Source organism: Triticum urartu, chromosome 5A, assembly GCF_056163025.1.
Source record: "Triticum urartu cultivar PI428250 chromosome 5A, HENAU_Tu73, whole genome shotgun sequence".
NCBI classification, from domain to species: Eukaryota; Viridiplantae; Streptophyta; class Magnoliopsida; order Poales; family Poaceae; genus Triticum; species Triticum urartu.
Window position 1 is genome coordinate 196,250,216 of NC_141877.1, and position 72,089 is coordinate 196,322,304.

The following is a 72,089-nucleotide window of genomic DNA, read 5'->3' on the forward strand; positions in this document are numbered from 1 at the left end:
AGGCGGTCAGGACGGAGACGCCGACGCAAAGGTATAACAAAAACCCCGCTCCGTGGTTGTCGTGTTTCTCGAAATGTAATGACGCCTGTGTTTCTTTAACAGAAAAAACGCTCGCCGGAATATGTCCGGCGATGTTACTAATCATGCTTCCACCAGTCGGGCGCCAGGACCAGACATAGAGGAGGAAGCCGATATGGGGCGGGCGCCGGATAATCCCCCTACAGAGGATGCGGATAGATTATCCGCTACAAACTCAGAAGTGGAAAGTGCCATGAATCATAGGCGCCGCCGGGCCGTACTCGGTGACGCTTGTTTCTTACCAGAGGCATTTGATGCCTTCAATACTGGAGAGGCGTACCTCCGAGGTGCTCAAGATGGTCTAGCCAGAGCCACGGATCAGTATGTAAAGGATGTACGGGTAAGTAAATCTGACGATTTATATGTATCAGTAGCCCCTGAGACTTGAAACAGTTAGCAGAACTGATTTAAGGATCATTGAGGGAGTCCTGGATTAGGGGGTGTTCGGGTAGCCGGACAATACCTTCAGCCGGACTCCTGGACTATGAAGATACAAGATTGAAGACTTCTTCCCGTGTCCGGATAGGACTTTCCTTGGCGTGGAAGGCAAGCTTGGCGATGCGGATATTCAAGATCTCCTACCATTGTAACCGACTCTATGTAACCCTAACCCTATCCGGTGTCTATATAAACCGGAGGGTTGTAGTCCGTAGGCAATCAACTCCATATACAACAATCATACCATAGGCTAGCTTCTAGGGTTTAGCCTCCTTGATCTCGTGGTAGATCTACTCTTGTACTACCCATATCATCAATATTAATCAAGCAGGACGTAGGGTTTTACCTCCATCAAGAGGGCCCGAACCTGGGTAAAACATCGTGTTCCCTGCCTCCTATTACCATCCGGCCTAGACGCATAGTTCGGGACCCCCTACCCGAGATCCGCCGGTTTTGACACCGACATTGGTGCTTTCATTGAGAGTTCCTCTGTGTCGTCACCTTTAGGCCCGATGGCTCCTTTGATCATCAACAACGATGCGGTCCAGGGTGAGACTTTTCTCCCCGGACAGATCTTCGTCTTTGGTGGCTTCACTCTGCGGGCCAATTCGCTCGGCCACCTGGAGCAGATCGAAAGCTACGCCCCTGGCCATCAAGTCAGGCTTGGAAGCTTAAACTACACGACTGACATCCGCGGAGACTTGATCTTCGACGGGTTCGAGCCACGGCCAAGCGCGCCGCACTATCTCGAGGGGCATGATCTAGCTCTACCCCCGGACAGTGTCCTGGAGGCCGCACACGCATCGGTTCCGACCCCTAACTCGGAGCCTATTGCACCAATCGAGGATGAGCGGTTGGACGTCACCTCAGGGGCTGCGATCCCAAAAGCAATCGAGTGGAACGCTAGCCCCGCACTCTGCACGACCTGTGACTCCAAGGATCCGGACTCCTCCCCGGACTCCGAACCTACCGCGCCCCTGCCAATCGAATCCGATTGGGCGCCGATAATGGAGTTCACCGCCGCAGACATCTTTCAGCATTCGCCTTTTGGCGACATCCTGAATTCTCTTAAGTCCCTCTCTTTATCAGGAGAGCCCTGGCCAGACTACAGTCAGCGAGGGTGGGATACGGACGATGAGAAAATTCAAAGCCCACCCACCACCCACCTTGTAGCCACTGTCGACGATTTAACCGACATGCTTGACTTCGGCTCCGAAGACATCGACGGCATGGACGACGATGTAGGAGACGAACAGGAACCAGCACCTGTAGGGCGCTGGAAGGCCACCTCGTCATATGACATATATATGGTGGATACTCCAAAAGATGGAGATGGCGATGGAATAGTGGGGGATGACGCCGCCAAGAAACAGCCAAAGCGCCGGCGTCAGCGGCGCCGCTCTAAATCCCGCCAAAGCAAAAACGGTGATTCCGGCACGGGAGATAATACTACCCCAGATAGCGCCGAAGAACACCCACCTCAGCAAGATTCGGCACAGGAAGATGGAGAAGCCAGCCCTCATGAGAGAGCGGCAGACCGAGAGGTCGAGGATGATAACCATACGCCTCCCTCCGATGACGAGGCAAGCCTCGATGACGACGAATTCGTCATACCATCAGACCCCGCCGAACAAGAGCGTTTTAAATGCAAGCTTTTAGCCACGGCAAGCAGCCTCAAGAAAAAGCAGCAACAGCTTAGAGCTGCCCAAGATTTGCTAGCTGACAGATGGACTGAAGTCCTTGCGGCCGAAGAGTATGAACTCGAACGCCCCTCCAAGAGTTACCCGAAACGCAGGGCGCTACCCCGATCAGAGGAGGAAGCACCTACATCACTAGCGCATGACATGGCAGACCGGCCACCTCGCGGCCATGACAGAGAGGCCTCTCGGCCCTCCACCCAAGCCATGCCCCGACGCCGCTCAACTAAGGCACAGGAAAATGCGCCAGACCTGCGAGACATACTGAAGGATAAGGCAAGACAAACAAGATCGATCTACGGATCGCGCAGGCGCCCTACGGCATGTGACAATGATCTTCACTCCGGATACAACAAATCCGGCCGGGCCAAACACAACAGACATAGCTCTTCCGAGCTGCGTCGTGATATAGCCCAGTACAGAGGCGCCACACACCCACTATGCTTTACGAATGAAGTAATGGATCATAAAATCCCAGAGGGTTTCAAACCCATAAACATCGAATCATACGATGGCACAACATATCCGGCGGTATGGATCGAGGATTATCTCCTTCACATCCACATGGCACGCGGCGATGATCTACACGCCATCAAATACCTCCCGCTCAAACTTAAAGGACCGGCCCGGCATTGGCTTAACAGCTTGCCAGCAGACTCAATCGGTTCTTGGGAGGACCTGGAAGCCGCATTCCTCGACCACTTCCAGGGCACTTACGTGTGACCTCCGGATGCCGACGACTTAAGCCACATAATTCAGCAGCCAGAGGAATCGTCCAGACAATTCTGGACAGGGTTCCTAACAAAGAAAAACCAGATAGTCGACTATCCGGATGCAGAGGCCCTAGCAGCCTTCAAGCATAACATCCGCGACGAGTGGCTTGCCCGGCACCTGGGACAGGAAAAGCCGAAATCCATGGCAGCCCTCACGGCACTCATGACCCGCTTTTGCGCGGGAGAAGACAGCTCGCTAGCTCGCAGTAACAACTTATCAAAGAACCCTGGTAATTCGGATACCAAGGACAAAAGTGGCAGGACACGTCGGAATAAGAAAAAACCCCGCGTTAGCAGCGACAACAATGAAGACACGGCAGTCAATGCCGGATTCAAAGGCTATAAATCCGGTCAGCGGAAAAAGCCATTCAAAAAGAATACTCAGGGCCCGTCCAGTTTGGACCGAATACTCGATCGCTTGTGCCAGATACATGGCACCCCGGAAAGGCCAGCCAATCACACTAACAGGGATTGTTGGGTGTTCAAGCAGGCAGGCAAGTTAAGGGCCAAAAACAGAGACAAGGGGCTGCACAGTGACGACGAGGAGGAGCCCAAGCCGCCGAACAACAATGGACAGAAGGGCTTTCCCCCACAAGTGCGGACGGTGAACATGATATACGCAACCCACATTCCCAAGCGGGAGCGGAAGCGTGCGCTACGGGACGTATACACCATGGAGCCAGTCGCCCCAAAGTTCAACCCATGGTCCTCCTGCCTGATAACTTTTGATCGAAGGGACCATCCCACTAGCATCCGTCATGGCGGATTCGCCGCATTGGTTCTCGACCCAATCATCGACGGATTTCATCTCACAAGAGTCCTCATGGACGGCGGCAGTAGCCTGAACCTGCTTTATCAGGATACAGTGCGGAAAATGGGCATAGATCCCTCAAGGATTAAGCCCACAAAAACAACCTTTAAAGGAGTTATACCAGGTGTAGAAGCCAACTGTACAGGCTCAGTAACACTTGACGTGGTCTTCGGATCTCCGGACAATTTCCGAAGCGAAGAATTAATCTTCGATATAGTCCCGTTTCACAGCGGCTATCACGCCCTGCTCGGACGAACCACATTTGCAAAGTTCAATGCGGTGCCGCACTACGCATATCTCAAGCTCATGATGCCAGGCCCTCGAGGAGTAATCACGGTCAATGGAAACACCGAACGCTCCCTCCGTACGGAGGAGCACACGGCGGCTCTCGCAACGGAGGTACAAGGTAGCCTTCTCAGGCAATTCTCCAGTCCGGCCATCAAAAAGCCAGACACGGCCAAGCGCGCCCAGAGTAACCCACAGCAGGACCGCCTGGCACACTCTGAGCAAGCGTAGCAATGCGGCCCCAACCCCAGCTCTCGCAACATAACGAAACCAGTACCTCGCGTACATAACCACGCCCTTGAAATACCATGGGCACAGGGGAAGGGGCACAATAACGGCATGCCCAAAATACGGCTTAAAACGTACTAGGGGCTGCCGGATTCCTTTTTTAATTTTTTCTTACTTTCAGGTCTCCATACTTCGGACGACCTGTTCGGCAATTCGACTGCCGCACAAACGATGCAAGCTCCAAGGAGGCAGACAAGCCATGCCGCATTATGGAACTCCCAGGTGGTCTCTGTTACGAGCGGTATACCTGTTTTAAATACAATTCCGTGGCCTGCCCCTGGTCAGGACATACTAAATAGTCCAATCTTTTGCTTGCCGCACTATTTGTATCGTTCGGCTTTGATAAATAGCCTCTCTATAAACAATGCTTAGCTTCTTGTCTATTTTTTGCATTATCTTCTTTTCACATTTATGTTTATTAAATGACATGATTGCACCCGTACACCATGGTACGACAAACACGCCAGGGGCTTCAGTACCCCTCATAATGGTGTGAGAAGTCCGTACACTTTCACACGTGCGGCACCCCGAATTTATAGCACTATATGCATCGGCTCTGAATCATGATTTGGGTCAATAGTTGGGTTTGCCCGGCTCCTATGTTTTGGTGCCTTACGTTCCGCTCTATCGGCTAAGGTGGCACTAGGAGAACCACTGTGATTGTGCCCCGGTTAGCTGGGTTAAGCACCTCAGTGGAGAAAGCCAAAACTGACTATCATGATGTGGCGAGAGACCGGTCGCTGTTTGAGAGGTTTTTCGAGTCCCTAAAGGCTTATGCCGCTACGAGCAAGGAGCTGGCTTTGTCCGGCCAAGGCGTGGATAGCGCCCCGAACTCGGTCTTCCGAACTAGGGGTTTCGCCGAAATTTAAAATTATAGAGTTCTATGGCTAAGTGAGAGTGTTCAAGCATTATAGTCTGATTGCCTGGTTCGTTGTGCTGAGCACCTCCCTTGAAGGACCCAACTATGGGAAAAAGAGCGCTCAGGTTTATCCCGAACACCCCAGCACTAGTGGCATGGGGGCAGAAGCCGACAACTGGCCATCTCTCAGTTTTTGATAAACGGCCGTATAGAAAGTAATATTTTAAATTCAATAAGCATTGCTTAGCGCATATGAACAAGTTTTCAGCGCACAGGATAAACACGAGCGAGTTCATTCAAAAATCACATCCTTGGTACATTCATCCGCCACAAGGCGGGCACCTGCAAGAACATCCTTGTAGTAGTTCTCGGGCTTGCGATGCTCCTTCCCCGACAGCGGCCCGTCCCTAACAAACTTCTCACCGTCCAGCTTACCCGAGTGCACCTTTGCACGGGCAAGGGCCCTACGGGCACCTTCGATGCAGACGGAGTGCTTGATGACCTCGAGCCTTGGACAGGCCTCCACCAGCCGCCGCACCAGCCCGAAGTAGCTCCCAGGCAGGGCCTCTCCGGGCCACAGCCGAACTATGAAGCCCTTCATGGCCTGTTCGGCCACCTTGTGGAGCTCGACCAGCTGTTTTAGCTGGTCGCTCAAGGGCACAGGGTGTCCTGCCTCAGCATACTGAGACCAGAACACCTTCTCCGTCAAGCTGCCCTCTTCAGCTCGGTAGAATGCGGCAGCGTCGAATACGCTGCGGGGAAGATCTGCGAATGCCCTTGGAGAGCTCCGGATTCGGGTAAGTAACAAGTAGTTTACTTTTATATTTCTGCTTTGCATAAAGAATGCCTTACCCGCTGCTATCTTTTTCACCTCCTCCAACTCTTGGAGGGCCTTTTGGGCTTCGGCCTTGGCAGACTTGGCAGTCTCAAGGGCCGCTGCAAGCTCGTATGCTTGCGTCTTTGACTCAAGCTCCAGACTCTCATGTTTTTTCATGAGAGCCTGGAGCTCTTACTGCACCTCGCCGACACGGGCCTCAAGTCTCTCTCGCTCGGTGCGCTCCGCGGCCGCTTTCTTTTCGGCCTCGGACAACGCCTGCTTGAGGGTCGCCACCTCAGTCGTGGCCCGTACAATAAGCAGTACAATCCTGTTATTTTCTGCAATCACGTCTTTTTATAGGCACCTTTTTCTGTAAGGTATTTCTTACCTTCTTTCTCCACGAGCTGCCGCTTGGCAAGGCCGAGCTCTTGCTCGGTCCGCTCGAGTCCCTGTTTCAGGGCACCCACCTCCGCAGTCAGTGCGGCGGTGGCTAGCAGCGAAGCCTGCACACACATATTGACTTTTTGTTGTTAGACTCCTTCGAAATTTAATAGATCCTCTATTCGGCTTTTCTTCCCGAATGCCAAACAGAGCATCAGGGGCTACTGTCTATGCGGTTATATTCTTACATATTTTTTACTTACCTCGAAGCCTGTTAGAAGGCTAGCGCAAGCTTCACTCAGTCCGCTCTTGGCGGACCGAACCTTTTGGATCACCGTACTCATAATAGTACGGTGCTCCTTGTCGATGGAGGCGCCGTCAAGCACCTCCAGCAGATTGTCCGGCACCTCCGGTTGGACGGAGGCCGCCAGCTCAGAAGGCTTGCTCCTCTTGGAAGGAGTTCGCCTACCGCGGTCTGGAACTGTTGAAGATTCCGGCGCGGTGTCCGGCACAAAGCCGGACTTGGAGCCCTGGGGGGTCTTGTCCCCTTTACTCCTGGAGTCCGGGAGGTCGCCTTGCGGCTCCTCCAGGACCACCTCCTCCTGCCCCGGAGCTCATTGCGACGCCACTTTAGCGTCATCCGCAGTGCGGGGCGAGACAGCGGGCGAAACTGAGTTCAAGTCCGATGAGTCCAGGGAGCCGCTCGACGACTCGTTGAGTTCGGCCCGGGGCGGGCTGCATAATTACGTTCGACATTAGGGAAGGTTGTGCAATAAAGCAACGTCATGTGTTACTCTGATATCCGAATACTTACGATTTCGCCGGACGCTTGGCCCTATCTGGCCACTCCTCTTCGTCCTCTTCGGCGTCGGGGGATTAGTTCGGCGGAGGGGTCTTCCTCTTCCTGGACCCTTCGGCCTCCCCCGTTGGGGCGGCCTTCCTTTTCTTTCCTCCCCCCGCTGGAGGGGGAGAGTGTTCTTCTTCCTCCTCCTCGTTCTCACGGGAGGAGAGCGTCTCGGACTCGTCGGATGATGAGTCCGACACCACCACATTACGGGTACTCTTTCGAGTCCCCGTGGCCTTTATCTTCTTGGCCTTCTTCTCCGGCACCACATAAGGCGCCGGAACCAGAAGCTTCACTAGGAGAGCTGGGGCTGGGTCTTCAGGTAGGGGAGCCGGACAGTTAATCGATCCGGACTGTGCCTGCCAAGCCTATCAAAGGTGAGGGAGTTTAGATCCCACATAGTCAAACTATGAAGAAACTTAACATCCTGTAAAAGGTAAAAATAGCTTACCTCACTGGCGTGACGCTGCGAGCTGTATCCGAGGTCCTCGGAAGCGGATGTGGGAACCTCGGCGCCTTTGGTTAGCACCTTCCAGACGTCTTCATACGTCGTGTCGAAGAGCCAGTTAAGGGTTTGGTGCTGCGCCGGGTCGAACTCCCACAGATTAAAGCCCCGTTGTTGACACGGGAGGATCCGGCGGACGAGCATAACCTCGACTACATTGACAAGCTTGATCGGCTTGCTCACCAGGGACTGGATGCGTGTCTGCATCCGGTCACCTCTTTTTCGTCGCCCCATGACAGGCCCGTCTCTTTCCAGGACATAAGCCGTGTGGGGGGTCTGATTCGGAACTCGGGGGCTGCGATCCATTTCAGATCGCGCGGCTCGGTGATGTAAAACCACCATGATTGCCACCCCTTCAGAGTCTCCACGAAGGAGCCCTCGAGCCATAGGACGTTGGCCATCTTGCCCGCCATGGCGCCTCCGCACTCCACCTGGCTGCTGTGCACCACCTTGGGCTTGACGTTGAAGGTCTTGAGCCAGAGGCCGAAATGGGGGCGGATGCGGAGGAAAGCCTCGCACACGATGATAAACGCCGAGATGTTGAGGACGAAGTTCGGGCCAGATCGTGGAAATCCAGGCCATAGTAGAACATGAGCCCCCGGACAAATGGGTGGAGTGGGAAACCCAGTCCGCGGAGGAAGTGGGGAAGGAATACTACCCTCTCATGGGGCCTTGGGGTGGGGAGAAGCTGCCCTTCCTCGGTAAGCCGGTGCGCGATGTCCTTGGACAAGTATCCAGCCTTCTTTAGCTTTTTGGCATGGCCCTCCGTGACGGAGGAGACCATCCACTTGCCTCCCGCTCCAGACATTGCTGGAGGAGGTTGAGGTAGGAAGCACGGGCTTGGGCGCTGGAGCTCAGGAGATGGATAGGCAAAGGAGGAAGAAGGCGTAGGTAAAAAGGTCGATCCTTGTCCCCTTATATGGCCGGATGCGGTTGTGCGTCCCCACCTGCCTAGTAAAACTCGCTTGCCTCCCAAGCGCTGTGATAAGTGGCGCGGTTGGGTTACCCACGTCCGTATTGATGAGAATCCCGTAAAAGGGGGGTACACGATCTCTGCTTTGACAAGACGTGCCAAGGAAACCACCTCGCAAAACATGCTGAGGTGGAAAAGTGAAAACGATTCGAGCGAAGGACTTGGCTGTAGTGTGATGACGCACTGCGGAATACGTCAGCAGATTTGATTTGTGTTAATATTATTCTCTCTATGGCAATATGTGGAGGCTTATTTTGCAGAGCCGGACACTACTCTTGGTGTTTACAATCTTCTATGAAGGACTTGGAGGAGGAACCCGCCTTGCAATGCCGAAGACAATTTGCGCGCCAGACTCGTCGTCATTGAAGCCTGGTTCAGGGGCTACTGAGGGAGTCCTGGATTAGGGGGTGTTCGGGTAGCCGGACGATACCTTCAGCCGGACTCCTGGACTATGAAGATACAAGATTGAAGACTTCTTCCCGTGTCAGGATGGGACTTTCCTTGGCGTGGAAGGCAAGCTTGGCGATGCGGATATTCAAGATCTCCTACCATTGTAACCGACTCTATGTAACCCTAACCCTATCCGGTGTCTATATAAACCGGAGGGTTGTAGTCCGTAGGCAATCAACTCCATATACAACAATCATACCATAGGCTAGCTTCTAGGGTTTAGCCTCCTTGATCTCGTGGTAGATCTACTCTTGTACTACCCATATCATCAATATTAATCAAGCAAGACGTAGGGTTTTACCTCCATCAAGAGGGCCCAAACCTGGGTAAAACATCGGGTTCCCTGCCTCCTGTTACCATCCGGCCTAGACGCACAGTTTGGGACCCCCTACCCGAGATCCGCTGGTTTTGACACCGACAATCATCTTTATTGTGCAGGTTCTTATAGAGAAGAATACTAGGTTGTCACAGGAGCTAGAGGAATGCAAGACCCAACTGCGGGCCACTGTTGCCGCATTGCAGGAACTGAAAAAGTCACCCGCTAGTAACATTTACTTTTAAGAATGATGGTTACCATATAGTGTGCAGCGTGGCTGCGGATCTAACAATAGATGTTGCAGATGAATCCGAAGGACCAGCATGTCGTGCGACAGCTAGAGGCTGGCAAACGTGTGCTGACTGAGGTTAGGCGAGAGAAAAACAATCTCCAAGACGCCAATATCAAGCTGAGCGTGGAATTAAAAGACGTTCGATCCCAGCTTGCAGACTCCGAGAAGGAGAATAAGCGGCTTCGACGCGGCATTTTCAGTAAGTGCTTGAACGAATCCTTTTGAAGGAGTTCGGCGAAGAAGCCGACTGACAGCGTTATGTCTGTAGGTATGCTGACGGGTCGTCCCAAGGAGGAAATGCCCGAGTATGCGGGTGATCTTCTATCCGAGCTCTCACGTCTGCACGAACAAGTTCGGTAGGTGATGCAAGGTGTTGCCCAGGCCTTGTGGCCATCCGTCTCCCTGCCAGAGGGCGTTGCAGAGCTTACGGAGAAGCTCAAGGGAGCACGGCGGCGCTTCTGATTATATAATATATCAGCCTGCCGAGAAGGTGCCAGAGAAGCCCGGGCCATGGTGAAGACGTGGTATACCAAGGCTGACCCAAATCACATGGCCGAGGTCAGACCTGTGGGGCCCGATGGAAAAGAGTTCCCCGTTAGCTTAGTTTATGGGCAAGTAGAATTAGCCGCAAAGTATTCCAATAGGATTGTAGGCTAGACCGCCTGTTGGATGGTATAGAAGAGGAATTTAGTCGGTCTGCATGACTATGTAATTAAAGTGACATGTATAATGCCTTCTAGCCAGATTGTAGATCATTTGTCTTGGCGGACCTTTTCGCTTCAACCTCGGGACCCGATAGTCCCGAGTGTATCCGAATACCCGCTCAGTTATATAAGAACCGCGGTATGCGTGGATACCAGGCATAGGGGTCATTAGTGCTTGAACGGACAAGTGCCCAACTAGTTATGTTATATTACATGGGTAGTAAGAAACATCTTCCAGGGAGAATAGTTCTGTTAAGGGTTCCTTTCCCTGGGTATGCATGCCCTAAAGTGCATGTCCGGACTGCGATAACAAACGCAGGAAAAAAACATCTAGGGGCAGATATGGAAAATAAAAAATCATCTTTTGTTCACCGACCGAATATTCCCTTAAGAACGCTAGCTTTCGGCTTCACCCAGTCTGAGGTACACATCTGGCTGACCCGGCAGTAACAATCGCAGAGGTGCTCCACTTATGCCCTAGCCGAATTAACGGGAACATAGGGCATAAATACAAGAGTCAGGCAACCCAGCTTGGCCAAAACTTAAGTCATATCGATGCATATAATGGCGAAAAAAGGAACATGCGGAAGCATAACACATGTGCGGGGCATGAGGCCCAGATAAATAATTAAGCTTCTGTGAAAGAAGCCCCCAGGTATGACGAGCGCGGCTAGCGCATCTATAGTGTGCAAGCGAGGCACAAGTTGGCCCTTAAAGGCCTAGAGAAAGAATAAAAGAAAGAAAGAAAGAAAAACAATACAGATAATGTATATGCAAAAAATGGACAGAGGAAGGGGAGGAACATAGAGTCCGGCGCTAGGCATAGAATCCTCATAGCCTGGCCGCATTCCATGGGTTCGGATCAAGTCAATTAGTCGATGCATCCCGCAGTCGGTATGCTCCACCGGTCAAAACTTGGTCAATAATGAAGGGACCTCCCCATTTGGGCTCGAGCTTGTTCATTTTCTTATCCGGCAGGCATAGAACTAATTCACCAACGTTATAAGTTTTGGCCCGTACTTCTCTGCTTTGGTATCTACGAGCCTGTTGCTGATAAAATGTGGAACGGGCTTTTGCTATATCGCACTCCTCCTCCAGGGTGTCGAGACTGTCCTGCCGATCGAGCTCGGCTTCTCTTTCTTCGTACATGCGCACCCGAGGTGAGTCATGAATTATGTCGCAGGGCAGGACTGCCTTTGCGTCGTACACCATAAAGAAGGGTGTATATCCAGTACTACGGTTCGGCATGGTCCGCAGCCCCCAGAGTACAGAGTCGAGCTCCTCTACCTAGTGCGTGTTAGACTCCATTAAGGAATGCACTAATCTGGGTTTGATGCCGCTCATTATAAGACCATTTGCTCGCTCAACATGGCCGTTGATTTGTGGGTGATAGACTGAAGCATAATCGAGCTTGATGCCCATTTTGCTGCACCAGAGTTTTACCTCATCGGCAGTGAAGTTCGTGCCGTTGTCAGTGATGATGCTGTGGGGGATGCCATAACGGTGTACGACCCCGGATATGAAGTCTATCACTGGTCCGGATTCGGCTATTTTAACAGGTTTGGCCTCTATCCATTTGGTGAATTTATCCACCATGACCAGTAAGTATTTTTTCTTGTGGGTTCCCCCTTTAAGGAGTCCAAACATGTCAAGCCCCCAGACCGCGAAGGGCCACGTAATGGGGATTGTTTGGAGGGCGGTGGGTGGCATGTGGCTTTGATTTGAAAGAGCTGACAACCGGCGCAACGTTGGACCAAGTCCTGTGCATCTGCCCGGGCCGTTGGCCAATAGAATCTTGTACGGAAGGCCTTGCTTACAAGAGCCCGGGCTGCGGTGTGGTGACCGCCGAGTCCGGCGTGGATTTCGGACAAAAGGTTCCACCCTTCCTCTTCGGAGATGCACCTTTGAAGGACTCCGGTAGTGCTTTTTTTATACGATTCTCCCTCATGGACCGTGTAGGCCTTAGATCGCCGCACTATGCAGCGTGCCTCATTTTGGTCCTCCGGAAGTTCCTGCCTAGTTAGGTAGGCCAGGAATGGTTCTGTCCACGGGGCTATGATGGCCATTATTACGTGGGCTGAAGGTGTTATTTCGGGGGTGGAGCTTCCGATTGTGTCAGAGTGTTCGGTATCAGGCATTTTGGCCGGGTCCCGAATATTGTTACCGGTGTACCCTTCCCATGCTACGGATGGCTTGAACAGCCTCTCTAGGAATATGTTGGGGGGGGACCGCATCGTGTTTTGCACCCGCCGCCTGATTGTTTTCCCGAGCCACATGGTGGAATTCGAGCCCCTCGAACCGAGCTGACATTTTTAGGACAGCGTTTCAGTAGGCCGCCATTTTCAGATCCTTGGCCTCAAAGTCTCCATTTATTTGGGATATTGCAAGGTCTGAATCCCCACGCACCTCCAGGCGTCGAATGCCCATGGAGACTGCCATCTGAAGGCCATGCAACAGAGCTTCGTATTCCGCTGCGTTGTTGGAGTCTGTATACAATATTTGCAGCACGTACTGGATGGTATCTCCGGTTGGGGACGTCAGGACGACGCCAGCCCCTAGACCAGCCAACATTTTAGAACCGTCGAAGTGCATGATCCAATTGGAGTATGCGCCATACACTTTAGGGAGTTCGGCCTCCGTCCATTCGACGACAAAGTCAGCCACTACTTGCGACTTAATGGCTCGTCGAGGTTTGTATGTTATGTCGAACAGGAGGAGCTCAATGGCCCATTTAGCAATCCGGCCCGTAGCATCGCGGTTGTTTATAGGATCATTAAGTGGCACTTCTGAGGCTACTGTAATCGAACACTCTTGAAAGTAGTGTCGCAGCTTCCGGGATGCCATGAATACCACATAGTCTATCTTTTGATAATGTGGGTACCATGATTTGCATGGAGTGAGGATAGTGGATACATAGTATACCGGCTTTTGAAGAGGGAATTTATGTCTGTCAGCTTCTCGTTCGACGATGAGCACTGAGCTTACAACTTGATGAGTTCCCGCAATGTACAACAGCATTGGTTCGCTGATGTTTGGCGCGGCCAGGATTGGGTTGGTTGCCAAAATGGCCTTTATTTCTTCCAATCCGGCTGTGGCAGCGTCCGTCCACTCGAAGTGTTCGGTGCGCTGAAGGAGGCGATAAAGGGGTAAAGCCTTTTCTCCTAAGCGGGAGATAAAGCGGCTTAGAGCCACCACACATCTAGTTAACTTCCGGATTTGTTTGAGGTCTGTTGGGGTCGCTAACTGTGACAAAGCTCAGATTTTGGACGGATTAGCTTCAATACCTCTACTGGAGACAATGAAACCAAGAGCTTTCTGGCTGGTACACCGAAAACGCATTTTTCCGGATTGAGCTTGATGTCGTATGTTCGGAGGTTGTCGAATGTGAGCCTCAAGTCGTCTATCAAAGAGTCAACGTGTTTTGTTTTGACGACCACATCGTCTACGTATGCCTCTACTGTTTTGCAGATTTCTTTCTCCAGACATGTCTGAATCATGCGCTGATATGTTACGCCGGTGTTTTTGAGCCCAAAAGGCATTGTATTGAAACAGAAGGGACGGTATGGTGTGATGAATGCCGTTGCGGCTTGGTCGGAATCCGCCATCTTGATTTGGTGGTAATCGGAGTATGCGTCGAGGAAACACAATGACTCGTGTCCTGCGGTAGCATCGATAATTTGATCGATGCGGGGGAGGGGGAAGGGATACTTTGGGCAAGCTTTATTTAGGTCCTTGAAATCGACACAAAGGCGCCAGGATTTATCCTTCTTTGGTACCATCACCAGGTTTGCTAGCCAGTCCAGGCGTTTTATTTCTCTGATGAATCCAGCCTCCAATAACTTGGCTAGTTCCTCTCCCATGGCCTGTCTCTTAGGTTCGGAGAAACGCCGATGAGCTTTCTTGACCGGCTTGAATCCCTCTAGGATATTGAGGCTACGCTCGGCCAGCCTGCATGGGATTCCTGGCATGTCTGAGGTATGCCAGGCGAATATGTCCCAATTCTCGCGCAGGAACTCTCGTAGTGCGGCATCCACGGCAAGGTTTAACTGTACCCCGATGGAGGCTGTTTTGTAGGGTCCTTTGGGTGGACTTGGAATTTGACTATTTCATCCGCTGGTTTAAAAGAGGTGGACTTTGATCTCTTATCGAGTATCACGTCGTCCCTGTCCACTGTGGAGTGTAGCGTGGTTAATTCCTCGGCGGAGAGGGCTTCGGATAATGCCTCGAGGGCCAGTGCGGCTGTTTTGTTTTCGGCACGGAGTGCTGTGTCCAGATCACTGGCGAGGGTGATGATTTCGTTGGGCCCGAGCATTTTGAGCTTCATGTACCCATAATGGGGTACAGCTTGGAAGATCGTGAACGCCTCACGTCATAAAAGGGCGTGGTATCCACTGCTGAATGGGGCCACTTGAAATGTAATTTCTTCGGACCTATAGTTCTCTGGCATACCGAATACCACATCTAGTGTGATTTTCCCAGCGCATCGTGCCTCCCAACTGGGTATGATTCCCCTGAAGGTTGTGCTACTTTGCTCAATGCGGTTCCAGTCTATTTCCATTTTTTGAAGAGTTTCCTCATAGATGAGGTTTAATCCGCTGCCTCCATCCATGAGTACTTTGGTGAGTCGAAAGCCGTCCACAATTGGACTGAGGACCAGTGCGGCTGGTGCTCGGGCTGTTCGAAATTTAGGTTCGTCACTGGTATTGAATGTAATAGCCGTGTCACTCCATGGATTTATTGCTGCTACGTGGAAGATTTCGGCCATGCTGGGGAGTGTTTGCTTGCGCCTATTATTTGACGCAAAGGTAAAAGACTGTTAACACTGTATTGTTATCCACGGGATGGTGCTCTGTGGCATTTGGGATAAGAAGATCCTCGCCACTTTTGGCCACCTGCCGGAGTATCCAACATGCTCTAAGGCTGTGCGTTGGTATTGTATCCGTTGTACTATGAATTTTGCAGGGTCTGTTAAGCCATCCCTCTAGTACGGTTCCATGCCCTGTAGAGGGTTTTTGTTTCTTTGCAACTAGCTCGGGTGTCTTATGATAGTGCACCCTTTTACTTCGGACTGGGTGTATATTCGGAGCCGGATTATCCCATAATTTCATTTTGGTTTTCCAGGCGCTTTCCATCGCACAGTACTTTCGTACTATGGATGCCAAGTCAGCGAAGCATGGTATGTCACGGCGACTTAAGGCGTTAAGGATTCCCTTGTCCATGCAATTATTGTAGAAAAGTGAGACTGCATCTTCCTCGCGACAGTCCTTAACCTTGTTCATCACAAGGAGGAATCTGGTCCAATAATGATGTACTGTTTCATGGGGCTCTTGCCTGATGTGGGAAATATCGTTTATGTCTGGGTGGGTGGGTGGAATTGAATCCGAACCCTTACCCGATCTGGGATCCAGGGGCCGAGGAGTTTCCAATTTTGGAAGTTCCGGTTCCGGGGTGTTACGCGATAATCCTGGTCCGCTGCCTGACTCTAAGTTCATGGATTGGATGTTGTCCTCCCGTGAACAGGCGTCCGGCTCGGAGAGCTCAGGAATCCGGACATAGTTGGTCCTCAAGATAGAGGAAAGATCGCCGCATTGTTCCTCCACCACTGCAATATGATGGGTGACCGGTGGAGAGTTAATCTCTCTTTGATCGGGTTGAAGCCCAATCCGATCATAGTCCGTAGTGACTCCAAAGGCGGCGATACGATCAAAGAGCTCGTTTAAGGAGGCGAGCTCCATTGGATCCATCTGCTCGGCGAAATCCGAGCCGACGTGGAGGCTGTTTTTGATGACCCGAGAAGTCATCATCGGTGCAGCGGTCGAACAGGCAGTCATGACAAAACTGCCTAGCAGGAGAGTTCGGCCGAGAGCCAGAGCTCCACCGGCGCTAATGTTGTTTTTAACAACGAGATGAGGCATCCTTCCTTACTGCGACGTCACAGAGGAACTCTCAATGAAAGCACCAATGTGGGTGTCAAAACCGGCGGATCTCGGGTAGGGGGTCCCGAACTATGCGTCTAAGGCGGATGGTAACAGGAGGTAGGGGACACGATGTTTTACCCAGGTTCGGGCCCTCTTGATGGAGGTAAAACCCTACGTCCTGCTTGACTTATTCTTGATGATATGAGTATTACAAGAGTTGATCTACCACGAGATTGGAGAGGCTAAACCCTAAAAGCTAGCCTATGGTATGATTGTGTGTTGTCCTACGGACTAAAACCCTCCGGTTTATATAGACACCGGAGGGGGCTAGGGTTACACAAGGTCGGTTACAAAGGAGGAGATATACATATCCGTATTGCCTAGCTTGCCTTCCACGCCAAGTAGAGGCCCATCCGGACACGAGACGAAGTCTTCAATCTTGTATCTTCATAGTCCAACAGTCCGGCAAAAGTATATAGTCCGGCTATCCGGAGACCCCCTAATCCAGGACTCCCTCAGCAAGCCTATGCAGAAGTGGTGGTGGTGGTTGAATAAGAAGCAACCATCCCTAAGTAGAGGAAACACCTTAGGAGACTCAAATCACAACTCAAGCAACCACTAATGCTATGGGGATCAATATGGGTGAGGTTGCAGAAGGCTATGGTGGTTTTGCGGAAGTTATGGTGGAGGCCCTAGGAAAAGATGCCAAAGTTCCAAACATTTGATGGAGTCAAAATACTATGGTAGTATTTTTTTGGGAAGGGGGATGTCAAGAACTTCAAAACGAGCTAAAGAACGTCAAAATCGGAGTTCGGATGAATTAGTTATGGCCGAAACAAAATTCCAGCCAAGTCAGTTTTTTACAGGTAGCGGACGTCCGGAAATGGACCGATGTCCGGTCGCCGGACGTCCGGTCGGGTCAGAAATCCGCTAATTTCAGCTCGGGTTAGAGGATCCGGTAATCCGGTATGGTCAGACGTCCGGTGGTTCCTGGGGCTCCAGACGTCCGGTAAAGTGACAGTCGTCCGGTGGGTCGGGGTCAACTCGAGATCCGAGTTTTGGGACGCAATTTTGGGCGGAAAATAGGGATTGTGGGGTCAAGATTGATGAGATTTTGTGGATGAAAGATGGGGAAACTTGGGGAAATGCTAGATCCGCTTGAAACCAAACAAATCAATGGATCAAATCCAACAAAACATCATCAAACCAACAAATCACAAATAACTTTGGGGCTATTTTTGGTGGTGATTTTCGAAATTGGGGAAGAACACAACAAAATTTTGCTAGAAAACGAAGAGGGTAGGCTCCGAAATCGTGATCAACGTGGCTCATGATACCAAGATGATGTAGGGTGGAACCCTAGATGGCCGATCTTTCACGAAAGGAGAGGATCCCGCGAAGAACACGAAGAACACGAGATAATCACTCAAACCAACAAGAACGATCACACATATGCTAGATCCAAGTACACATAGAGATCACACGATCTAAAGTCAACAAGGGATGATACAAAGGGTAACTGGTTCTTCTCCGTGAGGAGGTCTTGATGGGGGCCAACTATGAGGGGGTCTTGAATCCAAGGTGGATCTTCTACGTAGAGGCACGCGGTCTCTCTCGTTGAGTAGATCCGTATGGATGAGCAAAGCTTTATCTCAAATGAGCTAAACATATGCTAACCCTAACTAGGTGGAAGTGGAGGATTATATATAGTCTAAGCCACGAAGGGGTATGTGGGAGAGGGATACAAGGCCAAAGGCCTGCAGCTGCGCACAGGCAGGTACCGGACGTCCGGTGGCTCGGGACGGTCCGGACGTCCCAAAATTTTTGGACTTCCACTAATATCGTTCTGTGAAGGTGGCACCGGTCGTCAGGTCGGTGTCGGTCGTCCGGGCGCTGAAGGGTGTCGGACGTCCGACGGCTAGCGGTCGTCCGGTCGCTATAGAGTTGGGGCTAGGACTTCTGGCTTGTGAGGCTTCTAGGCGTCGGACGTCCGGTCCAGACCGGTCGTCCGGTGGCTGTAGTTTCCATGCAGCTCCTTCTCTTGTTCCTCGCGCTTGGGGTCCTCGCCATCTTGCCCATGGTCTTACTCTTGGTTCCTGGTCATGCATAGCGCATATGTTTGAGGTAGTAGCCATGTCTCACGTGAGGAAAGTGATGGTTCGGAGAGGAGCGAGTTCACCTTGTGTCCAATGGTGTATAGTCGAGGTCTCATCTTATGTATCCTTGGGTCATGGGGAGTGGTCGAAGTGGACATGGGGATGATCGTAGGATGCTCTGCATTAGTTGTGCCATCCTCGTCCCACCTCCGGTGCCCCTCTTCTAGTATATAAGTCATTTTGACCAAGAAAAAATAAGGACGGGACCTTCATGACGAAGCGCTGCCGTCTCGAGGCGGGACTAGGGTAGGAGCACTTTTGCCCTCTAGCGGAGCGATTCCGCCGGGGGACCTTCACTCCCGAAGGGGGAAATCATCGACATCATCATCACCAACAACTCTCCCATCTTGGGGAAGGCAATCTCCATCAACATCTTGAACATCACCATCTCCTCTCAAACCCTAGTTCATCTCTTGTGTTCAATCTTTGTACCGGAACCTTAGATTGGTGCTTGTGGTTGACTAGTTGTCACACCCAATATGCGAATCTATCCTAAAGGAACTCAAAGGTCCCACCGAGGATAGAACCGCATATTGACACGCTTTTGCAAGGTGGATATCATTACAACGTACCATTACATAATAGTTGGGGATATATACAAAGGGCATACAATGCGACAAGAATACATCAACATCATACATGAGAACAACATTCGACTACGGATGAAACACAAACAGAAACTCAAACGACATCCACCCTGCTAGCCCAAGCTGCCGACCAGGAACCTAACCCAAGACCGGCGAAGAAGAAGAACAACTCCAAAACAAGCAAACAACGCTCTCACATCATGATCAACGAATTACCTATACCTGCAACTGTTGTTTTAGTAATCTGTGAGCCACAAGGACTCAGCAATCCCATTACCATGGGTATCAAGACTAGCAAAGCTTAATGGGTAGGAATGGGGTAAGTGGCGAGGTTGTAGCAAGCGACTAAGCACTGTATGGTGGCTAACTTACGACTAATAGAGTTAGATGAGAAACTACGCAAACTGAAAGCACAAGTGCTCTCTAAGGGGTTTTGGTAATTAATGTCAACATATATCTTGTGGGACTAACATTTTTATCTAGTATGTTTCAGATAAGTTCAACAGTGAAGTGGCATGGACTAGAGGATGTGAAACCCCTTCAAGATGCTAAGGACAAAGGATTGGCTCAAGCTCAAAGCTTAAGACTCTACATTTTCCATTTTAGTGATCCAAGACCACATTGAGTCTATAGGAAAAGCCAATACTATCAAGGAGGGATGAGGTGTTGCTTAATGAGGTTCTTGCGCAAAATGCTTAGTGATATGCTCCAAAACCCTCAACTACTTTCTCACATCCACATATGACCTAAACCAAAAGTCAAACTCGGCCCCACCAATTCTTTCTATCTGGCGCCACCGAGTTTCAAATGTCTTAGCCATTGCCACAAACCCTAGGCAAATCGGTCTCACCGATAGGGATCTCGGTCTCACCGAGATGGGATTGCAAACTCCCTATAGCCTATTGGAAAACTTTCGGTCTCACCGAAACTTGTGATCGGTCCCACTGAAATTGCAATGTAAACTCTCTGGTTCCCTTTTGTAACATTTCGGTCTCACCGAAATGAGTGATCGATCCCACCAAATTTACCTGACCAACTCTCTTGTTAGCTTATTACCAAAATCGGTCTCACCGAGTTTGTGTAATCGGTCTCACCGAGATTACGTTATACCCTAACCCTTATCATATCGGTCCTACCGAGTTGCATGTCGGTCCCACCGAAAACCCTAACGGTCACTAGCTTTGCTAAATCGGTCAGACCAAGTTTAATCATTCATTCCCACCGAGTTTGGGAAGTTATGTGCAACGGTTAGATTTTGTGTGGAGGCTATAAATACCCCTCCACCTCCTCTTCATTCGTGGAGAGAGCCATGAGAACAAACCTACACTTCCAACCTATATTTTCTGAGAGAGAACCACCTACACTTGTGTTGAGACCACGATATGCCATTCCTACCATATGAATCTTGATCTCTAGCCTTCCCCAAGTTGCTTTCCACTCAAATCTTCTTTCCAGCAAATCCAATTCCTGTGAGAGAGAGTTGAGTGTTGGGGAGACTATCATTTGAAGCACAAGAGCAAGGAGTTCATCATCAACACACCATTTGTTACTTCTTGGAGAGTGGTGTCTCCTAGATTGGCTAGGTGTCACTTGGGAGCCTTTGACAAGATTGTGGACTTGAACCAAGGAGTTTGTATGGGCAAGGGGATCGCCTACTTCGTGAATATCTACCGCTAGTGAGGCATGTACTTCGTGCGCGATGGCCATGGTGGGATAGACAAGGTTGCTTCTTCGTGGACACTTCATTGGTGGAGCCCTCCGTGGACTCGCGCAACCGTTACCCTTCGTGGGTTGAAGTCTCCATCAACGTGGATGTACGATAGCACCACCTATCGGAACCACAACAAAAACATCCGTGTCTCCAATTGCGTTTGAATATTCCAAACCATTCCCTTTACATTCTTGCAAGTTGCATGCTTCACTTTCCGCTGCTTATATACTCTTTGCATGCTTGCTTGATATGTATTGTGTGTGTTAAACTTGTGCCTAAACTCCACTTCAACTTAAGAAAATTAAAAAGTGCAAATTTTGGTGCTTAGTGTCTAATCACCCCCCATCTAGACACCTCTTCTCCATCCTTTCAATTGGTATCAGAGCATTGGTCTCCATTGCTTTGGTTTAAACACCATTGGATGAAGATGGATGAGTCTACTTTGGGGAGTCTTAGACGTAGAGTGCCTATTCTTGATGGAGAATATTTTCATGAGTGGAAAAATGAAATGCTTGAGATTTTCAATGAATATCATTTGAACAAGTACATTGCTAGCCCTTGTGCACCTCATGTTGATCCTTTGCATCCTACCCTTGATGAGTCTATTGACATGATCAGCAACCTTACAACTGTTAATCTTATCACTAGAGGCTTGCATAGAAACTTGATTGGATGTTTGCCTACTCTTAAATGTGCCTACACCATATGGAAATTTCTTGAGGAACTCTTTCCAAATTATTCCTTGAAAGATCTAGCTGAAATTCTCCATAAATCCATTGCCTTGATTAAGATGAATTCCAATGATCCCAATTTTGGTGACTGCTTATTTGAGCTCACTAATCTTATGAGTGTCAATGGATATGTTGGAATCATTAGCAATATCATTTCTAGAGCTATTATAATTCATAAAGATAACTATAGAAATGATCATTTATCTAATGAATTACCCTCTCTAGGAATTGATCGGTCACAAGATGATGTTGAACATGGATACTCTGATGAGGATGAGGATGACAGTGACTATGATCTTAATGATGCAATGAGACACTTTGGTCTGATGGCAAATCTTCGCGGCTACATGGCTGGATGAAAGGGCTGGGTTCTTGATAGTGGATGTACTGATCATATGACCGGAGATAAAGATATGTTCCGTGAGCCTGCTGAAAACGACGGCCCTCGAAAATATGTTACCTTTGGTGATAACTCAAAGGGTAAGGTGGTTGGCCTCGGTAAGGTGGCCATCTCACATGATAGCTCCATACAAAATGTCATGCTCGTTGAATCTCTTGGCTACAATTTACTTTCAGTATCTAGACTTGCTGATTTCGGTTTCAATGTTTTATTCACTGAAGTAGATTGCCAAGTGTTTCCTAGAGAAAATCGTAAAATGGTCTTTACTGGAATACGTAGAGGTGATTTTACAATGTTGATTTCACTAAAAAGGCTCAACCTAGAACTTGCTTAATTGCTAAATCTTCTAAAGGTTGGTTATGGCATAGATGATTAGGTCATGTTGGTATGCGAAACCTTGACAAGCTTATTAAAGGTGAACATATCGTTGGAGTAAAAGATGTTATATTTGACAAGGATAGACTTTGTAGTGCTTGTCAGGCAGGGAAACAAGTTGGAGGAAGTCATCGCGCAAAGAACATCATGACCACGAGAAGACCACTCGAGCTACTTCACATGGATCTCTTTGGTCCAAATGCCTACAAGAGTCTCGGTGGTAACTCATTTGGACTAGTCATAGTTGATGATTTTTCAAGATTTACGTGGGTGTTCTTTCTTGATAACAAATCGCAGGTCCAAAAGATCTTCAAAAACTTCGCTAGGAAGGCCCAAAATCAATTTGACATGAAGATCAAGAAGGTTCGAAGCGACAACGAAACAGAGTTCAAGAACGCAAATGTGGATACCTTTCTTGACGAAGAATGGATTTCACATGAGTTCTCGGCTACGTACACACCTCAACAAAATGGAGTCGTTGAGAGGAAGAACCCTACTCTTATTGATATGGCAAGAACGATGCTTGATGAGTACAAGACGCTAAAACACTTTTGGGTAGAAGTGGTTGAGACAGCTTGCCATGCAACAAATCGCTTGTATCTTCACAAGCTACTCGGCAAGACGGCATACGAGCTCCTCACCGGTAACAAACCACAAGTTGGATACTTTTGATAAGCATCGTCGTTCTAAATTTTCTCCTAAGTCTCATGAAGGTTTTTTACTTGGTTATGGCTCAAACTCTCACACATATCACAATAATTTCACCCGAAAGGTTGAAGAGACGGTGGATGTGAAGTTTGATGAATCTAGCGGCTCGCAAGTAGAGAAATTGCCAATTGATGTAGGAGACAAAGACCCTTCGGAAGCAATCCAAGACTTGTCTATTGGGAAGATTCGTCCAAAGGAGGTGAAGGAGAGTACCTCGTCCATCCAAGTGGAAGCTTCTACCTCATGACAAGGTGAACCAAGAGTTGATACGGAAGCATCCACAAGTGGGACACACCAAGATGAAGAAAACGAGGAAGTGCACCAAGATGAACGCCAACAACCTCCTTCTCCACCACGACAAGAGAACGACAACGTCAACAACGGAGAAGGCTAAGAAGAAGAACAAGATGAAGAAGATGTTCAACCAAGATCCAAGCAAAATCTTTCACGAGTCCGAGCAAGAATCACCAAAGATCATCCCGTCGAGCAAATCTACAATGATATCCAAACCGGGAGAATCACTCACTCTAAGACTTGTTTAGCTAACTTTTGTGAACATTATTCATTCATCTCTCGCATTGAACCTATGAAGGTTGAAGAAGCATTGGAAGATCTAGATTGGATAAATGGTATGCATGAAGAGCTACACAACTTTGAGAGAAATCAAGTGTGGACATTGGTTGAAAAGTCCAACAACAACCACAACATCATTGGTACCAAATGGGTGTTTCGCAACAAGCAAGATGAAGATGGTCAAGTTGTCCGCAACAAAGCACGCCTAGTCGCCCAAGGCTACACTCAAGTCGAAGGTATGGACTATGGTGAGACATATGCCCCTGTTGCTAGACTTGAGTCCATTCGCATCTTACATGCCTATGCTAATCGTCATGATATCACCTTATACCAAATGGACATTAAAAGTGCTTTTCTGAATGGTGAAATTGAGGAGGAAGTTTATGTTAAGCAACCTCCCGAATTTGTCAATCCTAAGAAACCTAATCACGTTTACAAACTTCACAAAGCTCTTTATGGTCTTAAACAAGCTCCTAGAGCACGGTATAAATGCTTGACCAAGTTTCTTATTGAAAAAGGCTTTGAAATTGGAAAAATAGATTCTACTCTTTTTACTAAAAGGGTTAATGGAGAACTATTTGTATGCCAAATTTATGTCGATGATATTATATTTGGATCAACGAACCCTCATTTTAGTGAAAAGTTTGGAAAGCTAATGTCGGAGAAGTTTGAGATGTCGATGATGAGTGAACTCAAATTCTTTCTTGGTTTGCAAATCAAGCAAACTAAGGAAGGAAGCTTTGTATCTCAAACAAAGTACACCAAGGACTTATTCAAGAAGTTCAATATGCAAGAATGGAAAGGTATGACTACACCCATGCCTACTAGTGGACATCTTGATTTAACCAAAGATGGTGAACCGGTTGATCAAAAGGTTTATCGCTCTATGATTGGTTCATTGTTATATCTATGTGCTTCACATCCTGATATTATGCTAAGTGTGTGCATGTGTGCACGATTTCAAGCTTCTCCTAAAGAATGTCATCTTAAGGTCGTGAAGAGGATAGTGAGATACTTAATCCATACACCAAATTTTGGCATTTGGTATCCAAAGAGGGCTTCCTTTGATCTTGTTGGCTACTCCGATTCGGACTATGCCGGTGACAAGGTTGGTAGAAAGTCAACTTCAGGTACTTGTCAATTTCCTGGTAGATCTCTTGTCTCTTGGTCCTCAAAGAAACAGAACTCGGTATCCTTATCCACCGCCGAAGCAGAATACATTGCCGCTGGATCATGTTGTGCTCAATTACGTTGCATGACCCAAACTCTTAAAGATTATGGGATCAATGTGAAACATGTTCCATTGCTTTGTGACAATGACAGTGCTATTAAGACTGCTCACAATCCCGTGCAACATTCTCGAACTAAGCATATTGAAGTTCGTCATCATTTCATTCGAGATCATGTTGCCAAAGGGGACATTAATCTTAAGCATGTTCGCACCGATAGGCAATTGGCGGATATATTTACCAAACCACTTGATGAGAAAGCGTTTTGTAGGTTAAGAGGTGAATTGAACATCATTGATGCGTCAAGCATGGAGTAGGAACTCCATTTAATACATGCAAGGCATGAGCCTATGACTAATCCTTGACATTTCTATTATGTTGACTATCTTATGCCCTGGATATATTTGCACCTTGCATGCTATCTAACTCGTGTAGGTACTTGGATGAATCGAAATCTATGAGATTGCAACTCACTCACATCTTGAGCAATTTCTATATCACCAAGTCATTACACAATGGTGGTTGAAGACAAGGAAGCACACAACCATTCAAACATATCCTTTGACAAATTCTATCATGATTGTCATTTTGGATACACAAGTGCTCTTCCTTGCAAAAACCAACCCATGTAGGTAGATGAACTCAAGCTTCAAGTGATGCTCCCAACTCTTGATGAGCTACATCAACCTTGAGCAACCCACACAAGTTCAACTACATGATCATGATCAACACCACCACCCAAGGTATGTTATTCCATCTTAGAGAAGCTTTACTCCAAGTCACGGGATAAAGCAACTCAACAAGATGTGAATACATCAAGATGCTTTGACGAAAAATGGTAACCCCATTTTGAACTTAAACGATGAGTATGACCAAAGATCAAGTGATCTCACTTTACTCCTAAGTCAATATACTATAACATAGGTGACTTTGTCACCGCCCAATTCTAGATGAAGTTCTCTTGTGTTCTTTTCCATGCTTTTGCATTTGTCTCATGCATATTTGTTTCCCTCTTCAACTTCATCTAGATTCTTTTTAGTTTCTTCTCTTTTATTTTCTGTTCTGCATCTTCTGCATTAAATTCCTTGCAAATCCTTGTGAGATCTTACTTGTCTAGTGAGCTGCGGTGACAAGTGTTTTCTCTGTGATGAACTCGTCCACACCGGGATGTTTACTTCGGTCCAACCGAACCCTTTCGGTGCCACCGAAACACCAAACTCGGTGCTACCGATTTCACTTCAGGAAAAACATCTTGCCACTTGTTTCTGAATTTTTTTAATCCAACTTCACTCAATGAATCTTGTCCTCGACCAGCATCCTACTCAACTTGCTTCTTTGTTCTGTGACTCAACCCATCATGACAAAAATCCAGAAGAACCCTTCTTGGAAATTGATGTCAAAGGGGGAGAGCGAGATCATCACATCAAAGCCTAATCATATCTATAGGGGGAGATAATACTCTAGGGAAGAAAGAAACCCCAGATGCTTGGTCTTCAAGAGGAGAGAAGTCACATGTCTACAAGAAGGGAAAGACATGTTCACATTTGCTCGATCGCATTAGCTCTGTTTATTTCCTTTGAGCTCTGATTTTGCTCTGATTTTCTGCTCCCTATCTTCTCCCAATATCCCATGTTAGATTCAGGGGGAGCAAGACATCTAAGGGAAGGAAATCCTTGAATTTATTGCACATCTTTACCTTTGGGCACATGTCTATATCCAATGTGGTACTTAGTACTTACTCTACATGTCATCCCAGTCTTGGTATTCTTGTGGTCTCTCTTGTTTGCTCTGGCCAGTAGGTGTATCTGTGTTACCTAACCTTGTTTACACAGGTTCATCCCATCCTAAGCCAACTCATGACCACAAGGTAAGTATATGCATCATAGTCATGTGAATGAGAATTTCTTGCTGATGTACATACTGTTTGCAAGAAGGACTCATGAGCATGAAGGTACATTTCTCATATTTTCATCATTTGCTCTGATGCATATAGCCAAGATACATGTAACACATTGCTTACTCTGTCATGTTTATGCATTCACATGCTCCTATATTCCATATTCACATGATTGCATACATGTAGGGGGGGCCTATGCAAGTTACATGTCTTTCCAAAGCTTTACTTACTACTCGAAATATCTTGATCAAAAGCTTGGATGTATGTTGTCATCAATTACCAAAAAGGGGGAGATTGAAAGCACAAGTACTCTCTAAGGGGTTTTGGTAATTAATGTCAACATATCTCTTGTTGGACTAACATTTTTATCTAGTATGTTTCAGATAAGTTCAACAGTGAAGTGGCATGGACTAGAGGATGTGAAACCCCTTCAAGAGGCTAAGGACAAAGGATTGGCTCAAGCTCAAAGCTTAAGACTCTACATTTTCCATTTTAGTGATCCAAGATCACATTGAGTCTATAGGAAAAGCCAATACTATCAAGGAGGGATGAGGTGTTGCTTAATGAGGTTCTTGCTCAAAATGCTTAGTGATATGCTCCAAAACCCTCAACTACTTTCTCACATCCAGATATGACCTAAACCAAAAGTCAAACTCAGCCCCACCAATTCTTTCTATCTGGCGCCACCGATTTTCAAATGTGTTAGCCACTGCCACAAACCCAAGGAAAATCGGTCTCACCGATAGGTATCTCGGTCTCACTGAGATGGGATTGCAAACTCTCTGCTGCCTATTGCAAAACTTTTGGTCTCATCGAAACTTGCGATCGGTCCCATCGAAACGGCTATGTATACTCTTTGGTTCCTTTTTGTAACATTTCGGTCTCACCGAAATGAACGATCGGTCCCACCGAGTTTACCTGACCAACTCTCTGGTTAGCTTATTACCAAAATCGGTCTCACTGAGTTTGTTTAATCGGTCTCACCGAGATTACGTTATACCCTAACCCTAATCATATCGGTCCTACCGAGTTGCATGTCGGTCCCACCGAAAACCCTAACGGTCACTAGCTTTGCTAAATCGGTCAGACCGAGTTTAATAATTCGGTCCCACCGAGTTTGGGAAGTTATGTGTAACGGTTAGATTTTGTGTGGAGGCTATAAATACCCCTCCACCTCCTTTTCATTCATGGAGAGAGCCATCAGAACAAACCTACACTTCCAACCTATATTTTCTGAGAGAGAACCACCTACACTTGTGTTGAGACCAAGATATTCAATTCCTACCATATGAATCGTGATCTCTAGCCTTCCCCAAGTCGATTTCCACTCAAATCTGGTTTCCACCAAATCCAAATCCTGTGAGAGAGAGTTGAGTGTTGGGGAGACTATCATTTGAAGCACAAGAGCAAGGAGTTCATCATCAACACACCATTTGTTACTTCTTGGAGAGTGGTGTCTCCTAGATTGGCTAGGTGTCACTTGGGAGCCTACGACAAGATTGTGGAGATGAACCAAGGAGTTTGTAAGGGCAAGGGGATCACCTACTTCGTGAAGATCTACCGCAACTGAGGCAAGTCCTTCGTGGGCGATGGCCATGGTGGGATAGACATGGTTGATTCTTCATGGACCATTCGTGGGTGGAGCCCTCCGTGGACTTGCGCAACCGTTACCCTTCGTGGGTTGAAGTCTCCATCAACGTGGATGTACAATAGCACCACCTATCAGAACCACAACAAAAACATCCGTGCCTCCAATTGCGTTTGAATCGTCCAAACCCTTCCCTTTACATTCTTGCAAGTTGCATGCTTCACTTTCCGCTGCTCATATACTCTTTGCATGCTTGCTTGATATGTATTGTGTGTGTTAAACTTGTGCCTGAACTCCACTTCAACTTAAGAAAATTAAAAACTGCAACTTTTGGTACCTAGTGTCTAATCACCCCCCGCCTAGACACCTCTTCTCGATCCTTTCACAAACGGTCGCAACTAAAAATGAACAAGAAGTGATCCTGAACTACTTACATTCACACATAACCCAACCGTGTTCTCCTCTTGAACTTCCCCGAAAGAGACAGTCATGGTTACGCAACGCGGTTGGTGTATTTTTATTGAGTTTACTTCAAGTCCTCTACAACCGGCTATTAAAAAATTCCCATCTGCAACATAACCACGGGCACGCCTTTTGAAAGTTTAAACCCTACAGAGGTGTCCCAACTTAGCCCATGACAAGCTCACGATCCGCGGAGACAATCCTCCATCGCGGGACACTCTGATCAGACTCGGAATCCCGGTGCACAAGACATTTCGACAATGGTAAAACAAGTGCAGCAAGACCTCTCGATGCACCGACCTAGCCTGATAGGAGTTGCGCGATCTCGTTCTCAGGGTACACCGGATGGGGCAAGCTACGAGTAAAACTAGCCCTCGAGTTTCCCCGAGGTGGCCCCGCAGGCTGCCCATTTGGGACAAACACCATTAGAACTGGCCCCCCTGCAATGTAGAAAATCCTCGAGTTCATGACGCCATATGCCAATTAATAGTTAGGTTCAAGTATTATTATGGCAAATGTTAAAACCAATGTTGGGCCTTGCTGGAAGAGTTTTATTCAAAGCCAACTGTCAAGAGGGGCCCATAAACCCTCACCATGTTAGGGACGCAAAAATCAAGGAACATAACGTCGGTATGACAGAAACTAGGGCGGAAAGAGTGGAACAAAACACCAGGCATAAGGCCGAGCCTTCCACCCTTTACCAAGTATATATGTGCATTAATTAAATAAGTATATATGTGATATCCCAACATTTCCATGTTCCAACAAGGAACAACCTGCAACTGCACCTGCGACTAGCAATGCTATAAGAGGGGCTGAGCAAAGCAGTAACATAGCCAAACAACGTTTTGCTAGGAAGGGTGAAAAGGTTAGAGGCTATCATGGCAATATGGGAGGCTTGAAGAACAAGTGGTAGGTAGCGCGACATAGCGATAGCATCAAGACAACTAGCATAGAAAAGATAGTAGTCAGATCCAAGGTGACGGTCATCTAGCCTGAGATCCCGCTAGGAAGAAGAACGAGTCCATGAAGTAGACTAAGCAACGTAGTCGAACGAATCCTCACACTCGCGATGAAACCAGACTATCGAGAAGAAGCACAACTGAAAAGAAGCAAACAACGTGGTAAACAACCGTCACATAAACATGGCATGATGCACAACCAAGTATGATGCATGTCCGGTTTAATGAGACATGACATGGCAAAGTGCAACAAACAATACTACAAATTAAGTGGAGCTCAATTTGCAACGAGTTGCATATTGAAGAAACACCACATGCAAGTATTTAGTTCATTCTCATTTATGTACTCAACAATATTAAATGTTGTTAAACATGGCAAGAGGTGAAGCATAATAAGACTATCTATCTAGGTATGTTTAAATGAGACCGTAACAACAAACAACAATTCCAGAAAAACCGCATCTACATTTAGCAATTTGTAAGGCAAACAACAATTTTAAACATGTAAATTTTGTTATCATGATGCGGATGACATAGGAAAGTTTTATGCAATTTTTATGAAAATGTTGACATGAGCATATTATGAAGCATTTGTCATCATGGCGGAAAGCAAGGGTGCCACGGCAACGAATATCAAAATGATGCCACGGCAACATATCGGTTCCGGCAGCTCATGGAGATACCGGTGCAAAAGGAAGAGTGACGGGAGCGTGTCATGCAAGGATGGTGGGGTTCTCCCGATTACCGGGTTCTGACGTGTCGATGGCTCGGAAATGGGGAGGAACGTCCAATGACAACTCGGACACGGTGCAAACACGAGCATCTCATACAACACATGCATTTGTTCACGGGCGTCGTTCTAGTGGTTATACCTTCCAAGGGTGCATTTTCAGAACGGATCAAGTTCGTCGAGGGAAGTAGTGGTACTCGCGGCCTTGTTGAATCCACGGTGACGGTAGTCGTACACAATACGTGGATGTTCAGGGTCATGGCGAGGAACTTGACGCATCTTTGAATTTGGCATCCGGGGAATCCCGCGTAGTCGTACACGAGTCATGGTCGAACTTGACGTCCACGGGGTCGATATTAGTGGTACTTGGCGCAACAACTTGTAGTCCTTTGGGCGTCTGTGCTATTGCCGGTCTTGATGATTCCATGAGGTCGGAGTAGAGGTACCCGTCAACGGTAGTGGTCGGGGTTCGAAGCCGCTCACGCCACGGGTTTGGAGAAGCCCCATCGTTAACTTGGTCTCTCGGTGTTCCGCATAGGGGTCATGGTGAACAGAACAGCGACAATGGGTGGCCATTCCAACGGGTGAACGATGCGGGCCGGCGGCCAGACATGGTGCTAGAGATGGGTCGCGCAGAAGCACTGAAGGATGATGGTTGACAGAAACAGCAGCAGTAGAGAGGCGACCGAGGGTGCAGGACGCAGGTTGCCGGAGCTCTAGTCCATGGCGCGCTCGACGATGGCGGAAGGGCAGCTGTGCTAAGCAGAGGCAGGGCCGAGGATGGACGGTGTGCGGGCCTAGGAATGAGGAAGTAGAGGGGCGGCATCGCTCGAAGGAGAATCGACGGGGCGGCGCTCGCCGTTGTCGGGGCCGAAGGGGACAAATTGAGGGGCTCCTGCCCTGGCGACGGAGCTGATGAGGTGGTGGCGCCGGGTAGACGAGGAGGAGGCGGGTGAGGAGGTCCTGGCACGGTGGCGAGCTTGAGGTGGCTGACGACGGAGAGATGCAGGCGTGAGTAGGAGGTTGGGCGCGCGGCGCTTGTGCACGGAGGCGACCGGGCCGCCGGAGTTGGTCGCAACGCAGCTCAGGGCGGAGCAGCATGTGCAGAAGGGTGCAGGGCGCGGCGAGCCATGGAGGCCGGTGGCACCGTGGCCATGCGGGCAGGCGAGCTCGCGGGGCCGCGTGGTGGTTGGCTTGAGGGGTCTCGCTCCTCTCTCTTTCACTGCAGGTGGTGGCACGAGCGAGGGAGAGCGAGAGATGGAGAGGAGGGAGTGGTGGCACAAGGGAGGAGAGCAGGGTGCGGGCTAGTGTTTAGATGGGGGTGGTTGGGCCCTAGGGAGGCCGCGGATGGGCTGCGGAGAGGCCTAGATGGGCTGTTCTCTGCCTCTCACTCTTTTAATCTCTTCTTTTATTCTTCAGCAGAAAAGAAATAAAGAGAAGAAAAGAAAGAGAGGGTTAGGGAAAGAACTTGGGCATGGGGTTAATTTTCCTGGACTCACAAACTTGTGCATGGTCCAAGAAAATTAGAAGTGGAAAGATCGAAAGATATGAATTCAAACTCATTTTAATTTAATTCAAATGGGTTTGAACTAGGACTTGGTAAAAGGAAGGTCCAAAAATGGTGAGATTTTTGGCGGAGCTCCGGAAAGTGATGAAAGAATTTATGGGCAAAGTTGGAGACCAAGAATTGAGATAACAAAGGCATGGAATATTTTGCAAGTGTGTTATGGTTAATTCCAAATTAATGGAAAAGTTATTATAGCTCCCTAATAATAGTAGGAGACTTTGAATATGTTTTAAAGAGAAATCACCATGTGAATTCCCTTGATTTAAATGAATCAAAGATCCATGCAATTTATTTAGTTGATATTTTAAAATGCGTTGCATGATGACATGATGCAATGCGAGTGATGACATGATGAATGCAACAAGCAAAAAAATCACACGACGAAACTCAGAATCCATGGAAGGCATCTGGAGCGCCGGTCTTGGGGCGTCACAAGTCTCCTCCACTTACAAGAGATCTCGACCCAAGATCTAAGGATGGCACCGGGGAGAAACGGAAGAGGAAGAGGTAAAACAAAGTTGCTTGTTTGACAAACGAGTGAAACAACGAGCCTTGGGAAGTTGAACAAATTGAAAGAAAGAATACAATGGAGATGGACAATATTGATAGCACTCCGGTAGAAAATAGAAACAAGGAACACCCTATGAACCTTGGAGGTAGCAAAGCTATGAATGACGTGCACAAAGGACAAATTCGGACATCACTCTAGTTGAAACGAGATAAACAAGGAACAAGGAAGAACATATTCGGACAACACTCTGGTTGAAAAGAGTTGCACGACTTGATAAGATGAAAAGAACTTGAGCAGAGGACACAACACTCTGGTTAAAAGGATAAGCAAGGAAAAGAACATGATTTTGGCAGAACGAGTGGTGGGTCGAAGAGAGCAACATCATAAAGCCTCCGAAACAAATGTAAGAATGGAATCAAAAGAGCGACAAAGAAAACAACATGTTCTACCTGAAATGAATTTAAGAGAGCATCCTTAAAAAGAAGGATTGAACAGAGTTGTTGGAAGATCAATACGAAAGGATATGATCCTCGTGGGCTTATGGAGAAATCTCAAAATTATGAGGTGACAACCAGCCACTACCAAAAGATTGATTAGCCAAGATGAACAAAGAGATGGAAAAACTTCTTTCACCACGAGAATAGGAGGAAACTTGGATCATTGATAAACACCATAAATAGCAACATTCCTTAGGGAAGGCTATAAGTGAAATCTATACCAAGATAACACCAACGAAGAGATTGATGGGTTTAAAATATGTCACTCTTGAAAACTTGTGACTCATGAAACACGAAGGGAAATTATCAAGAATGACATGACACCACCTTAAAAGATATGTAAAAGAATTTCACTTTGGAATGCAAGATGAAGAATACTTGAGCTCCAACAAGAATCTTGAAGAACACTTCAAGAATGGATTAAATCTTTGACGAACCACCATGTAGAAACTCTCGAAGAACTCTGGATAGATAAAAAGATGGTCGCAAAGAAAAGGAGCTTGAAAACAATAAGGTGAAGCCTTGCAATGATTTAGATGGAGCTTCGCGGTGAGTTAACTGAGAGAGCTTGGAACTCCGGAAACAAAAGATGAACAACTTAGCACCGACAAATTTATATCACAAATGAACTCCAAAAGAAGGGAGTAAACACTTGAAGGAAACAAGAATAAGAATTATGTTATGCATATCCTTCATCAATTTAAATTGATGAAAAGCAAAGGATTTGGCATACTACTTATTCTCCTTGAAAAGATTGAAGAGATATAGCCAAACTTGGGACGGTCTTCAATGAACCACCGGTAGGATTGAAACAACGAATAAATTAATATGAGAACATAGTAAGAAGAATCTTGAACAAACCACCATAAGAATTGAAAATGATTGAAGAGAAGAGAACGAATCGCCGGGAAGAATTGAAAATGAATGTAGCAAAGGATCAATTCACCAGGAATTATTATAAAACGAATAAAGATACTTGAGGGGATTTAGACACAAGAGAACGAAGAGATGACAAGCTGACTTGAGAATGCTTGAACGAAGCACCAGTAGAATTGGGGAATGAGAGATGAATGTTGCGAACGAATAAATCTTCTGAAATGAAGTCCTCCAGATAATCGAAATGAAAAAACAATTCCTGAAATACTCCGGATGGGTAAGAAAAGAATCGCACGATTGGACACAATTTGAGAGGATAACAACACACTAGCATCACAAATCTCCGAGAGAACGGACAAGATTTAGAGGAAACTCTTATTCGGTCTTCAAATGTTGAGAATGATGATGAGGAACACCACAAAAATTGTTGAGATTCTCCGGGAGAATGCAAAGCGAAGAGGTTGAGCTAATAATGAGAAACAATTTGAAATCGATCTAGGAAAAGCATCTGACTGATGAAATTCGTTCTTACGTCAACCTTCGAAAATAATTTGAGAATAACTCCAGGAAAATTAGAAGAGTCAAATAAGATCCTGGGAAAAAACATGTGGGTTAAGGGCCCACTCAAAAGAAACATCGTTATGACGATTTATAAAGAGAGGCTACACCGGTTGAATTAAATCGCTAGAATGAGATAACAACCACAAAATGAAATGAGCGGATGATGAATCTTCTGAGATGCCTTCAGCACTATGGATACAAGTATCACCAGGTTAATGATCAAGAGATGCTTGGATAAGACCTTCCAACATGAGAAAGCATATGAAACGAGGAAAGGGATATGATAAATGATAACCCACAAGTATAGGGGATCGCAACGGTTTTCGAGGGTAGAGCATTCAACCCAAATTTATTGATTCGACACAAGGGGAGCTAGAGAATATTCTCGAGTATTAGCAGCTGAGTTGTCAATTCAACCACACCTGGAAACTTAATATCTGCATCAAAGTATTTAGTAGCAAAGTAATATGATAGTAGTGGTAACGGTAGCAAAGGTAATATTTTTGGTTTTATAGTGATTGTAACAGTAGAAGCGGAAAAGTAAACAACCGAAGAACAATATTTGAAAATCTCGTAGGCAATGGATCAATGATGGAGAATTATGTCGGATGCGATTATTCATGCAAAAGTTATAACATAGGGTGACACAGAACTAGCTCCAATTCATAAATGTAATGTAGGCATGTATTCCGAATATAGTCATACGTGCTTATGGAAAAGAACTTGCATGACATCTTTTGTCCTACCCTCCCGTGGCAGCGGGGTCCTATTGGAAACTAAGGGATATTAAGGCCTCCTTTTAATAGAGTACCAGACCAATGCATTAACACATAGTGAATACACGAACTCCTCAAACTACGGTCATCACCGGGAGTGGTCCCGATTATTGTCACTTCGGGGTTGCCGGATCATAACACATAGTAGGTGACTATAGACTTGCAAGATAGGATCAAGAACTCACATATATTCATGAGAACATAATAGGTTCAGATTTGAAAGCATGGCACTCGGGCCCTAGTGACAAGCATTAAGCATAGCAAATTCATAGCAACATCCATCTCAGAACATAGTGGATACTGGGGATCAAACCCTAACAAAACTAACTCGATTACATGATAAATCTCATCCAACCCATCACCGTCCAGCAAGCCTACGATGGAATTACTCACGCACGGTGGTGAGCATCATGGAATTGGTGATGGAGGAAGGTTGATGATGACCATGGCGACAGATTCCCCTCTCCGGAGCCCCGAACAGCCTCCAGATCAGCCCTCCCGAGAGAGATTAGGGCTTCGCGGCGGCTCCATATCGTAAAACACGATGAATCCTTCTCTTTGATTTTTTTTCTCCTCGAACGTGAATATATAGAGTTGGAGTTGAGGTCGGTGGAGCACCAGGGGGCCCACGAGGCAGGGGGCGCGCCCCCCACCCTCATGGACAGGGTGTGGGCCCCCTGATCTTGATTCTTTCGCCAGTATTTTTATTAATTCCGAAAATAATCTCCGTTGATTTTCGGGTCATTCCGAGAACTTTTATTTCTGCAAAAAAATAACACCATGGAAATTTTGCTGAAAATAGCATCACTCCGGGTTAGTTCCATTCAAATCATGCAAGTTAGAATCCAAAACAAGGGCAAAAGTGTTTGGAAAAGTAGATACGACGGAGATATATCAACTCCCCCAAGCTTAAACCTTTGCCTGTCCTCAAGCAATTCAGTTGATAAACTGAAAGTGATAAAGAAAAAATTTTACAAACTCTGTTTGCTCTTGTTGTTGTAAATATGTAAAGCCAGCATTCAAGTTTTCAGCAAAGATTATGAACTAACCACATTCGCAATAACATTTAGGTCTCAGGTTTACTCATATCAATGGCATAATCAACTAGCGAGCAATAATAGTAAATCTCGGATGACAACACTTTCTCAAAACAATCATAATATGATATAAAGATGGTATCTCGTTAGCCCTTTGTGAAACCGCAAAACATAAATGCAGAGCACCTTTAAAAATCAATGATTGACTAGACATTGTAATTCATGGTAAAAGAGATCCAGTCAAATCATACTCAATGTAAACTAACAGTAATGGATGCAAATGACAGGGGTGCTCTCCAACCGGTGCTTTTTAATAAGAGGATGATGACTCAACATAAAAGTAAATATATAGGCCCTTCGCATAGGGATGCAGGGATTTCTAGTGGTGCCAGAGCTCGCTTTTGAAATAGATATGAATATATTTTGAGTGGTATACTTTCATTGTCAACATAACAACCGAGAGATCTTGATATCTTCCATGCTACACACATTATAGGCGGTTCCCAAACAGAATGTTAAATTTATACTCCCCCTCCACCGACAAGCATTAATCCATGGCTTGCCCGAAACAACGGGTGCCTCCAACTAACAACAATCCTGGGGGAGTTTTGTTTGCAATTATTTTGATTTGATTTTCTTAAAGCATGGGACTGGGCATCACTGTGACCAGCCATTTTCTCATGAGTGAGGAGCGGAGTCCACTCCTCTTGAGAATAACCTGCCTAGCATGGAGGATACAGACAACCCTAGTTGATACATGAGCTATTCGAGCATACAAAACAGAATGTTTATTTGAAGGTTTATAGTTTGGCACATACAAATTTACTTGGAACGGCAGGTAGATACCGTATATAGGTAGGTATGGTGGATTCATATGGAACAACTTTGGGGTTTATGGAGTTGAATGCACAAGCAGTATTCCCGATTAGTACAAGTGAAGGCTAGAAAAGACTAGGAAGTGACCAGCTAGAGAGCGACAATAGTCATGAACATGCATTAAAATTAATCAACAGCGAATGCAAGAATGAGTAGGATATAATTCACCATGAACATAAATATCATAGAGGCTATGTTGATTTTGTTTCAACTACATGCGTGAACATGTACCAAGTCAAGCCACTCGAATCGTTCAAAGGAGGATACCACCCTATCATACCACATCACAACCATTTTAATAGCATGTTGGCACACAAGGTAAACCATTATAAACTCCTAGGTAATTAAGCATGGCATAAGAAACTACAATCTCTAATTGTCATTGCAAATATGTTTCTTTCATAACAGGCTGAATCAAGAACGATGAACTAATCATATTTACAGAAAGCAAGAGAAGCCGAGTTCATACCAGCTTTTCTCATCTCAATCAGTTCATCATATAATCATCATTATTGCCTTTCACTTGCACGACCAAATGATGTTGATAATAATAATAATAATAATAATAATAATGTGCGTGCATTGGACTAAGATGGAATCTGCAAGCATTCAATTCAAGAGAGAAAACAAGGTAATATGGGCTCTTTGTTAGATCAACAATAATGCATATGAGAGCCACTCAACATTTTCATTATGGTCTTCTCCTCTCGACCCCCAAAGAAAAGAAACAAAACTATTTACACGGGAAAGCTCCCAACAAGCAAATGAAGAACGAGAAATCTTTTTGGGTTTTCTTTTTAATTACTACTACTATAGGCATGGAAAGTAAACCAACTAAAAGCTACAACTAATTTTTTTATTTTTATTAAGGTTTATTAAGGCACACAAGAAGAAAGCTAAAAAGGAAATAAACTATCATGGATGATACGGTGAAAAAGTATGAGCACCGACAACTAGCATGAGTGTGTTAACATGAATGTAATGTCGGTGAGAAATACGTACTCCCCCAAGCTTAGGATTTTGGCCTAAGTTGGTCTATGCCCATGGATCAAAGTAGCCCTCTCCGGTGTAAGGGGGAGTGTCCTCTGGGTACCACTGGTTGGCAATCTCCTCTAGATTCCACTGATAAACTGATTATCGATAAGGGTCCTCGGGTGGTTCCGTCTCAGGCTCTGGAGCTAGTGTCACACTCCAGTACGCATAAACGTCCTCCGGTAAAACAAGGTACTTTCCTGAAAATATGTTAAACAGAGAGGGAGTGGGCAAGGTAATAGTCTCAAAGTTATTCTTACCAAAAATCAGTCTATAGTTAAGCAACTTCTTCTTATTCTTAACAATAAAATCATGTGCTACCATGCTCTTATAATCTAGAAAGATATTAGGCATCAACTTTTCCTCTTTCTCATAATGCCTGATGGGTATGTTAAAGTGTGCAGCTAGGCGCGAGGCAAAGATGCCTCCGAGGACGGGGCCCTTAGTACGGTTCAGGTTTAACCGCTTAGCAACAATAGCGCCTAAACTGAAGGTAGTATCTTGAAACAAGGCATGGCACAAAATAACAATATCAGGATGACAAAGGTTCCCACAGTTCCCCTGACCAATTAAGCATCTACTAGCAAATGTTGATAAGTAACGTAGAACAGGAAAATGTATGCTAGTGATTCTTGCATCGGAAACTTTCCTCGTTTCCCCTACAGCAATCATATCAATAATTCCCTCCACATCATCACGATGTGGTTCCTCTATGCTTCCCTCAAAAGGTATGAAACAAACCCGACAAAAATCATGAAGTGACATCTCCTTATGCTCATCATATAAATAAAATTCCACCAAAGGTGGTGAGCTCCTAGCATGGAAATGAAAGTTTTGCACAAAGATATTGGTGAGTAAGAGATACTGTTCGCGTTGGTCGTGGAGGAAGGCGGTGAGGCCTGCATTCTCAGCCAAATAATAAATATCTTCATGAATCCCGGGTTCTCTCAAGAAATCATCACAAGGCCATTCACACGGCCGAACCTCCGCAGTATGAGGGAGATTATACTTGAGCTTCTTGTTCTCTTCACTTTGTTTATCCTTCGAGCTTCGGCTCGATGATCCCCTCAAAAATCTCTTCATCTTTTTTTGAAAATTTTAGCAACTCAATATAAAATTGAACCAAACTCAACAAAATTGATAGCAACTACTCCCACAAGTGCCTAGAGACTGTATCATGCATTAGAACTACTTGGGACCATATAAATTTGACATGCAAGCTCAAGAACAGGGTCACCTAGGCCGCAAAATTTTGCAATGAATAAAGCACTAGAATAAAAAACTAATTGGACCATTGGAGGAGTCACATACCAAAGAACAATCCCCCAAAGCACTTTTGTGAATGGAGCTTTGAGCTAGGAGATCGAAAATGGCAGCAAGATGAGCTGGAACTCATGCTTGAGCTGGTTGGTTATTTTTTTGTGAGGAAGGAGTTTGTGGTGGCTGGAATAAATGGAGGGGGCCACCAAGGGCCCACGAGGCAGGGGGGCGCGCCATGGACCCTCGTGGCCAGGTGCTGGCTCCCCCTGATGTGTTCTCAGTGCTAGATATTTTCAAATATTCTAGAAAAATCATATTCAAATTTCTGGGCATTTGGAGAACTTCTATTTTGGGCTATTTTTTATTGATAATTCAGAAAACAGACAGAAAAATACTATTTTTTCTTTATTTAATATAAATAACAGAAAGTAAAAAAGGGTACAGAGAGTTGTGTTTCTAAATTCACCCATCTCATGTTCTTCAAAAGGAATCCACTAACAAGGTTGATCAAGTCTTGTTAACAAACTCATTCCGAATAACATGGAACCGAAGAAATTTTGAATAACACTATGTTACCTCAATGGAGATATGCATGTCCCCAACAATAAGAATATAATATTTCTTCTTGACAGTAGGAAGAGGGAATTCAAAACCTCCAATAGTGATTGTTGAAATTTTTTCAATAGAATTGATACTGTGGACTTGAGATTGTTTCCTTGGAAAGTGTACCGTATGCTCATTACCATTAACATGGTAAGTGACAGTGCCTTTGGTGCAATCAATAATAGCCCCTGTAGTATTCAAAAAGGGTCTTCCAAGAATAATAGACATACTATTGTCCTCGGGAATATCAAGAAAAACAAATTCCGTTAAAATAGTAACGTTTGCAACCACAACACGCACATCCTCACAAATACCAATAGCTATAGCAGTTGATTTATCAGCCATTTGCAAAGATATTCCAGTAGGTGTCAACTTATTCAAATCAAGTCTATGATATAAAGAGAGAGGCATAACACTAACACCGCCTCCAAGATCACATAAAGCAGTTTTAACATAATTTCTTTTAATGGAGCATGGCATAGTTGGTACTCCTGGATCAAATTTCTTTGGTATTCCACCCTTAAAAGTATAATTAGCAAGCATGGTGGAAATTTTAGCTTCCGATATCATTCTCTTATTTGTAACAATATCCTTCATATACTTAGCATAAGGATTCATTTTAAGCATATCGGTCAAGCACATACGCAAAAAGATAGGTCTAATCATTTCAGCAAAGCGCTCAAAATCCTCATCATCCTTTTTCTTGGATGGTTTAGGAGGAAAAGGCATGGATTTCTAAACCCATGGTTCTCTTTCTTTACCGTGCTTCCTAGCAACAAAGTCTCTCTTATCATAACGTTGATTCTTTGATTGTGGGTTATCAAGATCAATAGCAGGTTCAATCTCTACATCATTATCATTCCTAGGTTGAGTATCAACATGAACATCATCATTAACATTATCACTAGGTTCATGTTCATTACCATAATGTGTTTCAGCATCAGAGATAGAAATATCATTAGGATTATCAGGTGTGTCTACAACAAGTTCACTAGAAGCATGTAAAGTCCTATCATTTTTCTTTTTCTTCCTCTTAGAAGGACTAGGTGCATCAATGTTATTTCTCTGAGAATCCTGCTCAATTCTCTTAGGGTGGCCCTCAGGATACAAAGGTTTCCGAGTCACTTTACCTCCTCTAGTTGCAACTCTAACAGCAAATTCATTATTCTTACTATTCAATTCATTGAGAAAATCATTCCGAGCTTTAAGTACTTGTTCTACTTGAGTGGTAACCATAGAAGCATGTTTACTAATGAGTTTAAGTTCACCTTTAACTCTAGACATATAATCACCCAAGTGTTCAATCATATAAGCATTGGGTTTCAGTTGTCTACCCAAATAAGCATTAAAATCCTCTTGCTTAACAATAAAGTTATGAAATTCATCCAAACATTGGATAGAAAACTTAGCAGGAGGGATTTCAGCTTTATCATATCTATAGAGAGAGTTTACCTTTACTACCTGTGTCGGGTTATCAAGGCCGTGTATTTCTTAAATAGGTGATGAATTAAGACCATGTATTTCTTCAGCAGCAGGTAAATTCTTAACATCTTCAGCTTTTGTACCTTTTTCTTTCATAGACTTCTTTGCCTCTTACATATCTTCAGGACTGAGAAATAGAATACCCCTTTTCTTCGGAGTTGTCTTAGGAGTTGGTTCAGGAAGTGTCCAATTATTTTCATTGGTCAACATATTATTCAATAGAATTTCAGCTTGATCAACTGTTCTTTCCCTGAAAACACAACCAGCACAACTATCCAGGTGGTCTCTGGAAGCATCGGTTAGTCCATTATAAAAGATATCAAGTATTTCATTTTTCTTGAAAGGATGATCAGGCAAAGCATTAAGTAATTGGAGAAGCCTCCCCCAAGCTTGTGGGAGACTCTCTTCTTCAATTTGCACAAAATTATATATTTCCCTTAAAGCTGCTTGTTTCTTATGAGCGGGGAAATATTTAGCAGAGAAGTAGTAAATCATATCCTGGGGACTACGCACACCACCAGGATCAAGAGAATTAAACCATATCTTAGCATCACCCTTTAATGAGAACGGAAATAATTTAAGGATATAGTAGTAGCGAGTTTTCTCGTCATTAGTGAACAGGGTAGCTATATCATTTAATTTAGTAAGATGTGCCATAACAGTTTCAGATTCATAGCCATGGAAAGGATCAGATTCAACCAAAGTAATTATATTAGGATCAACTAAGAAATCATAATCCTTATCAGGGATAAAGATATTTGAAGTAGCGTAAGCAGGATCATATTTCATTCTAGCATTTAGAGATTTTTCTTTCAGCTTAGCTAATAGTTTCTTAAGATCACTTCTATCATTGCAGGCAAGAAAGTCTCTAGCAGTTTCTTCATCCATAACATAACCCTCAGGCACAACAGGCAATTCATATCTAGGGGGAGAATCTTCATCATCACTTTCATGAATATTATCAATTTCAATAATTTCATTCTCTCTCGCCCTAGCAAGTTGTTCATCAAGAAATTCACCAAGTGGCACAGTAGTATCAAGCATAGAAGTAGTTTCATCATAAGTATCATGCAAAGCAGAAGTGGTATCATCAATAACATGCGACATATCAGAATTAATAGCAGAAGCAGGTTTAGGTGTCGCAAGCTTACTCAAAACAGAAGGTGAATCAAGTGCAGAGCTAGATGGCAGTTCCTTACCTCCCCTCGTAGTTGAGGAAAAAATCTTAGTTCTTTTGTCTTTCAAGTTCCTCATAGTGAGCAGAAGATATAAATCCCAAGTGACTCAAAGAGTAGAGCTATGCTCCCCGGCAACGGCACCAGAAAATAGTCTTGATAACCCACAAGTATAGGGGATCACAACAATTTTCGGGGGTAGAGTATTCAACCCAAATTTATTGATTTGACACAAGGGGAGCCAAAGAATATTCTCAAGTATTAGCAGCTGAGTATTCAATTCAACCACACCTGGAAACTTAATATATGCAGCAAAGTATTTAGTAGCAAAGTAATATGATAGTAGTGGTAACGGCAGCAAAATTAATATTTTTGGTTTTATAGTGATTGTAACAGTAGCAGCAGAAAAGTAAATAAGCGAAGAACAATATATGAAAAGCTCATAGGCAATGGATAGGTGATGGAGAATTATGTCGCATGCGATTATTCATGCAACAGTTATAACATAGGGTGACACAGAACTAGCTCCAATTCATCAATGTAATGTAGGCATGTATTCCGAATATAGTCATACATGCTTATGGAAAAGAACTTGCATGACATTTTTTGTCCTACCCTCCCGGGGCAGCGGGTCCTATTGAAAACTAAGGGATATTAAGGCCTCCTTTTAATAGAGTACCAGACTAAAGCATTAACACATAGTGAATACATGAACTCCTCAAACTACGGTCATCACCGGGAGTGGTCCTGATTATGGTCACTTCGGGGTTGCGGATCATAACACATAGTAGGTGACTCTAGACTTGCAAGATAGGATGAAGAACTCACATATATTCATGAAAACATAATAGGTTCAGATCTGAAATCATGGCACTCGTGCCCTAGTGACAAGCATTAAGCATAGCAAAGTCATAGCAACACCAATCTCAGAACATAGTGGATACTAGGGATCAAACCCTAACAAAACTAACTCGATTACATGATAAATCCCATCCAACCAATCACCGTCCAGCAAGCCTACGATGGAATTACTCACGCACGGTGGTAAGCATCATGGAATTGGTGATGGAGGAAGGTTGATGATGACGATGGCGACGGATTCCCCTCTCCGGAGGCCCGAACGGCTCAAGATCAGCCCTCCTGAGAGAGATTAGGGCTTGGCGGAGGCTCCGTATCGTAAAACACGATGAATCCTTCTCTCTGATTTTTTCTCCTCGAACGTGAATATATAGAGTTGGCGTTGAGGTCGGTGGAGCACCAAGGGTCCCACGAGGCAGGGGGGCGCCCTCCACCCTCGTGGATAGGGTGTGGGCCCCCTAGTCTTGATTCTTTAGCCAATATTTTTTATTAATTCCAAAAATAATCTCCGTTGATTTTCAGGTCATGCCGAGAACTTTTATTTGTGCACAAAAATAACACCATGGCAATTCTGCTGTAAACAGCGTCAGTCCGGGTTAGTTCCATTCAAATCATGCAAGTTAGAGTCCAAAACAAGGGCAAAAGTGTTTGGAGAAGTAGATATGACGGAGACATGTCAGTAAACACCAAAAGCTTGAATTGAATCCATCGGAGAAGAAAAGAGACAGAAGAATGGTATACTTGAAACTCCTAGCCATCTTCATGATAATCACCAGGTATGAACATTGAAGGAAAGAGCGAAGAAGCTTCACATCCAAAAGATGGATACTTGATTAAGAAATCCGAGTCCTTGAAGAAAAGGGTGGGTGGGTGGGAAAAACAAAGGCACCTTCGGGTGGATGGAACAAACACCGTTGGAAAAATTAGAATTGATCTTGCGGATGTTGAAAATGATCGGATCCACTTGAAGAGAAGCACGTCGGTTGGAATAGAATTGGAATGACCATCTCGATGATCAAGAACGATTAGCACTCCCATGGAAATATGAGAACACCGCTTAGAAAAGGTATGGAATCAACACTTGACAATGAAGCAACTTGAATACCACAAATCAAAACAAAACAAAGGATTGGCTTGTAGAATAAGCCGGAACAAACATATGATAGACCCCATATCGTATCATGTGTCTGTTGGAAAGATATCCTACGAGATACTTGAATTCCCACCTAAAAACTCCCGGAACTTTCTGGTTATGCAATCTGGTGTCGGGGATACAGGGAGGCACAATATATATCACACAACTAACAAGCCCTACGCTCCAACTGTATCCACCCGTCAACACATAACCAAGAAAACTCTAGAAATCGTGTACCTCAACCTTCGAAAAGCATCCGATATATGAGATGTGCAATACACCCGAACTCCCGCCCCAGTACTGGGTGGCGTAGAGGTTATCTCACCACTAACTGCATATAAGAGATTTTCGATGTTGGCGAAAACTCAGGTATACCTGAACTGCGACGATAAAATTGTGACGACAACACCTCGGAGCTCAACTCCCCGGGATACTGCCACAACCCCTAAATGACAGGAGGCACCAAGAACAATGTTCTTGTCACAAAATTATCGGAACGACTCCAAGATACCTGATTGATCCTAATATTTTTAGTGAAAATTGGGGAGAGGAATGTTAAAACATCTACATCAGGAGTCCTCACTAGAGTGACGAAGAGGTTGAGGAGTAAAAAGAAATCCTACTCTCCGATATATATATTCCGAAGACTCAAAAAAAGTTTTGTTCTAGACTCAACAACGCCAGCGTTCAATCAACTGGGCTCCTATGGTCGGTCGATGCTCTGATACCAACTTGTCACGCCCAATATGTGACTCTATCCTAAAGGAACTCAAAGGTCCCACCAAGGATAGAACCGCATATTGACATGCTTTTGCAAGGTCGATATCATTACAACATACCATTACATAATAGTTGGGGATCCATACAAAGGGCATACCATGCCACAAGAATACATCAACATCATACATGAGAACAACATCCGACTACGGATGAAACACAAACAGAAACTCAAACGACATCCACCCTGCTAGCCTAGGCTGCCGACCAAGAACCTAACCCGAGATCGACGAAGAAGAACAAGAACTCCAAAACAAGCAAACAACGCTCTCACGTCATGATCAATGCATTACATGTACCTGCAACTTAGTAATCTTTGAGCCACAAGGACTCAGAAATCCCATTACCCTGGGTATCAAGACTAGCAAATCTTAATGGGTAGGAATAGGGTAAGTGCTGAGGTTGCAGGAAGCGACTAAGCATTGTATGGTGGCTAACATACGCGTAACAGAGTAAGATGAGAAACTACGCAAACGGTGGCAACTAGAAATGATCAAGAAGTCATCCTGAACTACTTACGTTCACACATAACCCAACCGTGTTCTCCTCTCGAACTTCCCCGAAAAGAGGCAGTCACAGTTACAGAACGCAGTTGGTGTATTTTAGTTGAGTTTACTTCAAGTCCTCTACAACTGGATATTAACAAATTCCCATCTGCCACATAACCGCGGGCATGACTTTCGAAAGTTTAAACCCTGCAGGGGTGTCCCAACTTAGCCCATGACAAGCTCATGATCCGAGGAGACAATTTTCCATCACGTGACCCTCCGATTAGACTCGGAATCCAGGTGCACAAGACCTTTCGACAATGGTAAAACAAGTCCAGCAAGACCTCTCGATGCACCGACCTAGCCTAATACGGTTTGTGTAATCTCGTTCTCAGGGTACACCAGATGGGACAAGCTACGAGTAAAACCAGCCCTCGAGTTCCACCGAGGTGGCCTCACAGGCTGCCCGTTTGGGACCAACACCATCAGCACTGGCCCCCCTCCTATGTAGAAAATCCTTGGGTTCAGGACGCCCTATGCAAATTAATTATTAGGATCAACTATTATTATGGCAAATGTTAAAACCAATGTTGGGCCTTGCTGGAAGAGTTTTATTCAAAGCGAACTGTCAAGATGGGCCCATAAACCCTCACCGTGTTAGGGACGCAAAAATCAAGGAACCTAACAATGGTATGACGGAAACTAGGGCGGTGTCACATCCCTAGCTTCTGGCACTGCCTAGTGTTTTGCGTCTTGTTGCATCATGTTTAAATTCTATTTAAGTTGAAATGGGGATTGACCAAACCCTAGCATCAGAAATAATTCAACTAGGTTCAATTAAAAATATTTTCAATGAACCCAAAATGCCTTCCCAAACATGTTCCTCACTTTGGATTGGTCTTGAACCTCTGCCAAAAATATTGCACATTTTTCTAGGTCAATTGGGGGTCACTGAATTAAATCATATACTATTTGCATTTGGGCATTTAAATCCTATAAAATATATTAAATGACCAAATAATCACAAAATGAAATGTTTACTGTTGGAAATATTCCAAAGAGTGGCCACAGTCAGTTGCATGATTTTTGGAAATGCTCAGGCATTTCTAGTAAAGCCAAACAAAATTACAGAATATAGAAAAACAGAAATAAAAGAGGGAGAGAGTTAGCTGGCCTTACCTGGCTGGCCCAGGTCCTGTGCAGCCCAGCTGGCGGCCCAGCCCACCTGGCCACCTCATCCTGTCGTCTTCCTACTTGCCAGGAGGACGGGCGCGTGCCCGACGCGCGCGCACCGCCGTGCGGCCACCTCATCCCTCCCTGCCTTCCTGGCTCCTCCCCGACGCGGAGAACGATGCCACGTACATCGCCCCGACCCCCTGGATCTCTCTCACTCTCCCTGGACCCCTTCCCCCTCCTCTGCTCCCTCTCCCGCGCAGCCCGGCAGAGCTCGTCGCCACCGCTCGCCGTTGCCGCACCCAGAGTCTCCCCCTCGACCCCTCGGCGTGCCCAGTAGCTCGGCTACCTCATCCTCGACCTCCTCACCAAGCCAAGCGACGCCGGACGCCCCCGAACGCCCTTACCGCCTTCTTGTTCAACCTCAGGCCACTTAGATAGCCGGCGACCATGCGACCGCTCCGACGCTTCCCCAAGCTCGCCGAGGCCACCGAACGAACCGTTGTGAGCTCCTGCATGGATCCCCTCCTTCCTCCCCTTATCTTTCGAGCCGTAGACGTCGCCCCCTTGATGACTGTAGCTGCCGCCGCTTGAGCTCGTCGTCGACACAGCTCTGGTGACCAAATAGTCACCTCGGCGAGTCCAACTTGCTCCCCACAACGCGTAGTGCCCCGCTAGACCTTTGCCTCGCTCGTTTGCGCATCATAGTGCTAACCCCACACCCACCCGAGCTTCGGCCGCCGGTAAAGCTCGTCGCCGGCATGATTCCGGGGACCCCCGCGCCCAACTCCACCTCCTCTTGATGCGGGTGTGCAAGGGCTATGCCCTGGTGCCCTCAGCGCGCTAAGCCAACGCCCCTAGCACAAATCCGGCACGCCCAGCCGTGTTTCGTGGTCGCCGCTGGCTGAACTCCAGCGAGGTCGACGTGGTTCAATCATTAGTAGCTAATGACATCGCTAATTAACCCTTGAGCCACTTACAGGCGGGCCCCACTGCCTAATTAACCCTGGTTTAGTTTTGTTTGGATTAAACTAACCCCACAGGGCCCACAGGTCAGTTTGACCTAGCCATGTCACCTTTTGACTGGCCCCACATGTCAGCATTGACTTGTTGTCGTGGCCGTTGACCTGACCCCACCTATCGGTGACCTAGACAGCACTATGTGACTGACCAGGGGACTCCACTGGTCAGGTTTGACCTGGTCAGCCGCAGTTGACTTGCTGACGTCACAGTGACGCAATGCTAACACAATTAATAATATTTTGGATTCAAAATAATTCAGATAATTCCAGAAAATGCCCAAAACTTCTAAAATTCATAGAAAATTATCTATAACTCCAAATAAGATAAATTATATATGAAAAATGATCAGAAAAATCCAATCTATCCATCTGTACTATTTTCATGCATGTTAGAACAACTTTTAGCTACTGTTTAGGATAATTCAACTAAATGGCATTTAATAAATCACATGTGGAGTTTGAATTTCAACCACAGGTTCAAACCAACTTCATTTAAACCATTGATAGCTGCATTAGATCAAATCATAGCATTTTGCGATGTCATGATCATGCATCATATTGTTGCGTTGCATTGATTGTGTTCTTTCTCTGTTGCCAGTGGTTGTTCCCCCCTGAGTAGACGCATGTTCCGATGATGAGTTCGATGACACCGATGAAGTGCTATACTATCTTCAGAAGTGCCAGGCAAGCAAAACACCCTTGTTCATTCCGATATAATCCCACTCTCTCGCTCCTTCTTTCTTTTACTGCATTAGGACAACAGCGATTCAAATGTTACATGCTACGGTAGTTGAACCCCTTTCCTCCGCATGACCTGTCATTGCCATAGTAAATAGATGAAACTCACTAGCATGAGTAGGAGTTGTTTGAGCCCTGATGTGCCTACTCATTCAAGCTTATTTGTCATGCCTGCTATTGCTTAGAGTTGTGTCAGGTCTGATTCATCAGGGATGAATTGGAAAGTTGTGAACATGTCCTACTTTTGAGAACTAAGTGTGTGAACACAATTTGGTAAAGGTAGCGATGAGAGGCCATGTAGGAGTACATGGTTGGTTGTATCATTGAAACCGTCCTTAGGAACTGATTTTTGTGTGTGTGATCCATGAATTGTTACTACCACACATTGGGTTCAGGTAAGTCGCCCCCTCTCGGCTTATTAACCGCCTCGATCTCTATCCAGGAGTTGCAACTAGTTTCTGGTGTTTGTAGGTTGTGTTAGTAGTCTACCAAGTGGCACCCGGTACATGTGGGCATGGGATAGACTAGGCACCATGGCACGGTGTACCAAGCATAGATCCATCCGTCGAAGTGGGCTTGGGAACCCTGCACACATCGTTTGGGGCCGTGAGTGACACCCCGGCCGGATCTCCTTGCGGATGGAACCCGAATAAGCGATAAACCTGGACTAAGACTTGCGTGGTTAGTCAGTTCATGGTCGACTCCCTCGCCAGGCATCCGCTTGAAGGTTGCTGAGATACACGACGTGTACATGGTGGTAAGTGGCGCGAGCGTGTGTGAAGAAGTACACCCCTGCAGGGTTAACATGATCTATTCGAATAGCCGTGTCCGCAGTAAAGGACTTCTGGGTTGCCTATACAGTTCATAGACAAGTGAAAGTGGATACTCTAAAATGCGCAAGATAAGCGTGAGTGCTATGGATGGCGTTCTCATAGGGAGACGGGAGCGGATCCATAGTGGTGTATTGATATGGTGAATATGTGGACTCGTGTGCGCCACCTCAAAAGAGTTACTTGCAGTTGTAGTTTAGGATAGCCACCGAGTCAAAGCTGGCTTGCTACAGTTAAACTGCACCACCCCTTTGTTGATACTGATGCATATGTAGTTAGTTCTGATGTAAGTCTTGTTGGGTACATTTGTACTCACGTTTGCTTAATTTATGTTTTTGTAGAGAGACTTCAGTCTCACTAGTAGTTCCGCGTGGACTTCGACGTTTAGCTTGTTACCTCAGCTATGATCTTGTGCCCTCGGCAGGGTCTTGTAGACAGTCAGGCTTCTTAGCCTTTTTGTTTTGTAGTTGTCTATACTCAGACAAGATAAGCTTCCGCACGTGCTTCTTGCTTGTATGACTTGAATGCTGGGTCATCAGACCCATGTTTGTAATATCTGACTCTTCGGAGCCTAATGAAAAAATACTTTGATTTGTAGAGTTTTGTTGTGATGTCATGTTGTATTTACACATATCGGGCATATTGTGTGTATGACTGAAATGCTTGGTGTGTGTGGGATCCGACAACCTAGTTGTCTGTCCTCGGTAGCCTCTCTTATGGGGAAATGTAGTCTAGTGCTTCCACTGACCCATGGTAGTCTGCTATAGCCCGGTTTACCGGAGTCCTGCTAGCCAGTTACTACTGCTCCGGAACACTTAGACTGGCTGGCATGTGATCCACTTCGTTCCTGTGTCTGTCCCTTCGAGGAAATGTCACGTGGTGTCTTCTGGAGTCCTGCTAGCCTGCTACAGCCCGGGTTCCCAGAGTCCTGTTAGCCCAGTTGCTACAACCCGGATTCACACGCTGATGACCGACACGTTCGATGCTGGTTCATGTATGCCTGTCCCCATAAGTTAGTGCCACTTTGGGTTCATGACTAGTCATGTCGGCCCGGGTTCTCTGTCATATGGATACTAGCGACACTATCATATACGTTTGCCAAAAGGCGCAAACGGTCCCGGGCCAGGTAAGGTGGCACCCGTGGGAATACCGTGTGTGAGGCCACAAAGTGATATGATGTGTTACATGCTAGATCGGTGTGACTTAGAATCGGGGTCCTGACAGCTTTGGTATCAGAGCCTAACTCCCTGTAGGATTACCAAGCCAAACTGGTCGAAGTCGTGTCTAGAAATGCTTTAGTTATGTAAGGGAATTTATTGTGGAAGGGAATGTAAGGCTCTTTTTACCCCTTTACCTTGTGCCCTTCTGATTTGAGTCAACCTCTTCTTTTCTATGGGGATTAAGTACTAGGCTTCTCATCTTTCTATCAGGATCACGTGTTACTAATCCATAGACTTATAGGATTGATGGTTTCAAGCCTCATTTCAGTTCCTACTACTTCCTTGTGTTGACCGTTGATTTCGAAACCTTGATATGGTGATGTTGAGTGGTTATGCCACCATTTTACAGGATGTCTCAAATCCTTCTGAGCATTTATAGCCGTTGTGCTGTCCAAGTCATCCCAGGTTTCTAAATAGTCCGATGCATTTGCAAATCCCTTCTTTCCGTACCTGATGTCCCTTTGGGCCAGTTCAACCACACTAATCGGTGAGTTGAGGTACATTATTGCCTCGACATATATGTTGGAGCCATTATTATGACCGTAGGCATCCTAGAGAACCACCCAGTAATCTAACAATGTTTATATTCCTAGTGTGATGATTCTGGCCATCGTTCTCAAAAGCATCTCATGATGTTATTTAGTTGGTAGGTATTCCATTTCCGGGTTTTTGAACCCGAGATTCACCCAACCTACTTCTTGTTGATAGTGTTTGCTAGCTCCTTTAGGATATTAGTAACCTTGCGATAGTCCTCAAGGTCCATGGTATTTCCTTCTTCCAATAGCATGAACTACTTATGGCAGAAGTTCCTCGCTAAACCGAAAGATCACAACCAGAGTGCTCTTGATGAGTTCTCGATTCCATGTTGTGACTCTACCAGTTCTACCTTTCTGCAAGGGTTATCTAGAAGAAATATGTTGAACTTGTTCCACATGCTAATCAATGCACTCACAACTCATAAAATCGTATGTTCCTTTGAGTTGTCCCTCTTTACTTGTATTCTAACTTCTGTCTATCAATTGATAGTCAGGACTAGTTGCGCATTTGTGTTATCGATGCCTATTATTCTTGTGGTCCGTCAAACCATTCTATTTCGGAATGACGGAGAAACAAACTTCAGTACCTTATCCATTTCTAGGATTTGGTCAAAGCAGTTGTATTCCGCAGATCAAAATGCTAATCCAACTTTTGTTCTGTTTTACCTTGGAGTATTACAGCGTTTATGTCAGGATTGTCATGAGAATTGCACCATATCTTATGAATTCTTGATGCAGTGATACTTCTCGCCATCATTATTCATTCCTCGGTGTGATGCCCCAAGACCGGAGCTTCAGATGCCTTCCAGGGTTTCCGGGTTTCGTCGTGTGATTTGTTTGGTTCTTTGCCTTCATCATTGGATCATGTGCATTGCATCATGTCATTTCTTTTCTTAACTCAACTAAATAAATGGCATGGATCTTTGATCCATTTAAACCGAGGGAATTCACATGGTGATTCTCTTTATAACATATCCTCCCAATATTTAGGGAGCTATATAAAACCATTCCATTGTTTTGGAATTCACCTTAACACACTTACATATTAAATCCCTTGGACTTTTTCTTCTTCAAGTGTTGACTCTCTAACCTTGCCTTATATTTCTTTCATCATTTTCCGGAGCTCCACCAAAAATCCGAACAATTTTGGACCTCCCTATCACCTACTTCCTATGTGAAACCATTTGAATTATATCCAAATGATTTCGTTTCAAACATCACCCACGTGATCATTTCCATTTTTCGTGGATCAGGCTCATTTTTGTGACTCTGAGAAAACTTATGTCATGTTCAGACTCCACTGCTATCCCTCTAGGCTTTTCTTCCAAGTTTGGGTTTCTTTGAAATAGTTAAAAAGAGAGAGGGAGAGCCAAACCAGCCCATGTGGGGTCTCCAACCAGCAGCAGCATTGTGCTGGCCTCTAAGGCCCATTTGCCCCAAGCCCACCTAACGCTTCTAACCCTAGCGCTGACCGAAACCATCTCCCTCTCGATCCCTCTCTCCCTCCTAGCGCCGTCACCAGGAGACCCATGCTCGACCCCCTCCTCTCGTCGTGATCCTTTATCTCTCGCTCAATCTCCCACGCCCGAACCTCCCATCTCCCTCTCGTGCCCTGTGACGCAACCCCACCGTCGTGCACCACCTTTCGCACCTCGAGCCGCCTCCCATGGCGCCCTCACCCGCGCGCGAGACCTCCCTGTCGCCAGCACCGGTGCCTTGCTGTGCTTGAGTCCTCGTGCGCCTCCCTGCTTTGTCCGACCGCAGCGCCGCCAAGCTCCTCCAACCGCCGCCCGCTCCTCCCTCGATCGCGCCGGATTCGACCACCGCTGGCCCGCTTCCCCTCCTGTGACCTCGTTCCCGATGCCGACTGGAGCCATAACACCTCCTTGATTCGTCGCCCATGACCTCCTCCTCCTGGCTCTGCTCCGGTCTGCCTAGTCCCATCGCCTCCCGATCCGGTGACCTGCGCCCAGGATGGCCCTCCTTCGCCCGGATCCCGCCGGACCAGCTTCCCGTGACCTCCTCTACCTCCGATCCGGCCGCTCACCACCACCTTCCCCCACTGCTCTAAGACACCAGGTCGGCCGCCCGCTCGCCCGTCGTTCTGCTTCGCTGGAGCAAAGAACCAACGCCGCCCTCCTTGCCCATCGTGCCGTGCTTGTTGCATGCCAAGACAGCCCCGTGGATTTTGTCAGAGTTCCACTACGACCCGTGCACGCCTTGTGGATTCACCGATACATCTACCGCCGTCTTCGGAATCACCAAGAACGCCAAGTTCCCCTCCGAACATGAACGACTACACCCGGCGATGGGACGAGTACCCCGACAACGTGTACCACTATGCCCAAGTTCCATTACCGAAGGCCGCGAGTACAACTACGTCCACAACGCGCCGTGTACGACTACAACGTGAACAAGTACCATGACGACCACCGAAGAACTCGGTTTCACCAAGTCCCACTACCGTCGCCTCCGAAAGCCTCGGATCCGTCAAGTCCCTCGACGACAAGTGCATGACTATGCGGATTGTACCAAGTACCCCTTCGGGTTGACGAGATCGGCAAGTGCGAAACACCAAGTACCACGACGACCATCCACATGTACCCCTACACCGCACCGAAACGCCGAGTACCTCGCCGTGACCCCGAACATCCACGGGAACTTGTGCGACTACAAACATGAACAACTACCCTCATTATGGATTCGACAAGTTTGCAAGTACAACTACTTCCTCTACGACCTACGTGAACAACTACTTCCTCTACAATCGCCGAGTAACACTATTTCCCACGACGATCGTGAACGACTACACCGCTTGACCCGAACCATTCCGATAATGCATGCTCCGAAAGGTATAACCGCCGAGACGGCCACCCATGAACTAATGCATGTGTGATGTATGAGATGCTCGTGCTTGCTCCGTGCTCGAATTGTCGGTGCACGTTGCCCCTCTTTTGCCTTGTCACCATCGTCGACTCATGGGACACCCGGTATCCGGGAGTGCCCCACCATCTTTTGCACGCATCCGCATACTTCTCCTTTGCATTGGTATCTCAATCGAGTTACCGGAACCAGAACGTTGCAGTGGCACCGTTTTCGTTATCGTTGCCGTGGCACCCTTTTTCTTTCCACCACGGTGACAAATGCCTCATAATATGCTCTTGTTAACATTTTCTTAAAACTTGCATAACTTGAACATGTCATCCGCATCATGTTAACAACAATTAAAATGCTTAAATTGTTGTTTGCATTTAAATTTCTAATGCATATGGGGATTTACCGGATTCGTTGTTTGCTATATCTGGCCCCATTTAAATGGTTTAAATGGTATAGTTTTGTTATGCTTCACCTCTTACCATGTTCAACAACATTTAATATTGTTGGGTACATAAAGGAGATCGAACTAAATAAGTCATGTGGTGTTTTCTTTAATATGCAACTCCGTTGCATATTGTGCTCCACTCAATTTGTAGGGTTGCTTGTGCACTTTGCCATGCCATGCTTCATTAAACCGGACATGCATCATACTAGATTGTGCATCATGCCATGATTATGTGTTGGTTGTTCACTATGTTATTTGCTTCTTTCCGGTGTTGCTTCTTCGGGTTGTTTCCGATAACGTCGCATTTGTGAGGACCCGTTTGACTACGTTCGTTTGTCTTCTTCATGGACTCGTTCTTATTCCTTGCAGGATTTCAGGCAAGATGACCATACCCTCGAAATCACTTCTATCTTTGCTTGGTAGTTTCTCGCTCTTTTTCTAGGCCTATGCTGTGATACCTACCACTTGCTTATCATGCCTCCCATATTGTTGAACCAAGCCTCTAACCCACCTTGTCCTAGCAAACCGTTGTTTGGCTATGGTACCGCTTTGCTCAGCCCCTCTTATAGCGTTGTTAGTTGCAGGTGAAGATTGGAGTTTGTTCCATGTTGGAACATGGATGTTTTGTTGGGATATCACAATATCTCCTATTTAATTAATGCATCTATATACTTGGCAAAGGGTAGAAGGCTCGGCCTTATGCCTGGTGTTTTGTTCCACTCTTGCCGCCCTAGTTTCCGTCATATCGGTGTTATGTTCCCGGATTTTGCGTTCCTTACGCGGTTGGGTTATAATGGGAACCCCTTGACAGTTCGCCTTGAATAAAACTCTTCCAGCAAGGCCCAACATTGGTTTTACCATTCGCCACCTAGCCTTTTCCTTTCCATTGGGTAGGCCTGCCCAAGGGTCATCATTATTTTAACCCCCCCGGGTCAGTGCTCCTCTGAGTGTTGGTCCAACTTTTCAGCTGCCGGTGGCCACCAGGGGCAACTCTGGGCTGGCTTACCGGAAGTTTGGACAATCCGGTGTGCCCTAAGAACGAGATATGTGCAGCTCCTATCGGGATTTGTCGGCACATTCGGGTGGCTTTGCTGGTCTTGTTTTACCATTGTCAAAATGTCTTGTAACCGGGATTCCGAGGCTGATCGGCTCTTCCCGCTAGAAGGAACATCCTTCGTTGACCATGAGAGTTTGTGATGGGCTAAGTTGGTACACCCCTGCAGGGATTTGAACTTCCGAAAGCCGTGCCCGCAGTTATGGCAGATGGGAATTTGTTGACGTCCGGTTGTAGAAAACCTGAAGTTGACCTTAATTAAAACACATCAACCGCGTGTGTAACCGTGATGGTCTCTTCTCGGCGGAGCCCGGGAAGTGAACACGGTGTTGGAGTTATGCTTGACGTAGGTTGTTCTAGGATCACTTCTTGATCATAGTTTTATCGACCGTGCCTTGCCTTCTCTTCTCGCTCTCATTTGCGTATGTTTAGCCACCATATATGCTAGTCGCTTGCTGCAGCTCCACCTCATACCTTTTACCTTACCCATAAGCTTAAATAGTCTTCATCGCGATGGAGTGAGATTGTTGAGTCTCCGTGACTCACAGTTACTTCCAAAACCAGTTTGCAGGTGCTGATGTTACCGAGCAGGTGACGCAACCAAGCTCAAGGAGGAACTCGATGAAGATCTTGTCCTTTGTGTTGTTTCGTTCTAGTTGATCAGTAGTGGAGCCCAATCGAGACGATCGGGGATCTGTGTAGCTTTTGGGGTAGTCTTCTTTTATTTTGGTTCTGTAGTCGGACATTGATTGTATCTGATTGATGTAATGCTTTATTCATGTAATTGTGTGAAGTGGCGATTGTAAGCCAACTATGTATCTCTGTCCCTTATGTATTACATGGGTTGTGTGATGATTACCTCACTTGCGACATTGCTTTCAATGTGTTTATGCCTCTAAGTCGTGCTTAGACACGTGGGAGATATAGCCGCATCGAGGGTGTTACAAGTTGGTATCAGAGCCTTCCCTGACCTTAGGAGCCCCCTGCTTGATCGAATCACTGGCGTTATTGAGTCTAGAAATGTTTTGAGTCATTTAGGAATTATATATATCGAAGAGTTAGGAATTCTTTTTACTCCTCATTCCCTTCGTCGCTCTGGTAAGGCATCCTGACCTAGAGTTTTGACTCTTCTCTTCTCAAATTTCACTAAAAAAAATTTAGGATCACGCGGGTATCATGGAATCGTTCCGATGGTTTTGTGATGAGAACATTGTTCTTGGTGCCTCCTGACATTTAGGGGTTGTGGCAGTGTCCTGGGGAATTGAGCTCCGAGGTGTTGTCGTCACAATTTTATCGTTGCAGTTCTGGAATACCTGAGTTTAGTTTCGCCGACATCGAAAATCTCTTTTATGCAGTTTTTGGTGAGATAACCTCGACGCCACCCAGTACTGGGGCAGGAGTTCGGGAGTATTGCCATAACTCGTATAACGGATGCTTTTCGAAGGTTGAGGTAGATGATTTCCGAAGGTTTCTCGGTTATGTGTTGAAGGGTGGATACAGCTGGATGTAGGATTTGTAAGTTTTGGGTGAGATATTATGCTTCCCCTGTATCCCCAACACCTGATTGCATAACCGGAAAGTTTTGGGAGTTTATAAGTGGGAATTCAAGTAGCTCTTAGGATATCTTTCCGACAGATGTATGATATGAAATTGGGGTTCGACTTCTAGTGGTCCGCCTATTCACGGTTGGTTTTACAGTGGTCTCGTTGTGTCTTAAAGAGTCCTTGGCTATGCTGACTCGGGGACGCTTCGTATGTCATGTGCACTGCCTTGTACATCATGGTGTTGTATGATCGAGCCCGTGTAGGTCCCACCATGAAAACTTCGGACGAAATCTCTATCATATGTTTGTTCCAGCCTATTTTGCAAGCCAATCCTTTGTTTTGTTTTGAGTTGTGGTATTCGAGTTGCTTTGAAATAAAATGTTGATTCCATACCTTCCCTAAATGGTGTTCTCATACTCCTACGTGGATACCAATCCTTCATGGTAATCGAGATTGTCATGTCAATCCTTTTTCAACCGGTGTGTTTCTCTTCAAGTGGATCCGATCATTTCAACATCAGTAAGATCAAGTATCAGTTCTTCTCAACGGTGTTTGTTTCAACCGTCTCCAAGCTGCCTTTGTTTTCCCGCCCACCCACCCTTGTTTTCTTCAAGGACTCAGATTTCTTCGTCAAGTATCCATTTTATTGATGGGAAGTCTCTCCATGTTTTCCGTCAATGTTCTTATTCGGTGATTCTCATGAAGATTCTAATGGAGCTTCAAGCTCATCATTCTCCGTTCTTTTCCTTCTCCGATGGTTCCAACTCAAGCCTGTCAGGGTTGATCGTATTCTTTTCCTCATTTCTATGCTTTCTCATGCCGGTGCACCTCATAAAAATTCACTTCTCGCTATCCATCTGTTCCGGAGTGCTGAAGATATCTCAGAAGGCTCGTCTTGTCATTCAAGATCCGTTCAACTTATTTCGATGTGGTTATATCATTCAAGCCGTTTAATTCAACCGGTGCAACATATTTCAAGTAATCATTTCAACGGTGTTTCTTTTGAGTGGGCCCTAACCCACAGGTCTTTTCCTAGGATCTTACCTGACTCTTCTTATTTTAACAAAGCTTCTCAAATTCTTTTCCAAGTTTGACGTAAGAATGAATTGTCATCAGTCAAATGCCTTTCTCGAAGATTTTTCATTTTTTTTCATCGTTGGCTCAACCTTTCCATTATTCATTACGGAGTGCCTCAACAATTTGGTGGTGTTTCGCATCGTCATTCTCGGATTTGAAGACCGAAGAAGATTTTTTTTCTCTCAATCTTGCTCCATTATCTTCAAAGATTCATGATTCTAGCTTGTTGCCATCCTCTCATAATTCTCTTTGGTTGTGAGATTTTTTTCACCTATCCGGAGCAATCCAGGAGTCTTTTCAGTTTGTTCATACGGAGTCCATCATCTCAGATTTATTCATTCTCAGCTTTCAGCTCTCTTTCTTTAAATATTATCGGTGCTTCATTCAAGTGTTCTCTAATCATCTCGGAATCTCTTCATTCACTTGTATCTAAATTATCTCAAGTATCCTCGTTCATTTCATAATTCTAACCTGTGTTCCTTTATCTTCCTTTCGGTCATTTTAATTCTTACGGTGGTTCATGCAAGATTCCACTTCTTTCGTTGTCATATCAATTCATTCGTTGTTTCAATTCCACCGGTGTTTCGTTGAAGGCATTCTCATGTTGGCGCGATATCTATCTTAATCTTTTCTATGAGAATAAGTAATATGCCAAATCCGTTGATTGTCATCAATTTAATTGGTGAAGGATAAGCATAACATAATTCTTATTCTTGTTCATTCAAGTGATTAATTCCTTATTCCGGAGGCTCACCAAATTCTCGGTTTCAATTGTTTCATCTTTTCTTTTCCGGAGTTCCAAGCTCTCTCAATTTGTTACATCGTGAAGATCCATCTAATCATTGCAAGTCTTCACCTTGTGTTTTCAACTTGTCTTTTCTCTCGCTTGATCATTCTTTTACTACCGGAGTTCTTCATGAAGGTTCTACATGATGGTTCACTAATGATTTAATTCCATCTCGAAGTGTTCATCAAGATTCTTTCCAGAGGAGCTCAAGTTTCCTTCATCTTGCAATCCGGAGTGCAATTCTTTCACGCATATCTTTTGAGGTGGTTTTATGTCATTCTTGACAATTCGGGTTCATTTTTCATGATTCACATATTCTTAGGAATGAGGTATTTTAAATCCATCAATCTCTTCTTTGGAGTTATCTTGGGTTATATTTCACCTAAAGCCTTCCCTAAGGTTTGTTGCTATCTATGGTGCTTATAAAGGACCCACGTTCTTCTTTATCCTCCCGGTGAAATACTTTCTTGTCTCCTTGTTGATATCAATCCAATGCTTCTTCCCGTGAGTGGCATGTTGTCACCTCATAATTTGAGATGTATTCCATAAGACCATATCAAGATTATTCTTTTCGATGTTGGTTTTCCAACAACTCCGTTCTAGCCTTTGTTGTAAGCGTGCTCTGCCAAGATCTTGTTTTCTACTTCGTTCACTCCTTTCCATTCTCTCTTTTCTTCTAGAGGCATTTTGATGTTGCTCTCTTCTACCATTCTTCTTGTTCTTGTCAAGATCAAGTTCTTTTCATCTTATCATGTCTTGCATCTCTTTTCAACCGGAGCGCTATACGAATTTGTTCTTCTTAGTTCCTCCTTTCTATCGGTGTGTTTTCAATTTTGTTCATCACCTTTGTATTCTTTTCTCGTATTTTCTTAACCTCTCAAGGTTCTTTGGTTTCTCTCGTTTGTCAAGGAAGCAACTTAGTGTTACCTCTTCCCTTTCTCTTCCGTTTTCCCTCCGGTGCTAGTCTAGATCTCGGGACGAGATCCTCTCGTAGTGGTGGACTGTTGTGACGCCCCAAGACCGGAGCTTCAGATGCCTTCCAGGGTTTTCGGGTTTCGTCGTGTGATTTGTTTGAACGAAATATGCCCTAGAGGCAATAATAAAGTTATTATTTATTTCCTTATATCATGATAAATGTTTATTATTCATGCTAGAATTGTATTAACCGGAAACATAATACATGTGTGAATACATAGACAAACAGAGTGTCACTAGTATGCCTCTACTTGACTAGCTCGTTAATCGAAGATGGTTATATTTCCTAACCATGAACAAAAGAGTTGTTATTTGATTAACGGGATCACATCATTAGAAGAATGATGTGATTGACATGACCCATTCCATTAGCTTAGCACCCGATCGTTTAGTATGTTGCTATTGCTTTCTTCATGACTTATACATGTTCCTATGACTATGAGATTATGCAACTCCCGTTTGCCGGAGGAACACTTTGTGTGCTACCAAACGTCACAACGTAACTGGGTGATTATAAAGGAGCTCTACAGGTGTCTCCAAAGGTACATGTTGGGTTGGCGTATTTCGAGATTAGGATTTGTCACTCCGATTGTCGGAGAGGTATCTCTAGGCCCTCTCGGTAATGCACATCACATAAGCCTTGCAAGCATTGCAACTAATGAGTTAGTTGCGAGATGATGTATTACGAAACGAGTAAAGAGACTTGCCGGTAACGAGATTGAACTAGGTATTGAGATACCGATGATCGAATCTCGGGCAAGTAACATACCAATGACAAAGGGAACAACGTATGTTGTTATGCAGTCTGACTGATAAAGATCTTCGTAGAATATGTGGGAGCCAATATGAGCATCCAGGTTCCGCTATTGGTTATTGATCGGAGACGTGCCTCGGTCATGTCTACATTGTTCTCGAACCCGTAGGGTCCACACGCTTAAGGTTTTGATGACAGTTATATTATGAGTTTATGCATTTTGATGTACCGAAGTTTGTTCGGAGTCCCGGATGTGATCACGGACATGACGAGGAGTCTCGAAATGGTCGAGACATAAAGATTGATATATTGGAAGCCTATATTTGGATATTGGAAGTGTTCCGAGTGAAATCGGGATTTTACCGGAGTACCGGGAGGTTACCGGAACCCCCCGGGAGGTATATGGGCCTTAGTGGGCTTTAGTGGAAGAGAGGAGAGGTGGCCAGGGCTGGGCCGCGCGCCCCTCCCCCCTAGTCCGAATAGGACAAGGAGAGGCGGGCGGCGCCCACCCCTTCCTTCTCTCTCTCATCTTCCCCCCTCCTGAATCCTATTCCAACTAGGAAAAGGGGGGAATCCTACTCCCGGTGGGAGTAGGACTCCTCCTGGCGCGCCCTCCTCCTGGCCGGTTGCACCTCCCCCTGCTCCTTTATATACGGGGGTAGGGGGCACCCCTAGACACACAAGTTGATCCACGTGATCATATTCTTAGCCGTGTGCGGTGCCCCCTTCCACCATAATCCTCGATAATATTGTAGCGGTGCTTAGGCGAAGCCCTGCGACGGTAGTACATCAAGATCGTCACCACGCTGTCGTGCTGACGGAACTCTTCCCCGACACTTTGCTGGATTGGAGTCCGGGGATCGTCATCGAGCTGAACGTGTGCTAGAACTCAGAGGTGCCGTAGTTTCGGTGCTTGATCGGTCGGGCCATGAAGACGTACGACTACATCAACCGCGTTGTGCTAACGCTTGCGCTGTCGATCTACAAGGGTACGTAGATCACACTCTCCCATCTTGTTGCTACGCATCACCATGATCTTGCATGTGCGTAGGAATTTTTTTTGAAATTACTATGTTCCCCAACATTGTTTGGTTCTTTGCAGTCATCATTGCATCATGTGCATTGCATCATGTCATTTCTTTTCTTAATTCAACTAAATAAATGGCATGGATCTTTGATCCATTTAAACCGAGGGAATTCACATGGTGATTCTCTTTATAACATATCCTCCCAATATTTAGGGAGATATATAAAACCATTCCATTGTTTTGGAATTCACCTTAATACACTTGCATATTATATCCCTTGGCCTTTTTCTTCTTCAAGTGTTGACTCTCTAACCTTGCCTTATATTTCTTTCATCATTTTCCGAAGCTCCACGAAAAATCCGAACATTTTTGGACCTCCCTATCACCTACTCCCTATGCAAAACCATTTGAATTATATCCAAATGATTTCATTTCAAACTTCACCCACGTGATCATTTCCATTTTTCGTGGATCAGGCTCATTTTTGTGACTCTGAGAAAATTTACGTCATGTTCAAACTCCACTGCTGTCCCTCTAGGCTTTTCTTCCAAGTTTGGGTTTCTTTGAAATAGTTAAAAAGAGAGGGGGAGAGCCAAACCAGCCCATCTGGGGTCTCCCACCAGCAGCAGCATTGGGCCGGCCTCTAAGGCCCATTTGCCCCAAGCCCACCTAACGCTTCTAACCCTAGCGCTGACTGAAACCATCTCCCTCTCGATCCCTCTCTCCCTCCAAGCGCCGTCACCAGGAGACCCACGCTCGACCCCCTCCTCTCGTCGTGATCCTTTCTCTCTCGCTCGATCTCCCACGCCCGAACCTCCCATCTCCCTCTCGTGCCCTGTGACGCAACCCCGCCGTCGTGCACCACCTTTCGCACCTCCAGCCGCCCTCACCCACGCGCGAGACCTCCCTGTCGCCAGCACTGGTGCCTTGCCGCGCTTGAGTCCTCGTGCGCCTCCCTGCTTCGTCCGACCGCAGCGCCGCCAAGCTCCTCCAACCGCCGCCCGCTCCTCCCTCGATCCCGCCGGATTCGACACCGCTGGCCTGCTTCCCCTCCTATTACCTCGTTCCCGACGCCAATCGGAGCCATGCCACCTCCTTGCTTCGTCGCCCGCGACCTCCTCCTCCCGGCTCTGCTCCGCTCTGCCTAGTCCCATCACGTCCCGATCCGGCGACCTACGCCTAGGACGGCACTCCTTCGCCCGGATCCCGCCGGACCAGCTTCCTGTGACCTCCTCTGCCTCCGATCCAGCCGCTCACCACCGCCTTCCCCCACTACTCTAAGACACTAGGCCGCCCGCCCGCTCGCCCGTCGTTCTGCTTCGCTGGAGCAGAGAACCAGCGCCGCCCTCCTTGCCCATCGTGCCGTGCTTGTTGCATGCCAACACAGCCCCATGGATTTTGTTAGAGTTCCACTATGACCCATGGACGCCTTGTGGATTCACCGAGTACATCTACCGCCGTCTTCGGAATAACCAAGAATGCCAAGTTCCCCTCCAAACGGGAACGACTACACCCGATGATAGGACGAGTACCCCGACAACGTGTACCACTATGCCCACTTCCATTACCGAAGGCCACGAGTACAACTACGTCCACAACGCCCCGTGTACGACTACAACGTGAACAAGTACCATGACGACCTCCGAAGAACTTGGTTTCACCAAGTCCCACTACCGTCGCCGCCGGAAGCCTCGGATCCGTCAAGTCCCTCAAGGACAAGTGCATGACTATGCGGATTGTACCAAGTACCCCTTCGGGTTGACGAGATCGGCAACTGCGGAACACCAAGTACCACGACGACCATCGACATGTACCCCTACACCGCACCGAAACGCTGAGTACCTCGCCGTGACCCGGGAACTTGTGTGACTACGAAAGTGAACAACTACCCTCATCGTGGATCCAACAAGTTTGCAAGTACAACTACTTCCTCTAGGACCCGCGTGAACAACTAATTCCTCCACCATCGCCGAGTAACACTATTTCCCATGACGATTGTGAACGATTACACCGCTTGACCCGAACCGTTCCGATAATGCATGCTCCGAAAGGTATAACTGCCGAGACGGTCGCCCGTGGACTAATGCATGTGTGATGTATGAGATGCTCGTGCTTGCTCCGTGCTCGAATTGTCGGTGCACGTTGCCCCTCTTTTGCCTTGTCACCATCGTCGACTCATGGGACACCCGGTATCCGGGAGTGCCCCACCATCTTTTGCATGCATCCGCATACTTCTCCTTTGCATCAGTATATCAATCGAATTACTGGAACCGGAACGTTGCAATGGCACCATTTTTGTTATCGTTGCCGTGGCACCCTTTTTCTTTCCACCACGGTGACAAATGCCTCATAATATGCTCTTGTTAACGTTTTCTTAAAACTTGCATAACTTGAACATGTCATCTGCATCATGTTAACAACAATTAAAATGCTTAAATTGTTGTTTGCATTTAAATTGCTAATGCATATGGGGATTTACCGGATTCGTTGTTTGCTATATCCGGCCCCATTTAAATGGTTTAAATGGTATAGTTTCGTTATGCTTCACCTCTTACCATGTTTAACAACATTTAATATTGTTGGGTACATAAACGAGATCGAACTAAATAAGTCATGTGGTGTTTTATTCAATATGCAACTCCGTTGCATATTGTGCTCCACTTAATTTGTAGGGTTGCTAGTGCACTTTGCCATGCCATGCTTCATTAAACCGGACATGCATCATAATTGATTGTGCATCATGCCATGATTATGTGTTGGTTGTTTACTATGTTGTTTGCTTCTTTCCGATGTTGCTTCTTCGGGCTGTTTCCGATAACGTCGCGTTTGTGAGGACCCGTTCGACTACGTCCGTTTGTCTTCTTCATGGACTCGTTCTTCTTCCTTGCGGGATTTCAGGCAAGATGACCATACCCTCGAAATCACTTCTATCTTTGCTTGGTAGTTGCTCGCTCTTTTGCTAGGCCTATGCTGCGATACGTACCACTTGCTTATCATGCCTCCCATATTGTTGAACCAAGCCTCTAACCCACCTTGTCCTAGCAAACCGTTGTTTGGCTATGGTACCGCTTTGCTCAGACCCTCTTATAGTGTTGTTAGTTGCAGGTGAAGATTGAAGTTTGTTCCATGTTGGAACATGGATGTTTTGTTGGGATATCACAATATCTCTTATTTAATTAATGCATCTATATACTTGGTAAAGGGTGGAAGGCTCGTCCTTATGCCTGGTGTTTTGTTCCACTCTTGCCGCCCTAGTTTCTGTCATATCGGTGTTATGTTCTCGGATTTTGCGTTCCTTATGCGGTTGGGTTATAATGGGAACCCCTTGACAGTTCGCCTTGAATAAAACTCTTCCAGCAAGGCCCAACATTGGTTTTACCATTCGCCACCTAGACTTTTCCTTTCGCTTGGATAGGCCTGCCCAAGGGTCATAATTATTTTAATCCCCCCGGGCCAGTGCTCCTCTGAGTGTTGGTCCAACTTGTCAGCCGCCGGTGGCCACCAGGGGCAACTCTGGGCTGGCCTACCGGAAGTTTGGACAATCCGGTGTGCCCTGAGAACGAGATATGTGCAGCTCCTATCGGGATTTGTCGGCACATTCGGGTGGCTTTGTTGGTCTTGTTTTACCATTGTCGAAATGTCTTGTAACCAGGATTCCGAGTCTGATCGGGTGTTCCCGCTAGAAGGAATATCCTTCGTTGACCATGGGAGCTTGTGATGGGCTAAGTTGGGAGACCCCTGCAAGGATTTGAACTTTCGAAAGCCGTGCCCGCGGTTATGGGCATATCGGAATTTGTTAACGTCCGGTTGTAGAAAACCTGTAGTTGACCTTAATTAAAACACATCAACCGCATGTTTAACCGTGATGGTCTCTTCTCGGCGGAGCCCGGGAAGTGAACGCGGTGTTGGAGTGATGCTTGACGTAGGTTGTTCTAGGATCACTTCTTGATCATAGATTTATCGACTTTGCCTTGCCTTCTCTTCTCGCTCTCATTTGCGTATGTTTAGCCACCATATATGCTAGTCGCTTGCTGCAGCTCCACCTCATACCTTTTACCTTACCCATAAGCTTAAATAGTCCTGATCGCGAGGGTGCGAGTTTGCTGAGTCCCCGTGACTCACAGTTACTTCCAAAACCAGTTTGCAGGTGCTGATATTACTGAGGAGGTGACGCAACCAAGCTCAAGGAGGAGCTCAATGAAGATCTTGTCCTTTGTGTTGTTTCGTTCTAGTTGATCAGTAGTGGAGCCCAGTCGGGACGATCGGGGATCTGTGTAGCTTTTGCGGTAGTCTTCTTTTATTTTGGTTTCGTAGTCGGACCTTGATTGTATCTGATTGATGTAATGCTTTATTCATGTAATTGTGTGAAGTGGCGATTGTAAGCCAACTATGTATCTCTGTCCCTTATGTATTACATGGGTTGTGTGATGATTACCTCACTTGCGACATTGCTTTCAATGCGGTTATGCCTCTAAGTCGTGCTTCGACACGTGGGAGATATAGCCGCATCGAGGGTGTTACACTCGGTCTCTGTGTTGTTGTGACCGGAATGCCGACAAGTGAACCGTGATGTGTGAAATGAATACTCCTAGCAACTCCGTTGCTTGGTAGTTAATGGACAATACTCCCATTCTTAGCGTTCTGGTTATTGAATCATCATCCTAAGATTGATCGTGCTACCCAGTCCATATTTCTGGTGCACACTTCGATCAATGAGTTAGGATTGTGCCAATCCCTTGCTTATTTGACCATATCGTCTTGCCCTGAAAAGCATGATTATTCCCAAGCTTAATAACATATCGGTGGTTCGTGATTTTCTGAATATCCTCCCGGAAGTATCACCAGGTTGTCCCCTGACCGTTATGTTGAGCTCATGATCAAGTTGGTTCTCTTGTAACCACCCCTTCTCCAAGAATCCGTGTTGGATACCCTTGAGCTAGTTGGTTAAGCTGAACAACAACTTGGAGAGTTGGAAGATAAAAGCTTTCCTAACTTAGTTCGTACCAAAGGGATATTCTTGTGTAGTGTGTGTTGAAGAAATATGATATCTTCATCGATTGGTCCCTGTGATCAGTTGATAGACCTATTCTCTTATCAATCCTTTGATTTGAGTGTGGGCTATCATCAAATCAAATCAGAACCAATGATGTTCGTAATGTTGACTTACTCGTGGTTGTTTCCTTGAGCATACATCATTATATCTTTTGGGTCTAACCAATACTATCACCTTGTTCCCATAATTGTGGAATTCCACCTAGATGGAAGCCTGGATGGATTGTTGTTGAGCCCATTGAAAACAATTTCATCTTGTCCATGATTCATGTTGAACATCTAAGCTAGTCTTGGAAACTTCTATAGGTATAATCTTCATGTTCCGTTAATGAAGTATATGTTTGGATGAAAGTAGTGACTTCCTCTAAGTTCACGTGCAATCGATGCAGGTTGCCTCCATGAATTAGAGAAAATTTGTTTTTGCTTCCTATGGAATCATTCCAAGTTAGTCACGCATATGTGCGAATTACTCTATGGTTTGATAGGTTGGCGGCCTCCACTCCATATGTGTTTCCTAGCACGCCAAGCCACTGATTGATTTGCTCAAGGAAAAGGAGATTGTTGTGTTAATTCTATATCATGCACAAGACACTGATATCCTCCATGATGGTTCGCAACCAGAACTCGGTAGTATTTGTTGTAAGACTTCTACGTGGTCATGCTTGTCTTGGACAGCGTGTTCACATGTATGTAGCAGAACCAGCTCAAGTTTTGGAACTTGCTATGGTAGTTGATTTCTCGGGAATCTCGCAACGTTATCTTGTCGATTTGTGTTGCAATTCTTCTTCTCAGACATGTTGAGTCTAAAGTATCCTGTTACTAACCAGATCTGAATCTCAGGCAGATATGATGGTTGTAACATTCCAACATTTGCATTTTGTTCCTAGCTTGCACCGCCATTGTGCCATTTTCCCATAGTCTGCCCTCCTCAGTAATTGTTGTTCAGGATCATCTTTAAAAGTGGTCCTACCATGGGTCCCATCCAGTTCCGATGATGATCAAACGTCACTCATTGCGTTCTCTTCATCAAAGTAGTCCACATCATCCATTCTAGTCTGAGTATGTCATTCTTTTGAATTCCCCCAAACGATGAAATGTGAATTGCCTCAGGCTGGTATGAAGAGTTTCAATGATCTATGGATCAAAAGTAATTCTTTTTACCACTTAAGGGAATAATGCTACGAGTCACCTCCTCTAAGATGCCCCGTTACGAAATCATCGCAATCAACTCCTTGGTACTCTGAAACCTTGCACCATCTTATTTAAGCTTTGTGCTTACCAAATTGAACCCTCGTCATCTGTTACTATCCACCTCTCTCGATGTATGTGTTTGAGTCTTAGCTCAAGAGATGATCTAATGTCTCAATGAGTTGATCCTGAGTGCTCGATCTTCAAGGAGATCAATTCCTGTAGAGTTTCTCTCTGTCATCATCATGCTGGATGAAGATCTCGAAAGAAAAGTTGTCAAAATCAATTGGAGCAACAAATCAACATCTTCGAGAAGGACTATTGGATCATGAAAATCGTGTTAGCTTGTGACCCCTCTGACTTCTTACCTCATGTCTTAAATTTCGGGACGAGATTCTTGTTTAGTGGGGGTGAGTTGGCACATCCCTAGCTTCTGGCACTGCCTGGTGTTTGGCATCTTGTTGCATCATGTTTAAATTCTATTTAAGTTGAAATGGGGATTGATGAAACCCTAGCATCAGAAAGAATTCAACTAGGTTCAAATAAAAATATTTTCAATGAACCCAAAATGCCTTCCCAAAAATGTTCATCATCATTGGATTGGTCTTGAACCTCTGCCAAAAATATTGCACATATTTCTTGGTCAATTGGGGGTCACTGAACTAAATCATATAGTATTTGCATTTGGGCATTTAAATCCTATAAAAATATATTAAATGACCACAGTGGCCACAGTCAGTTGCATGATTTTTGGAAATGCTTTGGCATTTTTAATAAAGCCAAACACAATTACAGAAAATAGACAAACAGAAATAAAAGAAAGAGAGTTACCTAGCCTTACCTGGATGGCCCAGGTCCTGTGCAGCCCAGCTGGGGGCCCAGCCCACCTGGCCACCTCCTCCTATCGTCTTCCTCCTTGCCAGGAGGACGGGCACGTGCCCGACGCGCGTGCACCGCCGTGCGGCCACCTCCTACCTCCCTGCCTGTCTGGCTCCTCCCCGACGCGGCCGACGATGCCACGTACGTCGCCCTGACCCCCTGGATCTCTCTCACTCTCCCTGGACCCCTTCCCCCTCCTTTGCTCTCTCTCCCACGCAGCCCGAGCGGAGCTCATCGCCACCGCTCGCCGTTGCCGCACCCAGAGCCTCCCCCTCGACCCCTTGGCGTGCCTACAAGCTTGGCTACCTTGTCGTCGACCTCCTCACCAAGCCAAGCGACGCTGAACACCCCCGAACGCCCTCACCGCCGCCTTCTTCAACCTCACGCCACCGAGATCGCCGGCGACCGTGCGCCCGCTCCGACGCTTCCCCGAGTTCATTGAGGCCACCGAACGAATCGCTGTGAGCTCCTATGTGGATCCCCTCCTTCCTCCCCTTCGATTTCGAGCGATAGACGTCGCCCCCTTGACGACCGTAGCCGCCACGGCTTGAGCTCGTCGCCGATGCAGCTCCGGTGACCAAATGGTCACCCAGGCGAGTCCAACTTGCTCCCCGCAACGCGTAGTGCCCCGCTAGACTTTCGCCTTGCTCGTTTGCGCATCGCAGCGCCAACCCCACGCCCACCCGAACTGCGGCCGCTGCCAAAGCTCGTCGCCGGCATGATTCCGGTGACCCCCGCGCCCAACTCCGCCTCCTCTTGCTGCGAGCGAGCAAGGGCTATGCCCTGGTGCCCTCAGCGTGTTAAGCCGACGCCTCTAGCACAAATCCGGCGCTCCCCACCATGTTTTGTGGTTGCCACTGGCTGAACTTCGGTGAGGTCAACGTGGCCCAATCATTAGTAGCTAATGGCATTGCTAATTAACCCTAGATCCACTTACAGACGGGCCCCACTAACTAATTAACCCTGGTTTAGTTTTGTTTAGGTTAAACTAACCCCATAGGGTGCACAGGTCAGTCTGACCTAGCCACGTCACCTGTTGACCGACCCCACATGTCAGCGTTGACTTGCTGACGTGGCTGTTGACCTGACCCCACATGTCAATGACCCAGACAGCACTGTGTGACTGACCAGGGGACCCCACTAGTCAGGTTTAACCTGGTCAGCCACAGTTGACTACCTAACGTCACAATGACGCATTGCTGATGCAATTAATAATTTTTTGGATTTAAATTAATTCGGAAAATTCCAGAAAATGCCCAAAACTTCTAAATTTCCTAGAAAATCATCTATAACTCCAAATAAGATAAATTATATATGAAATGTGATCAAAAAAATCCAATCTATCCATCTGTACCATTTTCATGCATGTTAGAACAACTTTTGGTTGTTGTTTAGGACAATTCAACTAAATGGAATATGATAAATCACATGTGGAGTTTGAATTTGAACCACGGGTTCAAACCAACTTCATTTAAACCGTGGATAGGTGCATTAGCTCAAATCACAGCATTTTGCCATGTCATGATCATGCATCATATTGTTGCATTGCATTGATTGTATTCTTTCTCTGTTGCCGGTGGTTGTTCCCCCCCCCCTGAGTAGACGCATGTCCCGACGATGAGTTCGATGACACCGATGAAGAGCAATACTATCTTCAGAAGTGCTAGGCAAGCAAAACCCCCTTATTCATTCCGATATAATCCCACTCTCTCACTCCTTCTCTCTTTTACTGCATTAGGACAACAGCGATTCAACTGTTACATGTTGCGGTAGTTGAACCCCTTTCCTCTGCATGACCTATCATTGCCACATTAAATAGATGAAACTCACTAGCATGAGTAGAAGTTGTTTGAGCCCTGATGTGCCTACTCATTGATGCTTGTCTGCCATGCCTGCTATTGCTTAGAGTTGTGTCTGGTCTGATTCATCGGGGATCAATTGGAAAGTTGTGAACATGTCCTACTGTTGAGAGCTAAGTGTGTGAACATGATTTGGTAAAGGTAGCGGTGAGAGGCCATGTAGGAGTACATGGTGGGTTGTCTCATTGAAACCGTCCTCGGGAACTGAGTTATATGTTTGTGATCCATGAGTAGTTACTACCACACATTGGGTTCCGGTAACTCGACCCCTCTCGGCTTATTAACCGCCTCGATCTTTGTCCAGGAGTTGCAACTAGTTTCTGGTGACTGTAGGTTGTGTAGAAGTCTACCAAGTGGCACCTGGTACACGTGGGCTTGGGACAGACTAGGCACCGTGGCACGGTGTACCAAGCATCGATCCATCCATCGAGTTGGGCTTGGGAACCCTGCACACATCATTTGGAGCTGTGAGCGACACCCCGGCCGGATCTCCTTGCGGATGGAACCCGAATAAGCGATAAACCTAGACTAGAGACTTGCGTGTTTTATCCAGGTCGTGGTCGACTCCCTCGCCAGGCATCTGCTTGAAGGTTGCTGAGATACACGACTTGTACATGGTGGTATGTGGCGAGAGCGTGTGTGAAGAAGCACACCCCTGCAGGGTTAACATGATCTATTCGAATAGCCGTGTCCGCGGTAAAGGACTTCTGGGTTTCCTGTACAGTTCATAGACAAGTGAAAGTGGATACTCTAAAATGCGCAAGATAAGCGTGAGTGCTATGGATGGCGTTCTCGTAGGGAGACGGGAGCGAATCCATAGTGGTGTATTGATATGGTGAATATGTGGACTCGTGTGCGCCACCTCAAAAGAGTTACTTGCAGTCGTAGTTTAGGATAGCCACTGAGTCAAAGCTGGCTTGCTGCAGTTAAACTCCACCACCCCTTTGTTCATATTGATGCATATGTAGTTAGTTCTGATGTAAGTCTTGCTGGGTATATTTA

General features: G+C 46.1%; 1 pseudogene; it reads right to left on the reverse strand.

Moving 5' to 3' along the window:
* Positions 1–31,335: 31,335 nt before the first annotated feature.
* LOC147970780 (uncharacterized) lies at positions 31,336–42,870 on the reverse strand (annotated as a pseudogene).
* Positions 42,871–72,089: the final 29,219 nt, after the last annotated feature.